The 57,580-nt window shown below is 43.6% G+C and overlaps 4 protein-coding genes across 9 annotated transcripts; 1 reads left to right on the top strand and 3 right to left on the bottom strand.

Annotated features, from left to right (window-relative positions):
- Positions 1-1,019: 1,019 nt before the first annotated feature.
- LOC100833206 (protein ACCUMULATION AND REPLICATION OF CHLOROPLASTS 3) lies at positions 1,020-10,381 on the bottom strand. Its single transcript, XM_003576774.4, has 17 exons — positions 10,002-10,381; positions 8,736-8,794; positions 8,556-8,620; positions 7,747-7,881; positions 7,541-7,589; positions 6,449-6,561; positions 6,297-6,368; positions 6,100-6,210; positions 5,281-5,462; positions 4,740-4,973; positions 4,546-4,637; positions 4,089-4,465; positions 3,128-3,232; positions 2,903-3,040; positions 1,841-2,007; positions 1,582-1,743; positions 1,020-1,479 (listed from the first exon to the last, which is right to left on the bottom strand). The coding sequence occupies exons 1-16, from the start codon at positions 10,265-10,267 to the stop codon at positions 1,686-1,688; spliced, it is 2,223 nt and encodes a 740-aa protein (XP_003576822.1). The 5' UTR covers positions 10,268-10,381; the 3' UTR covers positions 1,020-1,479; positions 1,582-1,685.
- Positions 10,382-15,620: 5,239 nt separating this feature from the next.
- Positions 15,621-21,182, bottom strand: LOC100834360 (protein indeterminate-domain 5, chloroplastic). Of its 3 annotated transcripts, none has more exons than XM_010240181.3 (4): positions 21,027-21,182; positions 20,144-20,463; positions 19,656-20,052; positions 15,621-17,227 (listed from the first exon to the last, which is right to left on the bottom strand). In XM_010240181.3, exons 2-4 carry the CDS (start codon positions 20,280-20,282, stop codon positions 16,162-16,164), a joined length of 1,602 nt encoding a protein of 533 aa, XP_010238483.1. In that variant the 5' UTR covers positions 20,283-20,463; positions 21,027-21,182; the 3' UTR covers positions 15,621-16,161. The 3 variants fall into 3 exon arrangements, with proteins under 3 accessions (XP_010238483.1, XP_003578615.1, XP_024319043.1); XM_003578567.4 differs by lacking the exon at positions 21,027-21,182 and adding an exon at positions 20,835-21,003; XM_024463275.1 differs by lacking the exon at positions 21,027-21,182 and adding an exon at positions 20,757-21,003.
- Positions 21,183-28,459: 7,277 nt separating this feature from the next.
- LOC100834661 (exosome complex component csl4) lies at positions 28,460-31,317 on the top strand. The gene is made up of 7 exons (XM_003578568.4): positions 28,460-28,694; positions 28,790-28,864; positions 29,552-29,640; positions 29,807-29,891; positions 29,993-30,074; positions 30,563-30,681; positions 31,078-31,317. Exons 1-6 carry the CDS (start codon positions 28,515-28,517, stop codon positions 30,649-30,651), a joined length of 600 nt encoding a protein of 199 aa, XP_003578616.1. The 5' UTR covers positions 28,460-28,514; the 3' UTR covers positions 30,652-30,681; positions 31,078-31,317.
- Positions 31,318-31,443: 126 nt separating this feature from the next.
- LOC100834968 (carboxyl-terminal-processing peptidase 2, chloroplastic) lies at positions 31,444-35,023 on the bottom strand. Of its 4 annotated transcripts, none has more exons than XM_003578569.4 (12): positions 34,648-35,021; positions 34,416-34,568; positions 33,905-33,987; positions 33,613-33,821; positions 33,356-33,424; positions 33,093-33,208; positions 32,914-32,989; positions 32,797-32,838; positions 32,372-32,480; positions 32,119-32,216; positions 31,930-32,023; positions 31,444-31,825 (listed from the first exon to the last, which is right to left on the bottom strand). In XM_003578569.4, exons 1-12 carry the CDS (start codon positions 34,934-34,936, stop codon positions 31,697-31,699), a joined length of 1,467 nt encoding a protein of 488 aa, XP_003578617.2. In that variant the 5' UTR covers positions 34,937-35,021; the 3' UTR covers positions 31,444-31,696. The 4 variants fall into 4 exon arrangements, with proteins under 4 accessions (XP_003578617.2, XP_024310588.1, XP_014758760.1 ...); XM_024454820.1 differs by having other exon boundaries at positions 33,531-33,821; XM_014903274.2 differs by having other exon boundaries at positions 33,613-33,825; positions 34,648-35,020.
- Positions 35,024-57,580: the final 22,557 nt, after the last annotated feature.

Here is a 57,580-nt window from a genome sequence, read left to right on the forward strand (position 1 = left end):
TAGATTGACCAGGGAGTCCTGTCATGGAACGACGGACGGCTCTACGCCTCTACGGTTAAGATCGTAGTGCTAGGAGGGTGAGATTTTTTTTTTCTCCATTGACCGATCGAACCGGCCGGTCGGTCCAACGGCGAGCTGACATCGATGGACAAAAAACGTGCGTGCCATCGATGCGTCGATCTGGTACTGGACGTGCGGATCATATATAGTGCGGCCTACCTTCTATGACGAGCACCATAGAGGAGGAATCGCAAGCAATTTGGTTCCCGACGAACGAACTCTTTGTTTTTCGGTATCAGTTACAGACTTACAGTCTGCAGAACCATATATAACCAGCAACTCAAAACTATGCATTTGTGCATTCATAAGCAGGATATATATTCTGAGTTGCAAGGTGTAATTCTTCCAGCCAATTTGTAATCTGACTGCTATCCTGTGATATCTTGCTTCTCATATGATTTTTTTTTAGAGAACAGGGTCCCCCCTTGGTCCCATCATTTTACATCTCATATGACATGGCGATCGATCGACTTCGAGAAGCAACAGCTAGCACGCAAGAGACCTCGAACCACCTGACTGGCTGACTCCAGTCCACTGACAACACATATATCACGGAATTTTTGCAAGATTCCGGACTTCTTTGGCTTATTCCAACATCGAAGCAAATAAAATGTCCAATCTTAGATGATGAGACCAAGAAGGCGAGTAGAACTTGAGCTTCTTAGCGTCCTTGCCCAGAATAAACTTGATTATCCTTCGAGATTTTGTTTATGTACCTATAGCTAGCAAGTGTCGTTTTCTGTAATTTGCCTGTACAGTAGGGCAGGCATAAGGAACCGTAAATTATTTGACGATCCATCACCTAATTTTGCTCATTGAAACATCAGAACGTCTCCAAACCCTGCAAGCCCTCAGCAGGTTTTTTCATTCATCTGGACTATCGAGAAACAAGACGAAACATATGCAGTCAGAATTTGACAATCCCAGGACTTCCACGTTCATCCGTTTCAAGTTGTCCAGGCATAGAACCAATGGATTTCCTCTCTTTGAACTCCTGTTAGTTTTTCATCATAGTTTTGTACTAATCATCAAAGCTAAAGGGCACCTGCTGACTGGGCCTATGTGGAGATAATTAACTTGAATAAGATGCACATCAGATCAGCATTACACTATATACATTATACATACAGGGATTGCTTTCGTGGAAGCTTGTGTATTGGATTAGAAATGCGGAGACAAGGCCAGGATAGCTTATCCATGCACAGAACCTAATCTGAGAAGAAATATATAGCGGCTATCAATGAAATAATCAAGAGTACTTGGTTGGTGCAGCCTTGCTTGTGGTGTTGTTCCCTGCATCAGAAGCATGAAGAAAGCTTTCTCCCATACTTCTAGGGGTGTATATCTGGCAACCAGTACAGCTCACAGCTTTGAAAAATTAGCACAACCATTTGAACAGTTCTTCCAGTAGGCACCTATCTACAATTGGGCAAAGTAACATTTTAGATATGCACAGGGGGCATTGTGTATGTCGATCAATCAATCAATACAGAAGTGATTCGGTGCTATAGAAGCTCATACCAGAGTGCCTTGAAGCATTTGCACTTCGCAAGCAAAGTCCTCTCCCTTCTGAACAGCAAGAAGACGTCGTCAATGATGTGAAAAGAATCAGTTAGATCAGAACCCTATTTTTCCAATTTAGTCTGTCTGATAAGTAGACCATCATCCCAAACTTCAAGCCACCTGCAGCCATTAATCCACATTAAAGTTAAACCCTTTTCAAGAATTGCAGACAAACTCTATCTGGAGCAAATTTAAACAGAATATATAAGAGGACCACCTTGATCCATTTGCATCTATCAACAAGCAGTCCCCATGACGCCATCCATTTTTAAAAAGACCAAAGAATATACTCCCATCCTTAGCATAAAATCTTCCCTCTCCGCTAGCCTTTCCCTTCCAAAAGTTTGCAAACCAACGGTCACCACTGTGGAAATAGTACCAACCCTAAAGAGAAAAGGAAAATCTCAGAACTCCACGTGGTGTTAAAAAGGGTCACGGTATTCAATCCAACATGCATAATACACGTTCAGAATTGAAATGTCATACAAGATGGCACTGAATGACAAATGTGCATCTCGAATAAGTGTAAGTGGTGCTTCTATATTCTATTTCAGGATATTCTACAGATAAATAGTTTGACACGAGAAATGCGTAATCAACAAATCCTGAAGGTAATGCCACTAAGCACATGATGATGTGTAACACATATTAATTGTCAACTGCATAACAGAGTACAGACTGTCCTTTTGGAATTTCATACTGTATTATTATCCAGTCCATATGTAGCTGAAAACAAGAGGAAGTAAGAAAGGCTGGCAGGGGAAATTAACACGGATCAGAGAGAGAATGGGCATCTGAAATTACATGTCGGAGCATTTGTTTTTAGTTTCACACGGAACAGAGGCCTATTTGTTCTCTTGGTAACCGAATTAATGTGCAGATGATTTTTTTTAAATTTTTTTGCAGAATTTAGTTACAGTAAGCAATCAAAATAAAAGTTGGAGACACTTGGATGAAGCCTCGAGACGGGATATTGGTGCTTGACGATAAAAGGAAAAACAAACACATAAAGAACTGCTATGCAAATGAAACTGAACAAGCAAGTTTAAATTCTTCGGTAGCAAATATATATAGAGTGACCAAAAATATGCTGCCGAACTCTTACAATCAGAATTACATGAAAAATAACAACTATAATAATTGAACAGAGCATAGGATAACAAGTACAATTTCCCATGGTGATGCTTGACCTAATCATGTTTCAAAGTAGATATGGAGGTTATTTTTAATTTGACCTTTCAATAATTACTGTACGGAATAGCAACTGACTGTGCCATACCTTCCCATGACTAAGACCGTCCCTCCATGTTCCATGGAATACATCGCCATTGCTGTAATAAAGTGTCCCCAAACCGGATCTCTTGCCATACCTCCAGACTCCATCATAAAAGCTCCCATCACTGTAGGTTAAGCGCCCCTGTAATTGTTAACAAAACAAGATTGCTGGAAAAGTAAGACTTCCTGTCAAGCCAACTGGAAGAGCAAGCACTTTAAAGGGCTTCACCTTTCCCTCAGGGACGCCTTCCTGGCATCTCCCCCTGTAAGTCCCACCTCCATACTGTATTTCAACTATGGGGCTCCATGTTTTTTCAGGTTCTCTTTCAGCATCCTACAAGGCATATTACAGTTGTCAGACAGTACCCCAGGCATGTTGATGAATTTAGAATGAGGACATTCTATAGATGTAAAGGCTCTTGCATACTATCTACCATAGTATTGGACCATGCACAGTCCTTAGCAAAGACAAACAGCAGCACCCCAGCACTGGCTGAACATAAAATGTTTTTCCAGGGGTGGACAACAGCTCCAAAGGCAAGTTCAAATGGAGCTTGATCTGTTTGCCACTTTGCTTGGTTTTCAAATTAAGATTACATAACACAATGTCAGAACAAACATTGCTGAAAAGGAAGATACAAGGTTGTTCAACATCTAGTAAACCAAATATGAACCAAGTTGTATGTGTAGCATAAATACTCTTGCCTGCCTCACTGCATAGTGCACAGATGACTAAAGGGAAAGCCTCTTTTTAGTAACGAAATAGTGAAAAAAACTGATGAGCCAGCAGCACCCACAAGAAGAATGACAACAATGTGAGGGAAAGGCTGCAAGCCTGCGACAAATGATGAGTAGCTGGAGTGGAAAATAGAAGGATGGTTCTGAAGCACAATTATCCAATTTGGGGTTAGCAAAACCTGGAGCCTGATTTGGAACCTATATGCAATAAAAAGGATCATACTAAAACATGATGACACTTCTTATCCCCAATTCTGGTAAATAAAACTTCAGTCATTTACATTTTTATTCCAACTATATTTGATTAGGTGAAACTAGCTACTACAATTTGTGGTCAGATGAGAGGTGTGGTTTTAAACTTTAAGAACAAACTATACCAGAAGATATCCGAGAGAAGTCTCCATAATTGAAAATGTAAAACAAACAGCAAAAGTTGGGAGGGAGGGACTAACGAGCATCGATGCAGCCCGGCTAGCAATAGATCCACGTTTTCGAGATTTGCCCATCCTACCCTTTAGAAATGCTGCTGCAGAACTACATATCTCCATCATTTTCTCCAAACCAACATCAGAAAGTGAGGCGCCAGAGGCAGCATGTCCAGTAGCTAGAGATATGCTATCAGTAACATTACGAGTTTCAGGCTGTGTATTTGGAGAATGATCATACTGAATTTCAGGAGATTTTACACCAACAGGAAGAGTGATAACATCGAGCTCATTCCTTTGATTGCTTCTATCTGTTGTGTTACGCTCTTGAGCCCACAATTGTGCAATGCCAAAGGCAGGGGCATTGCTCCAGAATTTATGCCCCTGCTGCAAACTTAAACCCTCTGCCAATGAAGAATAAACTTAGGATACTCCGCCAAAAGAGAAAACTAAGCAAACGGAGGACATGGTGTGAGCAGTTTACCTCTGCCAACATCTATGCTCATTTCTTCATGAGATTCAGAAGTAGCTTCTTGAAACTCTGGTTGTATTCTCGTGCCGTTGTTATTAGATTCTCTGAATTGCAATAAACATTGGTTAGCTTATAAAAGCAGAAATTTAGACTGAAAAAACAGAAATATTCCCTGGGAAAAGTAAGGCGGGGAGTATGTACATTACCTCTCAGGTTTCATATTTCCTAATTCTTCAGAAAGTGGGGAAGCTCGTTCTGCCAATCCTTGTTCTGCCATACTCAATCCACCATCAGGCAGTTGCCTAGATGATTGATTTGACCAAGCTTGTTTAAGCTCTGGAGTATCTCCTCCCATGAGAGAGGATATAAAAGGAAAATGCAAAGCCAAGCTCGAAAGAAACCCCTCCTTTACCGAGACAACATTTTCATCATGGTTGTTACTGCAAACAAACATTAAACACATTTTATCATACATTTATGTCGGCATCAGCTAGTGAGCAAGGTACAACTACTGCAGAAGCTGTAACTTATTTGACTTTCAATGTATAATAGTCCTCTGTGACTTAATTTAACACAAAATCTGCATCATTAGAATGCTACTTACATTCCATTCATTTCCCCACCAAGATTAAGCTTAGAATTGAACAGATATACTAGCGAAACTATACTAGACATGTTACATGCACTAAAGGTCAGCATAAGTTTGAATTTTCTCAATCAGGTGCTCATGTGCCGTGCAAGGCTTACCAAACAGTTAGAAGAGAAACTACTATCAGTTTCGGCTCTAAATCAGGTTCAGAATTTCTAGAAAATATGATATCCTTGGTGAACCCAGTAACTCGACGAAAGATGTGTAGAGTGGAGATCATGTCACTCTCAGCCAATAACCGAGCACTTGTAAGGGAGAGGAAAACCACACTGTTCAAGTCCTACATGAAATCAATGTATACACAGATCAGTGCTGTGAAAACAGACATGGTTACAGAAAGAGATTAAGTTATGATCAGGAATGGTCGTAATAATTCTAATGTGAGATAGTACAACAGGTTCCCTCCACATGTTTGTGATGAACATGAACTGCTATTGCAAAGTAAGAATGTAAGATTGTAAATGTGAACAAGGAACTGACTACACGAGCTGTTCGTTCAGCATTTTGTTTTTGCCATATAAGTGACAGTATTATAAGAGAGAAAATAGTACTGACGTAGAACTGCTTTTCTTTATTAACTGATTCATTATCTACTACTCCCTCCGATCCATATTAATTGTCGAAATATTACATGTATCTAGACGCTTTTTACGCATGGATACATCCATATTTGGGCAAATTTGAGACAATTAATATGGATCGGAGGGAGTACCAAATCTTGACTTTGGAAACATCTGTGCAGGTTAGCATGAATTGTACACTAACAGATAACATGTCAGGGGTTGAATCCTTGATTATATATCTTTTACAGAGGTATACATGTGCAATAGACAGTAATTTTTTGCACAAGTGATAGCAACATCAACGGGTGGGTGAGGATTAAACAATTCAGAGTTTAAATGGACAATTGTGTGCACCTTTATGCCACCACGGAGAAATGGACAGTGAAGAACAGCCTGCTTAATAGCTGATTGGACGTTATAACCAGCACCAAATCCAACTCTAGTTTCCCCGTAGCTTTTGAGTAGCTGTTAGAGTTGTACACTGTAAGAATTAAGAAAAGAATTTACATGCTGACCATACAACCGAGTAGCAAGCAAATTTAATAGATTACTTTGCCTACTTCCTCAGGACCAACTTCCTTAATTTGTGTATTAAGAGAGCTCCAGAACATATGATTAAATCCCTGATATGTCAATATTAGTCGATTAGAATAGCAAAAATAATATTTCAACACAAACACAACACTAAGAATTTAAGACTCACCGACATTATGATAGATATCATGCTAATAGTTGACAGGACAGCATTATTGGCACTTTCCAAAGCCTCGGCAAGGGTTTCCACTTCCGTCTCAAGCAGAGAATCAGCTTCAATAACTGGGGTGGAAGAAATACATATTGAACTAAATATCATTTGTTTTGGGCTGGATCAATCACAGGATTTGATGCATATGTGGTGCTGAATTGCATTACAAAGAAACATGACTACAATAGTAGGACTCCAAAATAGATCTGTAAAAGTAAATGAATGAATATAACTACCTCCACCACCACAAGAAACTCTCAACATTTCAATATAATACACAACTATATTGCATTGTGCTATTATGTCATCCCAGCAATGGAGATGAGGGCACTTTGGAGTACAAATAGAGGCTCTTCCACTAGAAATGAAGTAAACAAAATAATACATCGCTATGGCGACGCTACAGCGTCGTGGCACCCCTGGATGCCATCGCGTCCACCCTCGCAATAGAAATTGCTTGTGGCCTCGAGATGCCAACACAATAGTATTTGGACGTATTATGCAAGAAAATGAAGGCTCAAAAGCCTGGGGTCAAAAAGCTTTGTGGGCTTGGGCTGGGTCCTGCCTCTGCTCCTGATTCCATCCTCAACTGCAAATCCTGTACTAAATTGTAGTCCAAACTCCCAGCATTATCATATGTTTCCCCTTCTGCTACCCTTCCAAAGTTTGATTGGAGGATCTGGGTCAGGAGGGTCCACTAATGTAGAATAAAATAATACTCGATAAGCTCATGAACAAAAATTTCATGGTCAGCTTCTTTTAAGGCTTTTGGACATAAATGACTTTTGTATCACTTGCCCTTTCTGAATCACGATCTTGCATGGGAACTTCAAAAAGAAAATGTGAACAGCTCAAATATGTCAACCTACCTTTACACTGACCAAGGAACAAAAGGCATGACGAACACTATAACAAGATTCATAACAGAGCAAACAAGATAAAGTCCAAATAGAGAGAAATGAAAATCATCCTTTCATTGTGTGTTTACTTCATTTCTAGTGGAGAAGCGCTAATGCATGGTGTAAAAAACTAGATCAAAAAATGGCTTACCGATGTGGAAGTTTGAGCATGCTTGAAGTTTAGCAATCAAATCAGATGCCTGCAGAACCAAAAAAATGTTTAATGATAAACCAAGGTACAAAGACCGAAGGGATAATCTTAAAATAATGGACTTTTTAAGCAGGCTGTAGGCAGCAACGCACACTTGCACAGTTCAATAAATGAAGGATTGAGGAAAGATTGCAAAAGTATTCCACCTCTACTTGTCGTCTTTGTCCCTCAAAACAAAAGGGCTTCAAAAATATTGATGCGGCCAGCTTATCAGCAGATTTGACAGCACTTAGAAGCTCCAATGCAGCAGTCTGATCAGCATCTTGTCCGGCACTTGCAACCTACAGGATATAATTGTTATCAGATGGAAGATCTCGTCTGTCTTAGCTGGAAAAAAAATCTACATCAGCACCATAAAGACCAGTTTGACCTTCTGTTTCTAAAAAGTTTTATCAAGGCCCTCGAGCATTTTTACATAAAAGTCAAGTGCTTCCTCTACAATTAGTAAGAAAACATGTGGGGATTATCACTGCATGGTACATGGTAAGCTCACTCAGTGCCCCCTATATAGTTAGACTAAGAACAGATCCACGAACAATGAGTTCTTTCTCAGGTAAATAAAAAAATGAAACATGTGCTCAACTAGATGCTTGGACTGTTCATAGTTAAGCCAAGCTAGGTATGTTCTCTTTTCTTGACCTTGTTATTATGTACGTATTCAACACAACAGGAATAGCACGGACAAGTGAAGCTTTATGGTTATAAGTATTATTGCACTATTTTTATACTAAAAGCAGGGAACAAGTGTTTATCTGACGTTGTCATAGTCCGAACTGTTTGTTTCTGACAAATGACCACCGTTCAGAACTAGTAACACTATACACTATAATACACTATCCAATACAGTTCATACTCATATCAAGATAGCAATTCACACATACTTGATATTCTGTTCTAAGAAACGAAAATAGTAGATCACATTAAACAGAAAGATGAGAAGTGTAAGTGTACAAACAAGAATAATCGCCGGTGGGCAAGGCTGAAGAGACACTGGATGTTCCAAGTCTCTGACTACTGTCTCTGAAAATAGAAAACGGTCAGGTTCAAAACTAGATAGGATAAATAAAGACATGGAAAATGTTTTCATGGAATCAACAATCTGGCAGGGAATTACAGGTTTAGAAGTGTTTGATACCTGTACCATGACTTCTTTGTATCAACTGTACTTCAGAATTATCCGTCACATGTACTGTCCTGAAACAAAATTATGTGTAAGACAGAATTGTGAAGAAAAGAATATGGGGGTAAGTTACAATGTATTGAAAATGGCACAAATGACTAGCAGTTACAAAGTTGATACCATATGGGGCTTCTGCTTACATAAGGGAAAGGAAAAGGATTAATTTGGCAGAATATTTGTCAAATTAATTATGAGACTAGCAAATAAGAGCACCTCTAGAGATGAATTTTCTTTTCATTTTTTCAACAAGGTCAACCATTTGGTTACAAGAAACTCACATGATTATTTTTCACTAGAGAACTTTACATGGCGTAACTGATAGATCACCAGTTCACCACAATAAACCAAAATAGTCTCTAACATAAAAATGGCCTTGCATTATACTTAGCATTCTCAGCAGAAAAAAAAAGGCTCATGAGGGCAAACTAGTTAATTTGTGCTGAGCTCCAGTAAATTCAATCTTGTATTCATCTCTCCCTCAAAAAAAACATTAATCTCACTAACACAAAAGCTTACATTCAGCACATTGAATAGTTTATCGGTTTTGCTATTTCTTAGGCGACTGAGAAATAACTATTTCTCAATCGATAATAACAACCTTTTGATTCAATCACTGAGATTCGTGTAAGATTATTGTAGGCCCGATGGATAAGAAAATCTTGATTGGATGGCTACGATTGTTGACTGAGAAATAACTATTTCTTAGGCGACTGAGAAATAGACATTCCCATAGTTTATATATCAGACAAATAAAAACAATCACATTATATGCATGGAAAACAGTTAAGATTCTCAACCATGTCAATTTTTTTTTGCTGCATTTTGCTAAATGAACCACAGCCATCATAACACACAGGCAGCTATAGATTGCCTCTATATAGGAATTAGAACCAAAACACTACGCTGAGGTAACTTACGAACAGTACGATCTAAAAGGATGGATTCTACAGTTGCAGGAGAGGTTCCGATTCGACTAACTATACTAGTGAAAACCGAAGCCACACGCTAAATTAACATTGGCATTACATCACATTGGGGAGAATGCAAAACGGTTCGATTAATCCACATTTGAAAACTTAACACTGGCATTGCTTCCAGCTTGGTTTAAGCTTCTACAAACAACAACAACGCAAACCACATCGCGCTGCACGCGCGCGCGGAGACCAAAACTATCGAGTCAAGTTCCGACGGAGGTGCTAGGCGAGGGTTCGGGTGCGGTACCAGAAGCGGATCGGGGTGGAGGAGAGGGTGCGGGAGCCCAGGCAGAAGTCGATGACGGCGTCCTTCCGGCTCCCGACGCCGACCACCTCGACGGGCTCCGGCTGCCGCGGAGCACCACCCGCCGCCTCCGCGGCCGCGCGGACCCCGGGGCCACGGCGACGGGGGGCAGTGTGCCTCCGCGGGGACGAGGTGAGGCGGCGCATGGACGTGCACGGGGAGGAGGGTGGTGGCGGGAGCGGGAGTAGGCCTCGGACGGAAGCCGCCATGGATGCGGCGACGCGGATGCGTGGGTGGCGGTGGGATTCCAAGGCTGCACACTGGAACGGGCCGGCCAGCGGCGTCCTACCGCTACGACGGGTGAGCCGGTGAGGCGAGCGAAACTGCAAGCCGTTACTGCTGCTCCGTGACTCCAGTGTGTATCATTGGGCCGGCATGGAGGGGGAAGCCTGTAATGGGCCAAAGCTGAACAATGATGCGCTAATTCTGCTCGACGGAATATATGGCCCATATAGACGTGAGATGGCCCGATCAACGAGGCCCGTAATCTCAACGAAGAGACCGAGGGTACCTTTGGTTTGAGACCCGGTAGTCCTACCATAATTTTGGCATGACCAAAGTAAATGCATGGCCAGAATTTTGATAAATTCCATAGTTCGACGGGCAACAATATCCTCACGAGGACAATATTTTACTTAATCCACTGCGGATTAAAGGGTATTCAGTTTGGTTCATGCCTTGGTGCTTTGCTGCCTGGCCAGATGCCTCCCATTGAGCTGCATGTACCCTGTTTTGGTTGCCGTCCTAACGAGGTGCCTGGCTCAGGCGCGCGAGCTCCTGAGACACAGGCCTCCAAAATCATGCGCGTGAGCATGGCCGGTAATATCCTAGCCTTAACTGAATTTTTGAATCTAGAAAGCATGGCATGCATAGGAATGAGAGGTGGATTTGCTTCGTATCATCCTATGGCTGCGTTCTTTTCCGCATCTCCTAGAAGTTGTCCTCGCCTAACTTTCTGAAAAAGTCGCATCATAGATTTAGCTAGAGTTTCGAAATAGTTTAGGCCAAATTAGTTTGTTAGCCGAATCAAAAAGTGCATTCTTTTCGGCTTCTAGACCCGGCTTTTCTGAGAAGCTGCCCTCACCCAGCTTCCTGGAGAAGCCGCATCCAAAATTTGATTAGACTTCAAAAATAGTTTGGCCTAATCTATTTTGAAAATTTAGCTAAATTTGGAATGCGGCTTCTCCAAGAAGCTGGGGGAGGGCTACTTCTCAGAGAAGCCGCTCAAGGAAGCCGAAAAGATGTGCCAAATTTAGGTGGTGCCTTCTCCTGGAAGCTGGGAGAGGACGGCTTCTCAAGCCGGTTCAGGAAGCCGAAAAAAAACTGGCTCTTTATATGGCCTACAACACAGTACTTTAATGCTTCGTCAGGCTCTAAACACTCTATTTTTCAACTAGCCCGACTATACAAAAATCTTTCCCTATTTCAGGCTAGCTTCAGGCACCAACATTTTTTAGGCATGCATGAACCAAACAGCCCCTAAGTTAGCCTACGAACTGGGTGTGACTGTGAGCAAATAAAGCGCACCAGCGAGGCAGCGACACTCTCCATCGACGATCGATATCGCCTGTAGGGAGGATGGATCGACAGCGAGATATCCTCCGAACTAGCTGAGACATAGACATGCCACTAATTGCATGCCTACATATATGCTTCCCCGGTGCAAGGCGCCAGCCGCCCCGGGCCAACGCCAAAGACAAGCCCCATGTGTGCATGCATGCGCGCCCGGCTGGCCAGTCGAGCGGCACACGGTGCATTCAGCCGCGCGCAATGCATCATGCATGTTAGTCCACCCTCGTCGGGTAAAGCAGGCGCGCGCGGCGGCAGATTGGCCGGCGTCGGAGCAGAAAGCCAGAACGCGCCACCGCTGTCCGGGCCGGCGCTAGCTTCAGGCCGGATCGGTTAGTATATTCGGAAGCATGCAAGGCGTGCATGTGCGTGTGTGCGCATGCATGCATGCAACAGAGACGAGACTTGCGTGGACAAAGACGGGATCTGGAGATTCGGGCCGGACGGCAAGTACGTGTGCCGCCGCGCCGCCAATAATTTTCCGAGAAAAGGGCGGTTCCTTTTGTCCCTGGGCTTTTAACCAAAGAATCACACCTGCTGCATGCATCTCTCTCTCTATCTGAGACCCCATGAGACGAAGAGAGGTGTCTTTTACCTTTGCACATGCATGCAAAGGCTGCATGCAGCTAGCATAGTGAAGAAATTTCCGGCAGAAGGAAGAGAAGGAACAAGTATAGCGGTTATGCATGTCGTCGTACAGTACATATTTAACGCCACGCGCATGGGGCGCACATGCCAGTACGTATGTATCTGTACGTATGTCAACGTCTCCATAACCAGAAGCAGTAGTAAAACCCAGTCCACAACGACGCACATGAACAAGATATATACGCGGCGAGACAAAATCCACAGTATACCGTTATTGCAACCAGACCGTTATTAACCAAGGCACCAAGCCAGTGTAAGAATCCCAGAACAGTAAAGACGGTCAGATGGATCGAGATCGAGCCCGAACGAGCTGAACACGGGCTAGCTGTATGCATGCATATATGCATGCTGCGTCGTCCTCGTCGCCTGTTGCTGCATCTTTCCCAAGATTCGAGATGGACGGAGGTCAGGCGGCCGGGCAGAAGCAGTCACGAGGAAGAGCAAAGAAAATGCGACGACAGGGTAGGCCAAAACTTGGGAGGACGACGACAGCGACGCCTCGATCCATCGGGCCGTGCACGTACACGGTACGATCGGCTCATCGTGCATATACTCACTCCCACTCCGTTCCATTTCCATATTAAGTGACTCAAATTAGTCTAAATATGAATATATATATGTTTAAAAAACGTCTAGATACATGTCATAGAAAGTCACTTAATATGAAACGGAGGGAGTAAAACACTGAATTGCGTTCATCTCTCGTACGTCGCCTTGTTCTCGACGTCACGGAGGTACGATGCCGACGACAGAGCACAAGAGAAAATTTTAATGGGTGTTGTTCCTCTTTCTTTTTTTTTCCTTTCGGATAAAAGACCGACGATGGAAAAAGTGAGAAAACAGCCAGGCTTTGTCTATGTGCCTTCGTAGAGTGATGATCAATATGTATGGACAAACAATCGAGTCGGGTGGACTTGGAAATTAAATTCGGCCCTGGCCTCTTCCATGCATAGAATCAGAAGATTTCTTTCTTTTTGTCATTAGGAGGGCGCGCTCTCACTATAGTGTTGATGATATTTTTCAACAAAGGGGTGCATTTATGATTTTGATCACATACCATTTTTCGAGTTGTTCAATAGGAAACATATAAAGCCGATATGTCACATGTACCATTTATGAGATTGTTGTGACTCGATAATATTCAAAATAATACTATGTCACGTGTTTTGACATCGTGATGTAAAATGGTTGTCCTGGATCTCTATCATCTATCTCAATAATCTTCAAACCCTAATGCCATCTTGCTCCATACACGGCCTCAAACCTACCCCGCCGCCACCCCCTCCATCGCTAGTGTGCCATCTAGGCTCAATGTGCCCTTGCAAGTTGCAACTCCTCTTCACAAGGCCTTTCGCCTGCCTTCGTGCCTCCGTCCTTCCCCATGCTGCTAGCTAATTTCCCAGCGCCGCCACAACGAAGATGATTGCCGCTAGATAACTTCCCAACGCCACCACAGTGAAGATGATTGCCAAATAGTCCTTAATAGAGGGAAAGGGCAACAATTAGGGGTTGCAAGTTTGCAATTGTGGAGGTGTATATCAGAGGCAATCGGCACATGTGGCGACCGGAGGCAACATATTGAGTAGATCTAAAGGAGGAGACTGGACTTGCTCGAGTCTTCAAGCGAGGACGTGGAGGTAAGAGTTTTTCCTTTTTGAAATCGTTGACAATATTTTTAAATGATGCATATCCTTTAGTATTTTGTTGGCGAAAAGAAGACATGGCTGATAAAAAAATGCACACCTTTAGACGTGGCCCTTTTGATGCCCAATGTTATGCAAAATCTGAGCATTGAAACCGAAATTCACCAAAAGTTATCCAGCTATGCCTGAAATTCAACCAAATCAAAAATATTCAGGTGGCATGATTAATTATCTGCATCAGGGGGCGACGAGTACTACCCCCAGCATTTGACTGTTGCGATTAACCAGAGGCGGAGACAAGCCCCGGCCGGGGGGCCACGGGCTGGGGCTTGAGAAATTTTTCTTTGGTAAATTATGATACTTTTAAATTTGGCCTGGGCTTTCTTCCCTTTAATTACTCTTTCTTAAGTCTGATACGGTATAATAGCCTGCTTCTAGTTAATTTCTGACTCCGCCCCTGCGATTAACCTCTCCGATCCTAACACTGTGCACCTTCTGTCGTCTTGCTTACTGGATTTGTACCATCGGTGGATATGGACCATACATAAACGACAAGACGTATCAGGAAAGCACGTTGGCGCGTCAATCGAAAGGCACAAATGTCAAACTGGCTAGTTGCAGTAAAAAAGTCATCACTAATTCCGTAGAGAAAAATACCCCGTAATTGTCCAGCTACGATCGTGTCAAGGTTACTTTCTCGCTACTCACAAACTCCACCCTCCAAAATTGATGCTGCATTCGATTTAAGTGAGCACCAGTACACATGTTTTGATCTTATTAGGGGCCGTCAGTCACTTTCTATCCAAGTACACAATATAGTGCCTTTATGTTTCTAGGAGCTTCTTGCTGCTGATTACTACATAACTCTACGATCAGTTAATCAATACTCCTGTTGGTCATCGAAAAAATTAATAATCTCTGAGATTATTAAGATTATCGGGAAACATATACATTATGTCTTATACCGCGACATCTCTTCCTGTAACTGTCCACAGTACACACGCACACGCACTGACGCACAGACCCCCTCCCTCCCTAGCTATAGCCTAACTGCACTGCACGGACTTGCATGCATCCCTCTCCATGACTCCATTCCTGAACATCTCTCTCTCTTCACGTGGAGTAGCTAAATGCTACAGAACAAGCTACTCCAAACGTTCCATAGCTACACGGTACGTACCTTTTCCTGTGCCTACATTTGTATATGTCAATCCATCCCCTATCTACGTCATGTGTGAGAGTCGACAGTGATCAGAGAGGGAGCAGCATGCAGTGCAGAATTGTTGCTGGTAGACGACGGCAAAGTCAAGAAGCCGAGAGGGAATAATTAGGGCCGGAGGGTGCACACTCTCAGTCGAGCGAGCTGAGCTGAGCTGAGCTAGCTGTTGATCCGTGTGGGATTGCGTGCGTGCTTTGGCCCATCCGCTTGTAGCTTCCTCCCCTGTCGCGTGCTCCATGTCTTGTCTGCCCATGGCTACATAGCCCCTGACTGATCAGTACTGAGCAAACCCCGGCTCGGCCTGGCAACTGTTGATTAATTAATGCGCACTGTCTTCTTCCTGCTTGCTCCATCTCAATCGCCCAGGCCTTTCAGCTTTGAAAGCACCACCACCCAGAGAATTAATTCAAAGAAAACCCAACATGAAATATAAAGCCGCACACAGCGTGCACAGCGATGTATATATCCGGAGCATGCAAACAGTGAACAAGCAGCAGTAAATTAAACTCCAAAAACAAGCTGGAATTTCTGGTCTGGTCTCTGGTCTTCCCGTGGTGACTTGGCATCAAGGGAGACCGACGACCGAATGTACATGCAGGAACGAAAAACAGTACCACTAAACTAACAATTGTACCAATAGATAGAGGGAAATATATAGAAATTGAAGTTCTCTGGCCTCTTTGGATTATTGAAATGCATGAATCCAGCCCCAGTCTTAGCTAACTACCCAAGAAGAAAGACAACTACTGCATGCCCAAAAGAAATTAACCTTTGTTCTAGGTACGCGCGGTGCAGCAAATTCGTTCTCTCTCTCACCTTACCTTCGGTTCCGATCCAGCATGAGCTTAATTGGTTCCTTACTCCCCATAAACCACCCATAGAAGTCTTTTGGTAGCCCCATATGATCCATGAACTAAATAAAAACATCCTCAAGAAACTGTTGCATGCATGCATACAGCCATGCATGCATGTGACCTTGTTTTGTTTCTTGTCGTCGATCGAGCATGCATGCGCATGTGATTTTTCACTTCATCTCGGCCGGGTCCAGCGAGCCAATGTGGAGACCGGCGGCGCCCTGGCGCCGGGGCGGGCCCATGGCGCTCATGCCAGCTTGGACCATGCCGGCGCCGACGCCCAGGAAGTCCCTCGTGCTCAGCTTGCCGTCGTCGACGCCGGGGAACACGCCGCCGCCGCCGCTCGCCAGGGAGTTCATGATGAGGTTCTGGAACGACTGCTGGTGCTGCCTCTCGCTCATGGCCGCCGCCGAAGATGACGAAGACCCGCCTTGATCTCCCCTGCTCCCCGCCCCACGCAGCAGCGAGCTCGCCGCCGACCCGCCCACGTTGTGGCTGCTCGTCGTGGCGCCCATCTGGGCCGCCTTCTGCAGAAGCGCCGTGGCCGACATCTGCGGGAGCCCACCGGAGGGTTCGGATGAGTTGTTGTTGAAGATCGAAGGGAAGCTTCCCCCCGCACCGATGCCGATGCCGCCCAGGAGGCCATTCTCGCCATTGCCATTGGCATTGCCATTGCTGTTGAACTGGTTTTGGAAGACGAAGCGCGCGTCCTGGCCGTTGCCGGGGAAGAAGCCGAGGTTCAGGAGGTTGCTGTTGTTGCTGCCACCGTTGTTGTTGTTGCTGTTGTTGCTGCTGCTGCTTCCCTGGTGCTGGTCGGGGAGTTGCATGAGGCCGTGGAAGGCGGCCGCCGGCTTGCCATGGAGGAGAGAACTGCCGCCGCCATGGCCATGGGAGCGGTGGCTATCCTCGGCGAATTCCTGGGCGCCGCCGAGGTAGAACGGCGAAGAGGCCTGCGAGGGGCGGAACATTGAGGAGCCCGCAGCGGAGGAGGTCCCCATGATGTGCTCGAACTGGGCGGCGCCGTTGCCGCCGCCGAGGTGGAGGACGTCGGACGACTGGCCAGAGCCGGCTTGGTCTGGGACGAAGCCGGACGGCATTTGCGGGGACATGCCGGAGAGGCCGAGGGCCTGCATGTTGCCGGAGCCGCCGTAGAGGCCGGCGCCGATGGGCGGCATCCGCGCGCTCTCCTGGGCCAGAGCGTCGCAGAACGCGCGGTGGGTGATGAAGCTGTCCCTCCTGCGTAATGTATAGTGCACGTACGTAAGAAAAAAGGTGAGATTATTTCCATGAAACACATGGGTAAATTATGAGGGATTTATCCATGCTTCAGTGTAAACCACACATTATATAGATCAATTTAGAATCACACGCGCGCGCGCGCATGTACATAACACACACAGACAACCGGAATTTAAGTTAATTTGAGTGCAAAAACCAACGAAGTACTCCTAAGAAGTTTAAAAACAACTGCTAATTCAAGGGATAAGATCGACTATGAAGTGTCGCAACCAATTTTAGCAAAAAAAAGGTTTTGCTATATCTAACTGCCATGATTTTTAGTTAGAGATAAGTTGATTGCTCAATCGTTGGATCTGAATCGTGTGCTTTAAGATTCATGATGAACTTAACGATGGAGAGAGGAGGGAGTGGCCGAGCAGGTATGCCGTCTAGATACTAATCCTAGTTATTGGTTCACCCTAGTTATTCAATTTAGTTGTAATTAAACAGGTGTGCGTGCGACGTGCACGGCACCTGGAGCCACAGTAAAATTCCTAACGTGTGTAGTGAGTATTCTGCTGTGGGTCAGGTGTACCATGTATATTTGGGAGCATGATATTTTGTCGTGCCGGAATGGATGAAATGGCTCCCCCATTTACAGAAATGGAGTCGCTCACTATATTTTGTCCAACAAACAACATTCTAGAGTGAGTACGTTCAGAGTATTACACACAAATTCAGGCAGATTTGTTGTCGCCTGGCTAGTTATTGAAGAATGTAAACTAAAATTATATATTGTGAGCATTACACAACCTGGAGCCACAGTAAAAATCCTAGCGTCTGTAGTGAGTATTCCGCTGTGGGTCAGGTGTACCATGTACATTTGGGAACATGATATTTTTTTCGTGCCGGAATGGATGTAATGGCTCCCCCATTTACAGAAATGGAGTTGCTCACTATATTTTGTCCAACAAACAACATTCTAGAGTGAGTATTACACACAATTAGTATTCAGGCTGCTTTGTTGTCGCCTAGCTAATTATTGAAGAATGTAAATTAAAATTATATATTGTGAGCATCACACAAAAAGGCTTTGTTGCGCTACTAGCTATAGAGTGTAATCTCTCTTAAAAGACTGTCACTACTCAACTTTGTTGGCAGTGATTAAAATCAGGCCAATAAAATTATAGTTAGACATGCTCAAGCATATGACTACAGAAAATATCAGCGTCATTAGACATTAGTGCGTGCTAACCTTGCTAGTTAATTGCACGTACGTACGCATCTAATGAAGCATGAATTACAGAATTCCATGCATAGTATATATCTACTCGTGCAAATGAGTGGAACAATTTCACATGTGCGTGGTCATATATTTGGTGAATCCGGCACGTTAATTGCACATAGTTGGTCATATATTTAATAGCAAAGCAAAGAATACGTACGCCAGCCATCAGCTATATCCTAAAAACACTGACTAACTATGCCATTGCCACCAAAGGGCCAAGTGTAACACACACACACACACACACACACGCGTAAGACAACACCAGCATGCGTCACACACAGGTGCAGGCTTTTGCAGCTAATCGATCGGATGCAAAGCCAAAGCTATAGCTAGCTAGGCATGGCCACCGCCAGCAGTAGCATAGTACTGCTAATCGACACTTTTCCAGTTTGCCATGCATCACATGAGAAGGCAAGGAAGCCTGCGCGCTGCCGTGGCTGGACCATTTGGTCGACTCTGGACCGACGGCGTCGTGGCCGGCCGCTGGCGCCTGGGCTAGCTGCTTGCAAAGGAGAAGGCATGTCATCACGTGAACACTACAGGTGGGCCGGCCCTGGGATCCGTCCATCGGTTTGCTGATGCAGATGAGAGAGAGGAGTGTGCGGATTCCGATGTGAAAAAGGCGGAACTGCCGCCAAATGACTGTGTCAGTATGTGCGTGTGTGGTGTACATACATATCTCCAGTCCCCTCCCGACAAGAGCGATTCACGTGGGAGCAGAGCAGCTAGCTGCTGCATCATCCCCCTTCCACACTCTCTCTCCATCCCCTTCCATGCTCCCCTCTCTCATCCAGTCTCTCTCTCTCTCTCCAGGGGAATCCAATCCCAATCCAAGCAACAGCAATGGAAAGCTGCACACGCGCGCCGGCCCATCCCTCCTTCGCTAGCTAGAGCCCTAACCCTAGGCAGCAGTAGGCACGTAGCCTATCTATCACCGATCGAATCATCGATGCGCCCGGCCGTCAAATCGATCGCCTCTCCTCGTCAAAGTTTTCATCATGACCCAATCATTCATGCTCCCAATTAAGAAAAAAATATACTACCATCGACAGCAAAGCAGGGAAATATGCTAAACGATGCATGAGAAACCGAAAAGATTTCCTGTCGGCCGATCGAGCGCCGGAGATCGATCGAGCTAGATGGAACTGAGAAACGGACCTGGAGAAGAGGGTGCCGCAGTCGCAGCGGTACTCGCGGGTGCCGCAGGTCTTGGAGTGGGCCTTCCAGTCGGACTGCACGGCGTAGCGCTTGGCGCACTTGTCGCACTTCCACTTCTTCTCGCCGTGCTTGCGGCAGTAGTGCTTCTTGATCCCCGTGAGGTCGCCCAGCGCCCTGGCCGGGTCGTGGTGCACGCACGTCGGCTCCGGGCACAGGTACACACGCCGCCGGGTCTCCTTGGGGTTCTTCTGCTTCAGCTTCCACGGCAGGTTGTGGCCGCGCCTGTGCAGCTGCAGGTTCTGCTCCCGCTGGAACCCCTTGTTGCACACCTCACACACGAACCGGTTCGTCGCCATCAGCGACCTCGGCGACAGCGCGATCACCTCCGCGTCCGGATCTGCACAAAAATGAATCAATCGATCATGAAATCGAACATGTACATAGATGCGCCTGGTAAAACTGATCGATTAAGAGAGATTTGTACGTACTTGGGTTGCCGGGCTGGTTGCGCTTCTTCTTGGGAGCGGGCGCGGCGGCGGGGGGCTGCGGCTGCACGGAGTTGGACACGGCAGGCTGCATCTGGGTGTCGGCGAGCCCAAAGAAGTGCGCGGACGAGGCGGCCGCCATCGATGGCAACAAAAGCAATCAATCCTTAATTTCGTTGACAAGTTTGTTGGGTAGCCGGCCCTTTAGGTGAGAGCCGCCACCGGCCAGTCCAAGTAGTACAGTCTAGAGACTAGCTAGAGAGGCGACGACATGGTGGACACTGTGCAAACCTCTCCCTTCCCGGCCGGCGTGTCTTGTGGATCTAAAAGACAAACAAGTAGCAAGAGATGAGAATGGATGAGTAGCCGCGTCTCTGCCTGCCAAAGACAGAAGAGATAAATATGACCGAGATCTAGCTAACAAGCAAACTCGCGCAGGCCGGACAAACCCAGCCATGCCTTCCGTTGTGTGCAAGAGAACAAAGCAAGGGAGATGACAAATCCACAGGTAGCACTCACACAAACACACAAGAAATCGAAGCACGCACCGCGCCAAGCTAGCTAGCGAGAGAGAGAGAGGAGAAAGAGTCCGGAGAGAAAATGGCTCGAAACTTACCAGAAAGAGGGAGAGAGAGGAGAGAAGGAGGGGGGAAGATTGGGGAGTAGAGACTAGAGAGGAGATCGATGAACCAACCTAACCCTCGAAAACCAACAACAGGAGCAAAGCTAGCAAAGCACCAAAACGATGAAGAGAGGAGAACGAACGGATGGACATAGCAAAAGGCCGGGCGGATTGCAATAAAATACACACGCGCGGACGGAAGAATGATTCCCGTGGACGGGGATCGAAATTCTAGCGAACAGGAAGCTAGTCGGGAGCCCCTACCCGGTTGTTGCTTTCCCTTCCGCCTCTTCTCGATCTCTCTCCCCTGCAGGGCAGGGCCGGGCCTCTTCTTGGAGTTTAGGATATGGAGTGGTTGCAATGGCTGCCTCTCCCCATCGGTATATATTGCCTGGCTCGCTCCCCGCCGATATAAAGAGCGAGAGAGACAGCGACCCGGCCGCACCGCACGCAGGTGGAGGCCTGGGTCGCGTGGCCGTGTGGGGCTCACCCCCCTTGCGGCCGGGTCCGCGTGCGTGCACGGCCACACCTTCCTTCCTTCTCTCCGTCGCAGAAATTTTGAAGGGAAGAGAATGATCCCTATCATATCCTGGGCCTGGCTTGGGTCACGCACGGCACGTACATACGCGTGAGTCTGTGGGGTGGATGTCTGGCGCCGGGGTGCATGCTTGGCCGGCTTTGCCGTGGCGCGACCGTGCAAGTTCCGGTGGATCGACGTCCGTGCGTGCGCGTGCACGAGTAGTAACGGATGTGGCCGGATCGGAGCAGCTGGCTAATGCTCACTCCGCTGCGGTCCAGCTGGCCGTGCATGCAAAGCATGGTTTTGGGCTGCTGCGATCAAGAGGTCATTATAAAAAGTTAAGTAGTGGAATTTTTTTTAATTAAAACCAGCTTCAAAAATATATACAGAAAATTAATGATGATTAAATGCTAGCGTTTTATTTGCGACCGTTCGATCAAGCGGCTTGCGGAGGAGAGCAGCGCCCTCTAGTTTCCAATTCCTCCTCTCTTCCCCCCACCGGACGCAGCTTCGGTGCAGTACAGTACTGCACGTGACTTTGGCTGGCTGGTCCACGCCACCCAAAGTCACCTGCATTAACTTCACTGAATCCTCCTCCCAACCCCCCCCCCCCCCAACACACACACACCCACCCCCACCTGCGGACCTCTTTCAATCCTGATCGATCGGGGCAAGGACACATATATGGGGCAGTAGTGTGGCCCCTTAATCTCATAATCCTCTTGATTAAATAGCATCATGTGAATGCTTTTTTATTATTATGCATCAAAACTTTAATCTAATTCATCTAATATTCAAGGCTAGCCCCTCCCCTAGTTTTGTTCCTAGCTTGGCCATTTCCGACAAACCTCATTCTAGATATAGGCCAGGGTACATATGCTAGTACCTGTTTTGACCTTGGTGGCTTATCGTCTTCAGTTCAACCTGATCGCCTCACTGGCCAGCACCCTCTCCCTCTCCTTCACCCGCTCCTCCTACTGTGCCCCGCTCATCTGACTCGATATCCTCCTGATTCAACAAAGAATGACTGTTCAGTCCGGACTAACACTAGGGACTGAACTTCTTTCATTGCGAGGATTGTTTGAAAAATCTAATTGATCGAGGCAGCAACTTTATAGGAGCCCGAATAATGCACAATTAACTTGGATATGTGTTGTAAATCTTTAAAGTTTAAACTATTTCTGACACTGGCCAATGACCTTAAAACGTTTGTACAAATTAAAATTGGTAACAAAATGTCAGAATGTATGCTTAGCTTGTGTGCGTCGGTGATACAAAGTCAAATCCAGGGTTAATATCCACATATAATTTTATAGATAAACAGTGACATACTAACATGTATAAATGCAAGTAATGAGCTTCTTGCAGTACCCTCTCAAGCTTTAATATAACTAGATGATGCCATGTGCTTTGCTGCGGAACACTAGTCAGATGTGACCATTAATGAAATGAAGAGAGAAAAGGAGACATACAACAGACAATGTTTTTGTAAATATGGCGATTAATTAGTGTTCCAAAAAAATCATGTGCATGGATGAACTAAATCTTACGTGCATGTCATTAAATCATACTGATCGATGCAAGAAAATGCTTAATTAGCGGTTGTGTAGAGTATGCAGGTAGGACTAAGTTGGTTTGTCCTTGTCTTTGGTAAGAAGGGGTTAAAACTGGAAACCTTCTCTTAGTCTGGCGCCGTACACACACGTCCAACCAGTTATTACATGTATATAAAGTACAGTAGTACATTTCTATACAGTCTGCAGGTCATCCATGCATAGTTCCATACGGTTGGTGCGGCACAAGACATTCGATCTTTTTGTCTTCTCACCCAGGTAACCAGGTTACCACATCCATGCATTACGGAGCAGGAATAAAACACACTGTCTAAACTATATTTAAGTTTCTCTGTCCAAGAAATTTTATAAATTTGTGAGTACGTAGTACGAGACATTCTTTGTCTTACAGGTTGTTTGTCCATGCGTGTCATTAAATCATAACCAATATACTACTCGGTAGCAACAAGTACGTGCATGGCTAAGGACAAACCATGAACTGCAATAAAACGTGGACCGTGTAATTTATACCGGATCTTGCCACGATCGATCGAGGCTCTAGTGAACAGTGATCTCACTGCTACTAGCTGCATGCATCCAACATTCTCGTGGCAGTAGTACTAATTATCATTTCACCTGTCAATGTTGTGCAGTGGTGATATTCTGATAATTAAGTTGTTCCAATTATTTGGCAATGTGGAAGTATTCTTTCTTACAAAATACGCAAGCTAGACGTACTGCGTGCTCTCTCATGAGAATGCAGCTGTGGCTGTATATATGCATTTACCTGCAAGTGTTTAAACTGGACACTGTTATCTCTTCCTGTCAAATCTGACCAGGATTCCGAGAGCTATAGTAGTTTTTGCAAGAGGAGCTGCACATTTTTGTAGGGAATTAACTAGCTAACAAGCATAATTGCCTATTTGCTTTTTCATAGTATCATAGATGTTTGATGATTCTTTGAAGTCATTTACTTTGTCTGATCTTTCCTTGTGTTTTGTATATATGCATCATCCAATGCGCGGGTTGGGAAGTTAATAAAATTCTTCTTTTGTCAAAAAAGGAATAATTGCCAATTTGCTCACCTAGGTAGTGACATTTTATGAATAAAAAGAATTAAGCAAAACACATTTCCGCTTTAGTATATGGAAGAAACTATGCCAGCAATATAACTACTCCAGTAAGAAGAAATGCTGATGCAACTATACCAAATAAATAATCGTTCTGAAACAGCCGGCCCTGCTTTAGTTGTTGGCGTTGTCTTGTCCATTAGTTGCTAATATAATTCACATGAAAGAGATTATTTTATCCTGGTCGGCCTTGTGAAGTTAGGTGGCATGTAGAGAAACCAAGACTCGTTCAAAGACTCATGTATCACCCTGAGAAAGGAATATGATGAGATCAAAGTTTCTAACCTTTTTCCTTCTTGGAGATTTTTGCAACGTACCTCCTGCCTATTTCTCCCCCGAGAGCGATGTGGACAGTATGTCGTGTATAGCATCACACATATGGGACAAACGAAGAAGGAATCAATCTGGCAGTGGGATTTTGATCAAGTGAATTGTGTAAAGTTCAAATTGAACTCAGTTAGTGGATATGAAAATGCATGCCTATATATTGAGTACATCTGACTAATAAAGTTGTTGTCAGATAGATTACTAACCTTCCAACCTGCTCAAAATTTGCAAGATACAGTCAATTGATATGTATACTTTGGACAAGCATCACACATGCGAATGGACCTTGGCAAGGTTGCCCGCCTCTAATTTGTAGTTGTGTTTCTCCGATGAAGACGCCCACGCCAAATGTCTCATGTCTCCCCAATAATCTAACAAGGTTGTTAATTGTTTTTTCAGCGCCTTACTGGATCGCCAGAGGTGACTGCCGGCTGTAGTGGAGCAACAAAATGTCAAAGTAGAGACGGTGGGATGAATTGTCCGAGGAGATTCGGCATGGGGATCTTGCCGGAGTTGTGCCGCGCATAAATGGTGCGGTGGCGAGGCTGAAGCCTTTTGCGGCGGCTCAAACGAGGGAGAAAGGGGAGGGGGGGGGGGGGAGGGTATTGTCTAGGTTTGGGGATTATTTTTATATGGTAGGTCAAGGAGATGGTGAGAGTTGTTACTTGATAGCTCTAGATCCAATGGCTAGAAAAAGTGTATGTATGGTTGGATCTTGTATTAAAACCTACCGTTCAAACTTTCCATAAAAGCAAGTTTTACTTTAAAAAAATGTTTGGTTTCTTTTTTTTTTGAAAGGTCCAGCAAATGCTGGCTTTCGATGTCTTAGCAGAGGGAATAATTACAAGGCTGCTCTAAGACAAATGAGTAAGAAAAAAGGAAAGAAAACCCGAGGCATGAAAAAAAAAACTGTATTACTTCATGATATTCTGCTCTAGCTATGATAAATCTCTGCATGACCATACGATGTTGACAAGGAATAGAACGAATTATTAAATGGCCAATGAGTTAATATATATGCGGTGTATATATATAGTCGACTGGTACGTAGCGAGAGCGGAAAGGGAATTCACAGAGAATCTACTAGCTACTGAGTAGATGACATTCTGCTACATGACAAGTATACATATTGTGTAATCAAACAAGTGTGATTTTTAAATTATCAGTGGACACTTTTCAGTCCATGTGCTATATAAAAAAACAGACGTCTTGGTGCTTTGACTGATCGACTATAGCTACCACCTGATTGATAGTAACTGAATTTGGTCGAGTTGGGAAAGATTATTTATATAGCAAGATTAATTCAGATCCCTTGCAGGTAGATAATTCCACCGGTATGTTTCGGAAATTGTCATGCAACTCTTCCTTTGTCTACAGTCAGACACACTCTAGCTAATAGCTAGGCAGCGGTACACATCTTTTCCAGTAGGTACCAAAACTAGTAATATTAGTTACTCTCTTTGTCCCGAAAGATACTGCAGAAGGATATTGACTGTTTTTTTAGAACAATGAAGTTTTCTAATTCATAGCAGGGTATGTTGCAAAGATGATCGTGTAGACAGAAAGGTACTAGGTGCCTCAAACGGACGGATTTAGGCTCCTCCCTGTGTGCAATATTTCGTCAACGATAAGAAAATTCATTTAAATATGCATTCAACAACATAGTTTTGTGTCATGTAACTTACTTAGTACTATATTTATATATATTTATTGTTTTTCTCAGACAAAAGGCTGAAGCGTATCTTTTATCAGAGCTAAAACAGGTAATTGTTTGTGTTTATTTTGAACAGCCGAGAACGTGTCTCATACTATTGGACGGTCAAAAAGTACATCTTAATTATTTTTATATTTTTCAGTGAACACAAAGAAATAAGTCTTGTTATTTTCTCCATGCTCATTCTAAGTTTAAAGTACCTTTAATTTGGCCAAAGAAAACTCGCTTCCTGACATCACTGCCTCTTTATATGGATAGATTGATCATGTGGATGCTTGCAAAGTCTTTTGCACAAGAGTTTCTCCTATCTAACATAAAAGGGGTCCTATGGTCTCGAGTCAATTTTTACCTAAACCCCAAGTTTCTTTTTGCCTAGGAATGGTTATTATAATTGCGAGAAAGTCCTGGTACTAAACAATTATAGCTAGAGATGGGCAGGATCCTATTAATTATCCAAAGAGTAGAATCAGTATTGACTCTCCGAGCTAGTCACCTAGGTTCAACAATAAAATAACACATACAATGAATTGTGTTTTTAAACTGAATCTAGATAATTTGTTAACATTAAGTACGATGATGCACAATGTAAAAATGTTGACTCTTAGTCGACTTCGGTTCTCTGCTCTTTTTTTTTCCTCCACATCAACAAATTACAAATAAGAGAAATTGATGGTCAACCTTCGTGGATGCCTTTATGTCCCGCATCTAAACCACCGGGGACTTGCAAGAAGCCTGGGTTTGTAAAATTTACTCTACTAATAAGAGGCTACTCAATATTTAACTTCGTATTTAGATGTTCATCTAATACTCTCTCCATCTCATATTAAGTGACTCAAATTTGAGAAGCATGCGCCGCGTACGTGGACATGGAACCGGTCGGCCGGACTTACGCGCGTGTGTGGTGGGGTGGGGAAAGGCATGACCGATCGATGATGTGGAGTGGAAGCTCTAGGCCGGCCGGGCCGGAGAGGAGAGGAGAATCCGAGGACGACGACAAGTCGATCGACAGCGTTCGTGTGCCACGGGGGCGGGACGACGACATGTACAGCGACGCGCTCTCGCGGTCGCGGGGCACCTTTCCACGTACGCCCTGCTTCGGCTTGCTTATACCCATCCAGATCGATCTCCAACAAAGAGAAATAAGAAGTCTTGTTATTTCTTTGTTTATTTCTAGTAAATCGACCAATCCATCTCCACCCATCGGGATGTTGATTACGCGCTCGATTCCGACCCCGAAAGGCTGAAAACTCTGCCGAAAATCCAGCAAATCGATCGGCCGGCGTCGTCTAATGCAATATATTTTCTGTGTATTTGCAGAGTCAAAGCTGCTGCGTGGTCTGCATGCATGCAAATGCAAGAGCTTTAAGGAGATTACGTACGACCGATCGGTCGATCCATCGACTCTGCAAAGTGAAGCGTCAGATCTATCAATCGATCGGTCCCTTCTGCATGCATGCATGTATCCTCTCCGCTGATAACCAAGCTATAGCTAGCTAGGGAGCAGCGGTAAGATTCGACCGTGACCTCGTCGGGTTCTTCCGGCTGGGGCCAGCCGTGCATGGAGGCTTGCTATTCAGGCAGGTGCGGCGTGCCCGTTTAAAGCCGGTCCCGCTTGTACTGGTGCAATCTCAGTGTCGTGGTACGGTGCGTGTGTTCGTAGGGCCTCCTTGTCGCGTGACTGTGTTCCCGTGCTCCCGCGTTCCACACGGGCCGGGTTTAAATCACGAAAACCAGCGGGTGCTCTCCCTTGTTCGGAAACATGGGTTTTGGTGGGGATTGGGAGGGGCCGATGAACTAATCCCTCTATTTCTTATTCAAAAGTACCCCTCCGATCCACGATAAATGTTTCCGATCTAGTACAAAGTTAGTAAAAAGTTGTACTAAGTCTGAAACACTCATTGTGAATGTACCACGTTTATGGTTATGATTTATATCACATGAATCAAACGTTATGGTTATGGTTCGTATCACATGAATCACACGTTGATGGAGTGATGTTTGATCAAACGATCGGCCAAAGAAAACATACACCTTATTTTCAGGAACGGAGAGAATATAAGCATCATTTTATTTTGCCACTAACTACGAACATGTTTGGGTGTTAAACGACACATTTTCTGCTCATCTCTCTTTTTGCTAATTTATCACGAGTCTGCCGAGTTTGGTGGCTCAGAAACATTTTTTAGAGTAACCTCGAAACCTCACTAAACAACATTCAAAGTGCATTGGTGTAAAAAAAACATTCATAGTGTGAAAGTACAGTACAAACTCGCGGAAACTTCTAGAGAGACCGAGAGCAGACAGGTTTATAGAAAGTTTGCGAAGGCTGAAAAAAAAAATCACACTTCCCAAACACATGGATTCTGTTTTGGGTAAAACGGGCCCGCTTTTTAAGAACTCTTTGGGCTATGTGGACTCAAATCGACGGGAGTATTTAGCCCAGGCGGACAAGCGGCACTGCAAAACCTGCCTCTTCCGCTTTTCCCCAACCCCCAAAGAGAACACCCAATGGCAGCCACGGCGATGGAGCACGACGGCGGCGTCGAGGTGGTCACTCCGGGGGAGCTCCTCGGGACCTCCTCGTCCTTCGTAGCCGGGCACGGAGCCTACGCCGACGGCCGCTCCGTGCGCGCTTCGGTCACAGGACACCGCCGCATCGTGCCTCCCTCTCCCGACTCTCCCGACAAGGTGGGGTTTAGCTAGGGTTTTCGGAATTGCTCGTTCGTTTGCGCTGCTGTTTCTGACGGTGGATGGGATTGCTTGCTTGGTTTGTTTGTTTGCAGAGGTCCACGGTGGAGGTGGTCGGGCACAAGGCCCATGGAGCTGTGCCGCAGCCGGGCAGCGTCGTTATTGCCCGTGTAAGTTCTCTTTCTACGAGGGATGAGGAAACCGTAGATTGGAGAAGTTCAATGTGCGGAAGCTGCATTCTCTTTCACCAAATTTCGTTATGTTACTAGGACGTGTGTACTCATCGAATGCCGTTGTTGATTTTTATATTTTTGAGCCTGAAAAATGCCATCGTTGAATTAGTTGCCAGTTGTTGTTCCCGTCTATAACCATGCCACATGTTGATATGGCGGTGCATTGTGGGACTGGTGGTTTGCATTTTAATTTTTTTTTTTAACTATCACAACACTAGAAACATCCAGCCCATGGTTCATGTGTTGAGCCTAGCAGTAAACTTTTTCAAATGGGTGCTTGCTTGAACAACTTCTGGTACTATTAGTATTTATGAAGGTTGTGCTTGTACCATCTCCTTATTGAGCTCTGGCGATGACGTTATAAAATAAACGAGGTATGTTTGGTGCTTCAGTTTTAGTTAAAATGGACTTGGCTCTTGCACTCCAATTCTAACAAAATAAACAAGGCTTCAGATATTACGTGTACGTCTCTTATTTAGTTATTTTTAGCAGCTAGCATCTCTTATTCACCAATCACTATGTTAGCATGTCCGACATACTGCTCTGGGTAGTAGCACTGGTCACCCATCGGTTTGCAGAAGTTCTTACCGTTGCACTAATCTCTGAAAGTTCTTACCGTTGCAGGTGACGAAGGTTATGGCTAGGGTGGCTTCTGCAGATATAATGTGTGTTGACTCAAAGGCTGTCAAGGAAAAGTTCACTGGCATGATAAGGTATCAACCCTTCTGATTTGGTACTATTCTTCATAGATTTATTTTCTTGTTTTACTTTGACTTCATTGCCAAAGTGTGTATTGAGTCAAATGCTTTTATTCATTTTTTTTACTTGTAGACAGTGTATCACAGGAAAGTTTCTCATCGTGTTCTCTTCTGTTTGCAGGCAGCAAGATGTTCGTGCAACTGAGATTGATAAGGTGGATATGTACCAGTCATATCGACCTGGCGACATTGTTAGAGCTCTGGTTGTATCCTTCTAAGGAGAATATTGTTCATTTGATTATTTGTCTACAAACTTCTAGTCTTGCCAGAATACTGACCAGATTGGAGACCTTAAATCATGCTAAAGCTCTCTCTTGGCGATGCAAGGGCATACTACCTTTCAACTGCCAAGAATGAACTCGGAGTTGTTTCTGCCCAAAGTATAGCTGGTACGCTTTCTGTTACTACCATACCAACTCTACGGCGCAAACTCCATAAAAATCATGTTAAAAGTTTAATTGTTTTCTTCTAAAAAATACCATATGTTGGAGGTGTGATGCTCTACAAAAGTGCATTAGGAAGGAATTACAAAGAGAAATATGCAAATGAATAGTGCCAAACAATGAAGAACTACTATTCATGTTGAATTTGTTTTTTTGCTGCCACTAAACAAAATTGAGTTTGAACTTGAAATTTTACACATATATAAACATCACTTCTCTAACATATGTAAACTTTTTGAGAATTTTGAACTTTTTACAATGGAGTTTGCACCGTAAAGGTGGTTTTTACTGGATATGCCGCCTTACTGAACATTAATTGGAATCTCTATGCAAGGATGCATCGTGTATTGATTGTGAAAAATAATTCAATTGTTCCTCATGTTGTATGATCAAGCAGAATTATACTAATGTTGCTTACCCTTGTTTTGCTCTAGGCGGTATGCTGGTCCCAACCAGTTGGACTGAGATGCAATGCGAATTGACTGGCCAAATTGAGCAAAGAAAAGTTGCAAAAGTGGAATAGACTTCTTATTTACTATGGCAGATAGGAAAGGTAGATTTGTTGGTCGCTGAGTTGTTTCTTCTTTGCCTCAGACTGTTTCAGTTAATTCATCCTTATTTCTTCCTGGAAGCTAGTACCCATATTTCGCTTACTACCTAGCATACAACTTATTGTGTCATGTGGACTGTGCTCTGCACACTGATGAAGCCAGTGATCACCTTCCTACCTCACTGTTACTCTGTTACTGAGCTGACCAGAGTTTAGTAACCTAGTGTGTCATGCTTTCAAATGTTCTTTTTTAGGTGGTTAAACTGGTTTCCCCTCAATCCGGTGTTTCATGCTTTCACCTTCATCTGCTACACCATCTATTTGTCTCGCCTGCCTGTATGTATGGCAATTAGAAATCCGTGGATATCCTTTTAATGGTTCCTTTCTTTCTCGTTACAGTTATGGTGGTGTACAAGGAGTATGTTTGATCAACAATCGCTGTGTCCATGGAGTAATCAAGATGGGGCTCGTTTAGCTTTACTCGTGTTGCATGATTTCGAGTACACGGCGATCCTGATTAAATGAGGGAGCGTGTAATACAGTTATGCCTTTTTTGTGCGAATACAGTTACGCTTCTTGAATGTATTTTAGGCCTTTTTCGGGTCAAGAATTTCAATGAGATCCTGATGTTTCGTGTTCTGAGAGTAGGAAACAGTTGATGCTTTGGCTTGCATTATTGACCTATTTTATTGTGCCATCAGCAAGTTTGATGCTCTCTGTTTTTAAGTAATCTGAAACTATAGATTAGACTACAACGAAAAAAAATTCAAATAAGACAGGGCAACAATATAATAGTCAAATATTTACATTGAAGACTATGAACAAGGTGAAATCGGATCACTATACGGATGTTAACAATTTTCTTTTGTGAAATAAGCAGATGTTAACAAAGTTAATCGGACACTGCTGCACTCCCAGATATGAGCAACTCCCATATCGACAGAAAACCGACCAAGCTGACCAAAACCCAAAAATGTGGAGACATCAGCCGCTTGGCACGACAAAGCATGATATTAGCTCATGATCTCGCAAACAGCCGCGCGGCGTTAAGATTGCAAGGAGAAGCCGAATCCTTGAGGCAGCTGCAGAAGCCGTCTTCGTCGGTTGGGAACGATGCCGGCAATGGACGATCTGGAATCACGCCGACCTTTTACCAAACAAAAGTTGCATGGTCAGGTCTCAGGTCCTCCGTTATCTACATCTACTGTAAATTCGTGGCTGAGTGCATCTGACGTGCAATGCAATGCTCACCTTATCGATATCCGTATGTGCAGGGGTTTCATAGCGTGCCACTGTTACAGCTAACCCTGAGCCATCAGACAGCGCGAACACCGACTGGATCTTCCTGGAAGTTGCCAGGTAAGTCGGTGTGAGAAACTAAGCAGGCGAAATCAGAATGAACAAGATGATGCCATGACCGGAGTGATAGCAGGACAGTACCCTTTTCCATATGTCGGTTCCCCATATACGACTGCCCTCTTGTTGTCTTTCAGTGCTCCGGCAAGTATCTCACTCGCACTTGCAGTTCCTTTGTTTACCTGGTTACAAGTTCACACGTGCCTTCTTGTGATGCTTACAATATCATTGATCAGGAAAAATACAGAACCACATTATGAAAAGAGAAGTCATTGATAATAGCATCAGTAGGATAAATCAATCTCATTGCATTCTTTTAAGCAAAGATAGGCCATACCAGGACAACTAAAGGTTCCGATGCAGCTATTGTGCTAGCTCCATCCGCCTCATAAATGTCACGGACGCCACGGCTATCACATATGTATACAATGACACCCTTGTCCATCCTGAAAAAGCAAGAGTAATGAAAGACTTCAATCAACTTAACGACCAATTTAAATAGAACAAAGCAAGAAACTAGTTTGCAGTTCAGAGCCGCAGCATATCAGTATGACAACAGCTATGGCATAGAGATAAACAAATAAAGTACCAATGGCAATTTTCATGCGTCCAACAGGTACTCCTCGACTCAGAGTGAAAAATATCAAAGTGCACAGCTAGTATTCACCAAGAAAATGTTTCACAAACTACTCAAGTAGATCACCATGATGTATGCAGTCATAGACCAAAACTCATGCATTGAAATATGATACAACAGCTTACCAAATCTTCGCAATTTCAATTCCCTCAGGAAATAGGCCACCGCTGCATCAAACACAACCATGTCAAATTGCAATAGAATCAGGCGAAAATATACTACTACTTTGCAGATATAAAAACCTGTTATTTCGCAAATCCAATACAAAGGCCTTTACATTGTTCTCCCTTAATTTCTTAATGGCTTCCTTAACGGATCCTGGAATAGGATAATCAAGTGATATATCAGCAAAGCCTGGCATCTGAAAAAACAATAAATGCTTCAGAAAGAAACTACATTTAGAGCCAGAGACAGCTCTAACCTGCAGCATTTTGGTTAAATGTCGTTAGTTTGATGTAACCGATCTTTGAGCTGTCCGTTGAACCTGGAATCTCACACATCCTTGACCTTACTGGGTTTAAAGTATATCTTTCTCTCCTGGCATATAAGAGATAATATATGAATGAGTAATGACCACTCTTTAGCCTTTGGTAAACAAATCAAATCCTTTTGTTTTGTCACAAAAAAAATGAATCCTTTTTTTTTTCTGAAGGAACTACAAGAGAATGGTGTGCAGGAACTTGCTTCAAAACAACATGTCTTGTGTCAGCTCCACTGCGAATAGTCAAATCTACTGAGCTTCCTTCAGGACCCCTAGCAAGAATTCAATGTGAGATTGTCAGCCACTAAAGTATTAGGTACGCAACACTGGAGTAGACATTTGAAACTATCAAAGAAGCACACAGCAAAGACCCGTAACTTTGAACCATGGTAAAGGAACATCCTTTCGCTAATACAGCCTTTTGACCATATAGTATTATTCATAAGAGCCAGGCTCTTACTGTAAGCGATCTGCTGCGTCATATATGTCCATGTCTTCTGCGGTTCTGTTGTCGATTGCCAAAATAACGTCTCCAGATAGAATGCCAGCCTTTTCTGCAGGACCCCCTGGGGCCGCTGACATTACAGAAAGCCCTGCAGGTGATCCATTAAGTGCCAACGGGTAGCCAATGGATAAACCTACACCTGTGAGTGCACCTTGCGTGCCAGACTTACTTCAGAAAAGGTAATGGCATGCATCAGAAAGCATTCATGTTAACCGAGCAGTAACTGACTTTTATGTGAGTATCATACCCGCAAACTCTTGAATTTCTCGGGTTCCAAGAAACGAGTGAATGGGTCGTCCAAGGTTGAAAGCATTTTCTTTATTGCTGCATCTGAAATACAATGTGGGTTAATTTTGATTGGATAGCATGAGAACTGTTAAACCCCTAAGTATCTCACTTTTGTACAGATCGATCGTCTGTTTAAGTTCTTGACTGAAGCACTACTGTTAATTTATTATGGTTCCAAACTTCCGATTCAATCAAATGAGCAATCTAAAACAATTACTGTATTTGATACAAAAACATGTTGCCCTAGGCTAACCCAAACAAATGTGATTAATGATCATTTGATCCTGTTATTGTTTAATGTGGCTGTCCTTTGTAAAATATAAGGTAACCTGTGAAAACTTGCAGAACTGCAAACCACACAAGTTATTTTTCTGTGAACATAATATTGATGGTAAGCAGACTTGTACACCAGGGATCATTCACAAGCCAGATGGATACGAGAAATGGTAAGGGCACAATTAGAATCATACATGTCTCTTCCCGCGTGTTCATCGGTTCACCGCGGAGGGCGCTTTCACGGTATCTAAACCAACTCTGCCCGTTGAACGACTTGTCGTAGTAGGCACGATCAACCGCTCGCCAAGCCTCCAGGAAAAGCAAGTTTTCCTCCGTGAGCGCAGATGCTTGTATAATCCAACGCAACAGCAAACTCATGACACGGTCACAAGAAAGGTCCAATGGAAACGTCAGGCGCTTACTTACATGGAGGCGCTCTGTAGTAGGTGGGCGCAGACAGGGACATGGCGAGCACCATCCCCACGATCACGCGGCGGCCAAAACCTACGGAGACGGAATCCATCGTCACCGGACTTGCTCGTGCCATCGTTGATCCACGAACCCGGGCGACCGACCGGGATCGGTGCTCGAATTCGGCCCCCTGCCGGTTCGCCATCGCCTGACCATGCTGCCACCGGAGTCCGAGGGAGGAAAATTGCGGGCGGAATATAGGCCGGGAAGGAGCGGCGGGAGGGCGGCGCATCGGAAGGAGCATGGGGGACGGCGTTGTGGAAGGAGCCGGCGGGAGAGCAGGGGCAGGACAAGGAGCTGAGCTCGAGGTGAGGGAGTATGTGGAGGAGAAGCCTTCGGCAGCTTGAGTTGATTATTTTGTGTGGCCCAGAAACATCAAGTGAAGTGGGCCTTGGATAAGGCTGGCCTAGTGTCGGCCCATAAATAGAATGAGCCGTGCCAAGTTGGGTCAGCCCACTTGTTAGGCCCGTTAAAAAGTCACCTGGCCCAAAGCCATCGGTCACTCTTGCTCTTATTATTTTACCATTTCCTATAAGACAGATTTTATCCTCTAAAAAAAATATAAGACGGATTTTATTCCTCTAAAAAGAGAGAGACGGATTTTACACTTGCACGGTTGCACGAGTGAGAGGAATAAACAGGGCGGCATATTGCATTTAGCACGTTAGCAGAATAGCAGTGTAACGTTCTGTTTGGCTCGGTGACACAGCTTCCATATACCATATGATCTCTTTTTTAGGCGACGCAAGAAATCAATTACCCATTTGGCTCACAATCACAGGCTGGTAGTGCAGGGACAAAGTCAGATAAAATGTCTATATGGTCATCTCTATTGTATATTTGTACTGGGTTCATACTTCACAAATAAACAGTAATTAGGATTAGCTAAATCCACTGGTGTCAAGCGACACCAATGCAATGAACCAGCGCCGTCCCCTTGCTGTAAAAAAAAACCCAGCTCCATCCCTGTAGTAGTGCCATTCTCGTGTGAAAAAAAACAGGTTAGTTAGTACAATGCTTTGCATGTTTGAAATTTTTTCTGCCATGTTTTTCAAAAATAACTATGGTTTTATAAATACTTTTATGATTTTGGATCTAACGAATTTTGACATACTGGCCTATGGCTTAATAGAATTGATAGAATACTCATATCAATCAGGTATACTTTTTTTTCCGGGAGCCCATTCGAAAGGGTGACTGACCGGAATGTTTCTCCTGGGAGCGTATTAGTGAGGAAGAAGTGTGCTGAAAAGACATGTGTTGGTCTGTGGGACCAGTTTTGAAGTCTAGAGAGCTGGAAGCAGTGACGCTGGGGCGTTAAACAAATGTTGCAACCTTGTAAATTGTGGTGTTGCCGATATCACGTTTTTCTTCTTCATAAACTAAGAAACATTTTAATTCTCTCCCGACATTTTGCTGCAAATTCCCCTCCCAGTCGATGATTTGGTAGTGATCGATCTTCCGACCTTTCCGGCACGTGCTACTCCATCCACACCATCTCTTCACACGAGCCGAGCGGCGGCGACATCCCTCACGGTAGAGTGGTGCTGCCGGAGAAACTCATCCATCCCTGCCTCCCCGGTGACCAATTCACGTGGTGAATGCTTCCCATATATAGAATACAATCGAACTTACATACTCGAGATAATTGAAAAATAATGGTCCCATGCAAAATACTTCACCCATTTCAAAATATAATGCATGTTTCATTTTCTTCGACAAAGGTTTTGATCAAGATTTATTCAATCAACTTATGACTTACTATGTGATACAAATCATAATCATCAATAAATATGTTTTAATACGAATGCGGTGTACAAATTGTCACAAAATTATATATTAATTGACTAATTGTTAATCAAAAGCCCAGTCAAACGAAAATAAAAACGCCTTACATTTTTTACGGATAGAGTAATGGTTCGGATCTTAAAAAAGAAAGAGAAGAAGACAAGTTCAGAAGAGTTCACCTGTATTAAAAGGTTCAGAATCCAATCTCGGACCGATCATGCATGTAAATGATGCACAGTCTATACAGGATGCTTTTCACTATCGCGATAAGTTTTGATTGACCAATCCATCCTGACAGAATGAACTGCTGCATCCCTCTGTCCTGTTCTTCTCTCAGAGAACGAACGGCCACTTACTTGGTCGGTAATGTTCAATGATTTCACTAAAGAAACACAGCGAAACAAAGCGATAAGATGCTCTACAGTACAAGGATTTCGTGAGCTAGATCTAGTTAGGTCGAGAAAAGGCAGTTGGTAGATTTGGTGTGAGCTTATTTTTTTTAAGGCAATCGCGGGGGAGGGGGGGCTCTCCACCTGGATATATTACTTCAAAGAACAAGAGTTTTACATAAGGGGAAGAGATATACATGTCACAAGCCGACGGCTACCTTTTATCATAACATTTCAATCTAAGAGGCACATAGATACTCCAAAGGAGAGATCAACCATCACATACACCTAAAACCACCAACAAGGAGAACCGAGCAATCACCAAATAGGGGCTGCACCATCATCACTCTCATGCCGTCGAGAACTCACCACCGGAAGGACGATAGAATCCCGGGGAGATTGGGGGAGAACACAAGGATATGAGAAGACTCCGGCTCATCGATCATGCACAATAGAAATACACAAATTTTCCACCGAAAGGACAAGCCCAAAGGAATGGGGAAAAGAAGCGATGAAGGGTGACATGATCATAGAGAGTGCCACGGATGGAATCATTTTCCAACAAAAGAGGAGTGTAAAAGGAGGACACTACACAACAATAGGTTGGCAGTAACAAGGGCATCCGCGCAGTGGGACGGGTGGAAACTTTGGAGGATCAAAGTAGGAGTGGAGTGGGGGAGGAACACACCTGCCATGACGGAACATGAGCCCAAAAAACAGCGCCTTCAACAAGGTAATGACGCAGGATCGCCACCGCTGCCGATCCGGCAAGCCAAATCAAAGGTTTTCCTGAACTCATCGATGTACAGAGGGAATCCAATACAACGCCCCCCCAAGCAAATTAGTAGCACCTGCAGGCGTCACGGCACCGTAGGCACAAGGCCCCGGATTTCTCCGTGGATTCCAAACAAGTAGCATCGTTTCCATCAAATCCGAGGTGATAGAGCGGGCAAAGGCAGATAGGCATATTCTCTTCATTCCTAAATTCTTGAAGACTTGAACGATCTTGTTTAGAAATATGCGACTGCTTGTTTGCACACGATCTTTCTTATGCCACTTCAGGTTTGATGATATGCAGGAAATTAAGGAGTGGTTGCATACAATGCGTTGAAGGCCTATAGACAGGCTAGAAAGGGGCCTTTTCCCTTCGACAGCGGATTCAAGCTCAAATGGATGGTCTAGGATTCCTGGATGGGCTGATTCCTTATTCTGGAATCAAACCATCTCAGTTATGCTTAATTCGCATTTCTTTATAAGATGTTGTAGATAGAGTCTTGGAGAAGGTGTTTTGCCTTTTTGCTGTGTTGTCCCTTAAACTGAACATGAACCTGCAGCTGCCGTAGTGTTGGATGTCTTTTTAGTACAAATCGGAGGGTGTCAGTGTCATCCCGGAATCTGTTTATTAGGCTTTTCCAGAATAAATAAATCCATGTGCTGAAACAAATAATATAATACACCAATCGTGCATGACGGATGGTCATCCATCATGTTTTCATGGATGTTAACTCGATTAATATCCCAACATAACTAGTACTTTAGCAATATAAATATACATCTGCATGTAGTTTATCATGCGTGCGGTCCGTGGTGTGATGAAGAATTAACGATTGGCGCATATCTGATATTTGTTTACGAGACCACGTGCTGACTTATTAATTTCTATTCTACTTCCTCCGTCTCGTATTAAGTGTCTTAAATTTGCGCAAATATGAATGTTTTTATGCATGAAAAACGTATAGATTCATGTAATATTTATGAGACGGAGGGAATACATATTAGTTGTTCGGTACTTTTCTGACATTTCATTCAGATAAGGAGTGTCGAAAAACATCACGTACGATATCGTCCCGTTATATAGTCGGACGCATTGATTAATTAAACTATATTTACAGCAATCAGAGCTGTCACGGACGTTGGGTGCGAGAAATGTTACTTTAAAGAGTGCTGTCAGTTATTGTAAATCACCCATTACGAAAACAATTTCTCAGTAAATAAACAAGCATGAGCTCGGCGTGCGATAGATCTGATCGTGGCCGGTAGAGTGATTATAATCAACAACTCAAGGCCTGGAGAGCACTTTGTTCAAGCGCAACCAGCCAGCTCTAGAGTCTAGACCATTTTCCGCTGCAGCTCGAGATCGAGTCCGTAGAGAGGCCTCTGTTTATTTTCCTGTTTTTATTCGAACTACTGTAATAATTGGGGGCGGTTTCTTTAATAGAAATCGATGAGACGAGTCATTGTTTAAAAAAAAAGGACCGTTTTTATTTTATTTTACAAAACGGTCTCGGCGTGAGTCGTGACGGATTTGACCCTGAGAGTACATCGAACACACAATGAAAATCAAATCGAAGCTTTTCAGGTACCTTGCTTGCACAACGATCCCTGGTTTTGCTTTGTGTCTGTTCCGTCTTTGTTGAGTAGCTCTATATCATTTTCACCATGAAACAAATAGACATAAATAATGCTTTTTGGTAATAATGAATGCCAAGGACGACATATTTCGATTATGTGTACCTTCAACTACCTAGTGGGCCGCGAACTGAGCTTAACTTAGGTAGTCTGGTTCCTTGTGGTGGAACCAGCCCACATAGGTTCAAGTTCTAGACTTGACATGGGTGTCGCATTTTCCTGAATTATTTCAGGATTTAATCGGTGCTATTTTTTCAGTGGTAGGTGACGTACCCGTCAACAGCGAGACGTCTGCGGTGACTTCGTCAATTTCTCAAGATCTCCTCTTTCAGAGGTGCTCATAGGGGTAGGGTGTGCGTGTGTGCGTTAATAGGGGTGAGTGTACTCGCGTGTTGTGAGCGTCTGCGCTTGTTAATAGGGGTGAGTGTACGTGTTGTGAGCGTCTGTGCTTGTACTGTGTGTTTCTAAAAAAAAAACTACCTAGTGGGCCCATGTACACCAATCACCCTGACCTTGCTTTCAAATGGATGGCTGATGCTCTAGAAACACATGCTCTCGTCTGCTGAAAAAGATACCAAAATTGTTTTTTTTTCCATAGAGCATAGCTAATGTTTTTTTTGACACATATTGATGCTAGTGTTTGTGAGATGAAAAACGTGTAGTGTGATTCCATAAATTGTGGTGTCAGGACATGTCCATCCTTTTTGTGCGCAATTGACAAATTCTGGCCATTTATTGTGACGCAAAGATCATGCATGGTTATTTGTTCCTTGTTTTGCACAATTTTCTTGAAGAAGATGCAATCCCAACTTGTATATTTAAAAATACTAGTTAAATGCTTCTACATCCATACAAATGTTTTTATTGCATCAGTGGTTCCTAACATTGTGGAAAATAAAAATATAGGTAAGCTTATATCTCCTGGCTCTGATTTTTAAGCGAAACGCTTAAATCTCAGTCGACGTATCAGAGTCGTCAGATTAGTATACGAATGCCATTTCCATATCCATCTCTCCATCGTTCAATCTGAATCCTAAAGCACAAATCAAATCACATATTTTGCTATGTCTAAGTCGTCTGACTTTTAGTTAGGGATATGTCTATGCATATTTTGTGATTTTAGGCAATCGACGTATCCCTAACTAAAAGTCAGACGACTCAGACATAGCAAAATTATAAAAACATATCTCAACATATGCATCAACTGGATCAACTAATGAAAAGATCACTGATAAATATACATGCCTACACATGAAAGTGTGACAGTGGCGATAATTAACTTTTCGGATTTGCTATTTCTCAGTCAACTGAGAAATAGTTATTTCTCAGTCAATTTATTAACCGTTGGATGTGTGTTAAGATTCGTGCTGTCTTTTCTACCTAATTCTGTTCCATCCACGTACCAGACCAAACAGAACGATGGTCTAGGCCTCTTGGGCCAGGCAAGAGCTGGCAAGGAGCTTCATGGGCTTTATGGTTTGTGTGGGCTTTCTAGCTGGCTGTCAATGTTTTTTTTCCTTTTCTTTTTTCTCTTTCAGTTAGCTCGCTGCACACAAATTTATCTCTGAACGTTAATTCCTACACACCAACATGTTGTGTGCATAATTGTTTTACAAATAAAAAATAGTAGTAAATTTATTTCAAGTCTAATTTTAGAAACACCGACATATATTAAAATGTTTATTTCTTTTCGTTTTCATGATTTTTGCTTGTTATGTATGTACCTGTACATGCTCTAAGTGTATTTGCACATGTGTTCAAATGAAGGGCATGCACTGTTGGCTTAATCTGTTTAGTGAGTTTGTTTTTGTTAGCCAAGTCTTGTACAATTTTTGTTTCATAAGGAGACGTGTGTTTTTTTCACGAAAAGCCATTGAGATTTTCAGGCCAGCCGCACAACCCTCCTCATGTGTGTAATTGACTATTTTATGTCAGTTTCTCATGCCTCATGTTGACATGCAATTGAGATTTTTTTTTGCAGATAGTTGCACATCTCCTTTTTTGATGTGCAATTTAGTTTTTCGGAAAGTGAGTTGCACATTAAAACTCCTGATGTGATATTTTAGTTTTTTTTAAGAACGAGTTGCACATTGAGAGTTTCGATGTGCAATTGAGCTTTTTTTAGGTGACTCGCACGTCACCACTATTTTTAAGGGTGAGTTGCACATTAAGAGTTTCGATGTGCAATTGATCGAGTTTTTTTTGGTGTGTATTAGTTGCACATCACCTCTTTTGATGTGCAATTTAGTTTTCTCGGAGAATGAGTTACACATTAAGGCTCTTGATGTGCAATGAGTTTTTTGTGGGTGAGTTGCTTTTTTATGTGCAAGTTAATTTTTTAATAGTGAGTTACACATTAATACCTTCTGTTTGCAATTGAGAGTTTTTTTTTGAGTTAGTTGCGCAAGACCTCTCTTGATGTGTAATTTTAGGATTTGGGGAGTTGACAAGACTCTTCACGTGCAATTGGCTATTGACGTTACCGTCCTTTGGTAGGCTCTTCATCTCCTTCTTGGTTCTATCATCCCAGATGGTAGATCCATAAACACCGGACCGACGTAGTAATATCTCCTCTTTCCCAAGTATGGTAAAAGTATAATCCAGCACGGATTTCAACTTGACAATGCCAGTCTAATGCGATGCACTGGCACATCATGCATTCATACCCAAGACAGGAAAGGTGTATGCAGACAAGATTGCCATGATAGGATACCGTCTTCCCGAGCAGTACAATGTTTCCCTGCGATTTAAACTAAAAAATTAATGTCTGAATCTGACGTTGAAAGAAAAACGACACCATGTGTAACTTTTTTTTACTCACATGAGAAACAACACTGACGAGTTCTCCTTCGGGAAGTGTCAAAGATAACAATTTCTAATGCTTTTTTAGGCCCAAAAATGTCAGCAAAATACCCACTGAGGCTCGAAGAAGACCACTCCTGACATGTGTCGGTGGAAGATGCGTCAGGAAGTATTTACTATTTCTGACGCGTCTGTACGCGTCAGAAGTTTCCGAGGCATTACTGACACTTGATTGCAGATGCATCCGTTTTGCATCAGCATAGAGGTGTTCCGAAACGTCAGAAATAAGTGATTCTGTAGTAGTGTTGAATATTCACAGTTATTAGAAAGAATGACATATATATCATGATAATATGGATATTTGGTGAAATATTTACATATATACAACGTGAAAGTGAAAAGTCTTAGGAGATAAAATGTTGAATCGTAGGGAGCCACCAAAATGAATTGCTTGTGGGTTACAACACATGGCATGGATGGTGATGTGGACACATTGCATGTAGAGATTCCAAACAAAATGCATTTTAGTGATGATCAACTTTATAGATATTATACTTGGTGAAACATTTTCACACAACATGAAGGTAAAAAGTCATATGAGATAAAAGGCTGAGTCGTAGTCGCCACCAAAATGAATTGTTTGTGGGCTACAACACATGAGATATGGATGGTGATGTGGACAATTTGCATGCAGAGCTTCCAAACAAAATGCATTTTAGTGATGATCAACTTTATAAATATTATAGATACAACATGAAGCAAGACAAGATTATAAAAATCCTAGCACCTGTTTCACTACTAATTGAAACAGCGGACCATCTACACATAGTTGAATTGGATATGGAATCACAATTCACAACTTTTCAATCTGTGTTGCCACTGATATTAGGTCTAATTACGTGCATTTGTACCTCAGGAATGTGATAAAAAAAATCTTCAATCATATTAGCATAATCACTTTAACTTCAGAACATTTTTTTTAATAACGGGAGATTTATTGAACTAAGATATCACATCAAGGGGATACATCTCAAACAAAACGGAGTAGTTGCTAGTCTGCTACAGGACATAGCGTTGCACAATTATATGACTAGGAAAAGCTTCCAATCCATAGCAAGTTCTGTGAAAATAACAATTTTCTCTATGTCGTACTAGCTGGGGTCACAGATGAACTGCTGCAACCTGGAACACCGTACCCCCGGAATCATGAAAAGTGAAGGGCTCGTTTGGTCGCAAGGGTAGAAAATACCATGGAAGCAAACACCTCGAACGGGATTCCCATGAGCATTGGGGATCCCCTTTTCTAGTGGAAGATTTCCCTGCTACCATTTTTTTTGAACTGAAAATACATCAACGATGTGGCATATCACCGACAGCCTTGACAGTTACAAAGTCTGGAAAATCATGCAGCCAGTGCATCTGACTACTCGACTCTAGACCAGCGCCAAAAGACGCTAATGCATGAGCAACCGAATTATAGTTTCTGTTACACCCTTGGACTCTTAGATCAACAAAAGATAGACGCAACAGAGTTTTAGCTTCTTTAAATAAGACTCCAAATTTCGAATTATCATACGCATCACTAATAAGAGATTGCTTGAGAGCTTGTGCATCAGTCTCGAAGATCACCCGGTTGCATCCCATGTCATTTGCTCTATAAATAGCCTCGATGATTGCAAGCGCTTCAGCTTGAAAAGCTTCGAAAACGTTATTAAGATGGCCTGCACCTGCAGCTTGCAGTTCGCCATCTTCATTCCTGATAACATATCCCCAACCACCATTATGAATTTTTTTTGGAGAAAACACCATCGGTGTTTATTTTCAGAAAGTTTTCTGGTGGTGGTGTCCAGCAACCTTTGCTGGTTATCACTTGAGCCTTTTTATCTAAAAACCATTCATCTTGGAATTCTTTTGAGTGAAACTCTATTGAGGACAAAATTTCCTTAAGTCCTCTAATGTTTCCTCCTAAATGGACTTTATTACGCTCAGCCCACCATAACCAAAGTAAGATACAAATTTTAGAGCATACCTTGTCCTCGAGTTTGAAATTTTCTAGAAGAGCAAGACGGGGATTTATGTATGAGGCAAGCTTCTGTCTTAACTCTTCCCATTGGAGGCTTCTCCAGATCTGCTTTACATGTTTGCACTTGAAAAAGCAATGGCCACCATCCTATTCAATTCTGTTGCAAACTGGGCATTTGGGATCAACATCAATTCCTCTTCTTTGAAGTTTTGGTCTGAATGCTAGACTCTGAGAAGCAAATCTCCAAATAAAATGTTTTATTTTGCTTGGTAATGGTAGCTTCCATATTTTCCTCCATTCAAATTTTACCTTTTCTCCTGCTCCTCCTGTGGGCCGAACTATTAGCAAGAGCAGGCTTATGAATGTCATTCTCGATAGCTACCTTATATGCCGATTTAACTGAAAAGGAACCCTTCTATCAAAGTGCCAAGCAACCAAGTCCTCTTCTTCCTCTCTTACTGGGATCTGCAATATTTCCTCCGCATCTTCTGGATCAAAAGTCTGTCTTACGAGTCCCTCATCCCAACCTCCATTAATCGGGTCTAATAGTTCTGAAACTTTTTCTATGATATGATGGCCCTTGTTTGTTAATGGCCATCTTGAAATGCTCCTGGGTATCCAAGGGTCCTCCCACATATTAATAGTTTGGCCATTGCCCACCCTCCAAATGATTCTTTTCGTCAAAAGTTCAATTCCTTTCAGAATACTTCTCCAGGAATAGGACATACCATTGATCGGTTTAGCCTTCAATATTTGCCCCTCCGGATAGTACTTGGCCGATAGGACCCTCGCACATAAAGATGAAGGATTATGTAATAGTCTCCAAGCCTGCTTTGCAAGCATCAAAATATTGAAGGCATGTAGGTCTCTGAAGCCTATCCCTCCATCCCACTTTGGCATTGATAATCTGTCCCAATTTACCCAATGTATCTTATTCTCATTCTCCAATTGACTCCACCAAAACCTGCAAATCATGGAACTAATCTGATCACAAAGTGATTTGGTCAAGTCAAAACATGCCATGGCGTAGATTGGGACTGCTTGTGCTACTGCCTTTACAAGAATTTCCTTGCCAGCAATAGATAGCATGCGTTCCTTCCAGCCCTGAATTTTCCTCCACACTTTCTCCTTTAGATAGGCAAAGGTACGAGATTTTGATTTCCCAATATAAACTGGCAGTCCAAGATATTTTTCATTTTTTGCTTCACAATTAAGATTTAGAATTTCCATGAATTCCTGTCTGCGTTCCTGAGATGTGTTCTTGCCGAACAGAACCGCAGACTTATCCTTATTGATAACCTGACTTGAACACCTGACATATTTATTACGGATATTTTCCACCTCCCTAGAACTCTGCTCTTCAGCTTTGAGGAGCAATAACGAGTCATCTGCGAAGAGCAGGTGATTTACTCTTGGAGCTAATCATGATATCTTTATCCCCTGGATCAGACGTCTTCTCTCTGCATCATGTAATAACTCTGAGAAACCTTCCGCACAGATCAAAAATAAATACGGGGATAAGGGATCACCTTGCCTAAGGCCTCTGCCAGGGATAATTACATCGGTAACATCATGATTGACCTTTATCTGATATCGAACAGTAGTGACACATTTCATCACTAGATTGGTCCACCATGAGCTGAAACCCATCTTAATCATCATATCCCTGAGAAAGCCCCACTCCACTCTATCATATGCTTTTCTCATGTATAATTTTAGAGCTGCATATATCTTGTTTCTCCTCTTCTTTTGTTCTGCAGATAATGAGTTAGTTCATAAGCTAATAAAACATTATCTGACATCATCCTACCAGGTATAAAAGCACTTTGATTAGAGGAAATAATTTCTGGGAGGATCACCTTTAGTCTATTTGTGAGCACTTTAGAGACCACTTTATATATTACATTACAAAGACTAATCGGTCTCAGGTCTTTGAGCTTTTCAGGTTTACTCATTTTTGGTATAAGAACCACCAGAGTGTCATTCCATCCTGAGGGCAACACTTCCCCGTTTAACACCTTTAGCACTTCTTGTGTGACTCTATCTCCCACTATGTGCCAAAATCTCTTGCAGAAAACTAAAGACATCCCATCAGGTCTTGGAGCTTTTAAATCTCCGATAGAATCCACCGCCGTTTTAATTTCTTCTCTTGTAAAAGTAGCAGCCGGCAGCTCATTCATCTGCTGATCAACTCTTCCTTTTACATGTCTTATTACAGGTTCATTGTTTTCACTAGCAGTTGGAGTGTACAGGTCTGAGAAGTATTCACCAATCAGGCTCTTCAGGTGTTGTTCTCCTTCGACCCATTGTCCATTATCATTTTTCAATCTCCTAATAGTATTTTTCCTATTTCTTTCAGAGGCATATGCATGAAAATATGAAGTGTTTCTATCACCTGCTTTCAGCCAGTTTGCATGAGCCCTCTGCCTCCAATACGTGTCTTGCTGGTGCTCTAACCGATCCAACTTCTCCCTTAAAAAAGCTTCTCGATTTACTTGCTCTTGAGATATTCCTTCCCTTCTAACTCCTTCTAATTCTTGTTTTTATGATTCTTTTTTGTAAATCGCCCAGAACATTTGTGTCTCATTCCTTTAGATTATTTGCTACTTTCTTGATACACTGAGACAATTCCTGGATCCCTGTTGATTGCGCCTCTTGTCAAGTTTTACTTATAATATTTTCACACTCCTCTTCTTCCAGCCATTTTGCTTCAAACTTGAAACAGCGAGTACCAGAAAACCCTAATAAAGCTGTATTCTCATCCATGGAAACTATTATAGGGCAGTGATCAGAGTGCCTGGGATCACCATTAATCACTTTAAAATGAGGAAAGCGGGAATCCAGTTTGGGGATGCCACCGCCCTATCAAGTCTTTCTTTGATATAGTTACTTGTAGTGTGACTATGATTTCTCCACGTGAATTTGTCGCCTATATAACCCAAATCTCTCAGATCACAAAATTTCAAAGTCTCTCTAAATCTGTCCATTTGATGTTGGGTTCTCAGGCAGCCTCCTTCCTTTTCATGACTAAAGAGAATCTCGTTGAAATCCCCAAGACACGGCCAGGGACGTTCAAGGTGTGCATTAAGAATTCTCATAAGTTTCCAAGTTTTCTCCTTTTTTGTCACTGGCTGGCTCGCCATATACTCCTGTTAGTCTCCATCTGAAGCCATCACTCTCTATTACTTCCACATCTATGTGATATCTTGAATAATTATGTAATTCAACTTTGATACCTTCCTTCCATGAAAGGGCTAAGCCACCGCTTTTCCCCACACTCTCCTTCACCATGTTTCGCATTCCCAACAACCATTTTATATGCTTCATCCTGCCCTCGCCACACTTTGTTTCTGACAAGAACAAGATATCTGGGTCCTCCCGCTTCTGGAGATCCAGAAGTCCCCGAACTGCCGGGCCATTACCCATTCCCCGGCAGTTCCAACCTGCTATCTTCATTTTTTGCCGCCGGGCTGTCCTGGCAACCCAGCGTTACTATCATATTGGGTTTTGTTTGACTTTGCTTCGGGTGGTACAACTTCTTCCTTCTCCTCCTCCACTCTGCATTTCTTTACAGGTTCCACTTCATCATCTAAATCCATCAAATCAACATTCCTTTTCCTCAGCAATGACTCTACTTGTTTCTGACCCTTCTCATCTAAATTACGCTTAAAGCGTTTAAATGTGTTTCTTTTGCTCTTCGCGATGTGTTTCAATGAACTATCTGTCGTCCGATCCTCTGTAGCTTCATGGATCTTTTCAACCTCTTGTTCACCTTTATTGAGATCCCTTTGTTTTTCCACGGTTGTGTCTGCTCTTTCCATGTTTTGTTTAGATTCTTCCTTTAAATTGGTATTATTCTGTTTTTCATGCACCTCTTTTCCTCTGCAATTGCCCTCTGCAGCAAGACTTGCATTGGCCATTTCTGTATCCTTTGAGGGTTGATTTGTATTCTCTTGTTCTGGTTTTCATGGAACTCCCTCATCCATCATATCAGCAAAAGACAGCTTCCTTCCCGAGAACCCTCTTGCTTCATCTTTCTTATTCTGATTTAGAGGAGTAGTGAATTCTCCTTCAACTTGCTCTTTTCCTGCCCCTCCACTGGTTTTGGTAGAGCCTTCTTTCCTCCATGAAGTAGCTTCACTCCCTTGTTTCATCCCGTCACTGCCTGAGCTGTTACTCTTGCAGGAAGCACCTCTTCCCACTGAAAACTTAATTTTCTCCTCCTCTGAACCCAACCTCTTAGGGAAAGGGACCCGCAATTCCTTGCCATGCTCCCTGTCTTCTAATCTTTTCAGTGGTAGTTGGCAGAGTTTGTCATTGTGTCCTATCCCTGCTACCATTTGGAACAAAAGGGAGGGGACGAGGGAGGACCGGAGGAGGGTGCTGGGAGAGGATGAAGATTTTAAGGCGGGGCTCCTCATCTGAAGGCGATCTTGACGAAGGTGCAGGTGCTGCTTTTTGCAGATGGAAGAAGAAGAGGCCGCCGCCCGCCGGCATGGTTGCTCGCGGGAGGGAGAGGGCGAGGCCGCCATCGTGGCTGCACACAGGATGGAGAAACGGAGAAGGCAAGGTCACCAGAGTTGCTGCTCGTGGAGATCGTGAGAGGAAGAAGACAGAGGGAGCCGGCTCGTGTGCAAGAGAGGGACATGGGTTTCTTCCCGACGTCGAGAGACATGGATTGTTTCTCGATGAAATCTCGCGGATCGGGCCAAAATTTCATCACGGAGGTAGGCGTCCAAACGCACAGCGAACTAACCCAGGGCAAAATTGGCTCGTGGATTTTTCATCCCAGGATTAGACCGGGATCCCGGAGGGATTTGGTGCAATCAAATGAGCCCTAACAGAGATTATCTCCCACTCCCAAACCTTGCGGATTAACATCATGATCCACCGACAGCAACAACCCAACAGAACGGAACCATAAATTATGCATACAATGTTGTGATCAAGCACCTATTGTGATGTATTTCAATCCTTAGCGTTTTAAGGCTTATAGAAAAATATCAACTCCTACCACACCATTACAACCACAAAAATATCAATAAATTGGAATAGCTCAAAGACCTCCTACAGGGACAAACAGGAGTCTGGCAAGGAACGTAGTATCAACATGATCATTAACAAACCTCAGGTCATAATACTTTGTTTTAATAAGAAAGCATAAGGCATCATATCTCACATATCCTGTATGTAAAGAAGTCTTACCAGTTACCAACCAAAATACCACACAACATATCATAATCATGGGCATGTCCACTGAAGCCATGATAATACTACTAATAAACCATTACATCACATAGCTATTTTTTTCCTACTCCTAGTATTGAATGCAGGACCATCAGGAACTACTGCAGTGTTGATGTTCACTTGCCGTGAAACAGCGGTATGAGTAGAAGCATGGAAGAAGCCACACTTGCTGCAAAAATAAAAATGCAGAGTGCTCAGATACTATTATTCACATAAAGTAAACTACTCCCTCCGTTTCATAATTCTTATCGAAATATTACATGTATCTAGACACTTTTTAGGAATAGATACATACATTTTTGGACAAATTTGAGACAAGAATTATAGAACGGAGGGAGTGACTAAATAATTCCTGAAATAAATATTTCAATATTACTGAAAACAAATGTTACTAAAATTTCCTACAGCCCCACGGCCTCACTAACTAATGATAAAAAAAACTCGACCTGCACGGGGTAATCGACCCTTGCATTAATCCACCCCCCCAACCCCTGCCACACACATACACAGCTGCACTGAAGCATGTGTGAGACTGGGCGGACCTTAGGTCTGTGCTTAATTATTTAACCCCAGTCTGAAATTAGCTCTCATGAGAAGTCAAACTCAGGATCTGAGGAGTGCTACTAGAACCACCTAACCATTACACTAGGGACCCGTTCACCTACCTAATGAAAAAGAAATTTTAGTATTTTTAGATAAAAGAATGGTAGATATACAAGTAAATATAGTTGTGACCACGATTAACTATGAATTGTGATGTGCAACAAATCTTTTAGGCAATTTAGGATTAATAGGACACCCTAGAATTTACTATTGGAACAATTACTCAACAGATTCGGTGGTCCAACATTTCCATTACCCCTTCCTCCCTACCATCAGAAGTAAGAATCTACTTTCACATAAATGCAGAACAACGCATGCCAGGTGGACACAACTTCCAGTGACAAAATAATTGGTTTCTTCCGTTTATTATACCAGTTGCAGAACTTTGGTGTTATCTGAAGTAATAACAGCACAGTCAACAATTATCGTACTTAGCCTATTTGCCATAGTTTGTACTCTCTCCGATCCATAAAAAATGTCGCCCATTTTGTACTAAGTTAGTACAAATTTTGTACTAAGTTAGTACAAATTTTGTACTAAGTGGGCGACAATTTTTATGGATCGGAGGGAGTACAAATTTTATCGTAATTAGCCTATTTGCCATAGTTTGTAACAAAGTTCCTTTCAGTTATATGCAAGATTAAACCATGTTGACAAGAGGGGGTCAAAGAAAGCAACAAACTGAGTGCAGAAATGAAAAGTTCCCACAAGTAAATATGTCAGATGCACGTACCATTTGTGATTCATGAACTTTGGAAGTTCAAACAGAAGGAACGACTGCAAATAATTGGACCTTTGCACGACCAAATCAGGGTCTTTGCCCCTGAGGTCCTTCTTTTCAATATAAGTAGCCAGTGACAGCACTTTCCTTTTGCTCATGTCAATTGTAACGAGTGACACTTTGTCAATTCTAGAGTAAATTTCACAAAACCACACTTTTTGTGGCTAGGATTTTAACGGGCCACAGTTATGACTAATAGTCTCACAAAACCACATTTTTTCGGACAGATCTTCTGACAAAACCCAAATCAGGTAATTAAGAGCATTTGATGGTGTTTCTGACAAGTGAGGCCCACAGGTCAGATGCTAGGTAGGACGGGTAGAACCGTTTTTTTTGTCCACGTTAGCTTTTGCACGACACCCGTTAAGCTCCTCTGTCTACCCTGGAAATCCCGATTCGATTCCTTATATTTTTTTAAAGTACTTTATAAATTATGGTACTCCTTATTTCTGATCGTTCTTCTTCCTAAACTAAGAAACGTTTTAATTCTCTCACGCTTTGCTGCAAATTACCCTCCTGGTCTGTGATTTGGTACTGACCGCCATTACGACCTTTCCATGCACGTGTATGTTTGTTGTCCGGTCAGGCCTTGTGCCCTTGTTTGCTTTGGGGTCTCCCGGCGGCCGGGGTGCTTTCCCGTTTGGTTGAGTACGTTCCCACGCCAAGCCAATTTTGGTGCGCCCACTCCACGGACTGCGGTTTGGTACAGCGCCCCAAATTGGCTCGCCAACGCGCTCGTTCGGAAAAATCACCCGCGGCAGTTCACTTTTGCGCCCACGCGCGGGCGAGATGTTGGCGACGAAATCGCTCGTCAAATCTTGGGCGAACCAAATTTTGGCGTGGTGGGTTGGAGCAAAAACCAAACTAAGCCCTAAATAACGTCGAATCAGGGTCCTGAATACAAAATCCACTCGTTCGCTTCAAAAAAAAAAAAATGCTCCATCCGCACCGTTTTGCTCAAGCGAGCTTGGCAGTGGTAGAAAAACTCATCCATCCCCGATAACTTGTCCACATGGTATTGAATGCTTCGTGCATGGATGATCGCCGGGGACAACATTCTTTTCAAAATAAAATACTATAAAATATGAAAGATCAGACTTTCGTACTCTTTCCGATCCATATTAATTGTCAAAATATTATATGTATCTAGACACTTTTTAGTTATAGATACATCCATATTTGGGCAAATTTGAGACAATTAATATGGATCGGAGGGAGTACTCGAGCTAATTAGAAAATAATGGTTACAAAACATGCAAAACAAAAACGAAATATATTATAATAAACACATGCAATCTCCAAGTGCCTCCATGTATGGTTGTCGAAAAATGTTGAAGTATTCATAAGAATGTGGTTTTTCCCTCCTTTTTAGAACATATTTTTGAATCCATACCGTGCTACAAGTAATACCGGTTGGAGCGAGTATTTTTTTTCTGATCATTTATTACAAGCACTAGAAGAGATTATAAGTATTATATATGTACATACCTAAAAAGAATTATATTGATGCTTTTTTTTACAAAATCTATCTATTGTTACGTGTTTCCGGGACTACTCACTACTGGTCTGGTCTGTCTCTCGCGTACGGTCGATGAGAAGACAAGTTCAGATCTATAAAAAAAAATGAGCTAGAGTTGATGCAGAAGGGTTAAGCCGTCAAAAAGAAAGTTCGGAATCCAATCTCTATCTCCCTCTGTGTAGGCGGGACCGATCTTGTGTGGCATTTATGCATGTAAATGATGCACAGTGCATACGGAAATGCTTTCAGTGTCGTGATAAGTCTATACCAATGGTACGGACGTCGCGGTAGGATCACGTCACCGAAATTACGAATCTACCACCACGGTCTCCATGTGCCTTTTAATTCCGGCTCCCGCAGTCCTCAAGCGCAGAAAAACACGTACCGCTCAAAAAAAAAACAATAGAGCCCTACGAATCTCACCCTCACCCCCTGCCCGATCCGGATCTCGCCGCGGCCCTTCGGATCTCGCTGGCGCCCGCCGCCGCTCTTGGTTGCCTCCACCAGCTCGTGCGTGTCGGCGGCATCCGTGTGCGGAAGGTGGCTGCGGACCCACGTCTCCGTTGCGCGCCCCGACCGCCGCCTCCACCGGCTCGTGCGCGTCGGTGGCTCCCCGCGGGACTTGGATGGAGATGGGATGAGGCTGAGGTCGGGACGGCGGTGGCCTTGCTACCCGATTCATCCCGCCACCGAACATCGCCCCTCCATGCGAGGCCGCCCGCTTGTTCGCACCGCCTCCGCTCGTGGATTCCCGCCGCACGTCCGCTCCCGCACCGCCTGCTCCCACTTGCCACCAGATACGCCTGTGCGCCGCCCGCCTGCACCCTCTCGCAGCCTTGTCCCCCCGTTTGCAGCGACCGCGCGCCGCCCACACATCGCGTCCGGCCACTGGTCGCCGTGCGCCACTGCCCGTCGGGAGGGCCACCGATGGCTTGCGCCGGCGCGGTCCATGCTAGGAAAAGAGAAGTTTGCACTCAGGTTGGATAGAGAGAATAGTCAGAAGGAGAGCGAGAGAAATTGGGAGAAATGATTTGAGAAATAAAGTACGGAGTAGGAGTAATAAGAGAGCAGGGCAAGAATCCATTAAGCAAAATTTTATACTGCCGCTTGTTTTATGTGATGCCTGCTGCTTACTGTCTTAATCGATATACCGATGCTTACTGTATATATCATCATCACACGGGAGGTCGAGCAGCTTGGACGGATGGAATTGATAAACGTTATCATTGCTACATCATCTTCATTATTAATGATTATATTGAGAATTACTTCATGAATTCAGCAAAAAAAGTTGAAAAACGCTCACACATGACTTTTCAAGTGTGGTATATGTGAGAACAATGATAACCTGAAGGTAGAGAGCAAAAGACTTAAGCACGTGTCACTTTCTTTTTACACGGGATATAAAAATAAGACATGTGCAAAAGAGAACGAGAACAGAACATAGCATACGAAAATAAACATATCATAATCGTTATATACATATGTGTTCATGAAACACATCAAACATTTAATTTGAAGTTTCATATAATTTTCCGTTGTTCCGTAGCAATGCACGGGTATTTTGCTAGCTTTGATCAGATGTGACAGAATCCGTCCTGACAGAACAAACTGCTGCATCCGCTCTGTTTTTTTCACAGGGAACGAACGGTCACTTGGCCTTGGCGGGTAATGTTCAATAATCTCACTAAAGAAACACAGCGAAACAAAAAGGATAAGATGCTCTACAGTAAAATGATTTTCGCCAGTAAGATCTAGATCCGTGAGACTCTGAGGCGAGTATTTTTGCACAGAGAAGAAGGTACAGTAGATGATAGATTTTGGCGTGAGCTTATTTTAAAAATACGTAATATATGAGCAGGCAGATGCCGGTGTGCTGCTCTCTTTCTAAGATGTAGTGAGTCTTAGAGAAGGTGTTTTGCTTTTTGCTGTGTTGTCGCTTAAACTGAAAATGAACCTTGCTGTAGTGTTGGATGTTTTTCCCTTTCAGTGCAAATCGGTGGGTGTGGGTGACCTTCTCTCTTAAAAAAAGAACCAAAAAACTAGAGCATGCTTGTCAATTAGTTGTCATCCCGGAATCTGCATATTAGGCTTTTTAGCGATTCCAGAATAAATAAATCCATGTGCTCAAACAAATAGTAATATAATAGTAAACCAATCGTGCATGCCGGATGGTCGTCCATCAAGTTTTGATGAATGTTAACTCGATGAATATCCCAACATAACTCGTACTTTAGCAATATAAATATAAACCTGCATGTAGTTTATCATCCATGCATGCGGTCCCTGGTGTGATCAAGAATTAACAATGGCGCATATCTGATATTTCTTTACGACAGCACGTGCTGACTTATTAATTTTTTTGCCACTTAATTAGTTGTTCGGTACTTCTCACATTTTGTTCGGATAAGGGAATGTCGAAAACATCACGTCCATCGTTCCGGCAAAGTGTAAATGACCCTACTATTAATTACTAAATTACTAGTACTACCGTGTTACAGTCGGATGCATTAATTAAATTGTATATATGTTTATAGCAATCAGTGTCCCGTTGGCGTAAAAAATGTTATACTCTCTCCGTCCTAAAATAAGTGACGTTGATTTGTATAGATTTTTTGAAAGCGGAATTTTATTGTCATTCTCATTCCGTATTTTGAGTCTTTTGAGTGTTAGTTAGCCGTAAAAGGGTAGTATTTGTGAATTTGACAATTTGGAATTGATCGAACGCTGAGTTACGAACTTGACCCAACCCAGGGAGTGCATCCAACACAAAGAAAATTGTCACTTTTCTGGTGCCTCGCTTGCACAGTTTTTGTGTTTCTTCCGTCTTTGTTGAGTAGCTCTATATCATTTTCACCATGCAACGAACAGACATAAATAATGCTTTTTGGTAATTATGAATGCCAAGGACGACATTCGATTATGGGTACCTTCAACTACCTAGTGGGCCCATGTACAGCAATCGCCCTAACCCTTGCTTTCAAATGGATGGCTGATGCTCTAGAACACATGCTCTCGTCTGTGAAAAACATACCCATATAGATGCTAGGGATCCCTAGATGCTAATGTTTGTGAGATGAAAAACGTGCAGCATGATTCCGTAAATCGTGGTGCCAGGACATGTCCATCCTTTTTGTGCGCAATTGACAAATTATGGCCATTCATTGTGACGCAAAGGTCATGCATGGTTATATTTTCCTTGTTTTTCACGATTTTCTTGTAGAAGATGCAATCCCAACTTGTATATTTAAAAAGACTAGTTAAATGCTTCTACGTGGATACAAATGTTTTTATTACATCAATGGTTCCTAACTTTGTGGAAAATAAAAATATGGGTATGGTTATATCCTCAGGCCTATGATCTTTAAGAAAAAAGTCTTTATATGAGCTGACGTATCAGAGTTGTCGGATTAGTATATGAACGCCATTTTCACATCCATCCCTCCACCATTCCCTCTGAATTTTAAAGCACAAATCAAATCTCATGACTGGGCAATCGACATATCCCTAATTAAAAGTCATACGAATTAGACATAGCAAAATTGCAAAAACATATCTCAAAAATATACATCAACCGGATCAACTAATTAAAAGATAACTGATAAATATACATGCCTACTACTCCGTACATGAAAGTGTGATAGTGGCGATAATTTTTTTTTGAAACGAGACAAAAGATTTGCCTATATATTGATCAAGAAGGAATAACATTGTTGACCGAAGTCAAAGAAAAAGGAAAGAAAAAGAGGACAAAGCTAAGGCAAAATGATCGCGAGGTGCTTGGCTCCGGCAAGCGCCCAGGCGCGTCCCTCGTCTTTGATCCGCTCGATGAGGACGTGAGGGAGCGTGTGCATGTTGTTGAAGACCCTGGCATTTTGTTCCTTCCATATTTCCCACGTCACGAGCATGAGGGTGGTCCAGATGCCCTTCCGGGGTCCGCCATGGGGGAACGCGAGGGAAACCCATCGAGAGGCCATCGAGTCCGCCGTCGCGGTGCCCGGGTGAAGGAGGGCCGGGGCGTCAATCCAGGCGGAAATGCCAGCCTAGATGCGCCTGGAGTAGCGACAGTCGAAGAGGAGGTGCGCGGCCGTTTCTGGGCAGACCCCGCAGAGCTTGCAGAGAGGCTGGTACGGCCATCCCCTGGCCGCAAGACGGTCGCCAGTCCAGAGTCTGTTCTGTATGGCAAGCCAAGCGAAGAAGCGACACTTCGGCGGGGCCCAAGACGACCAGATGAGGCGGTGGAAGTTGCAAGCCGTGGCACCGAAGAATTGTGCTTTATAAGCAGAACTGGTCGAGTAGATCCCGTTCAGTGTGAGGGTCCAGACGATGCTGTCCGGCGTATCCAGAAGCAGCACACGGTTCTGAAGCTTGATCCAGAGGTCGACGAACTCCCCGATGTGGGTTGGGGTGAATGAAGCAAGGTTCAGGTCGGTAGCCCATTGGTTGGGAGTCAAAGCCTCCCGGACCGTGCGATTCTTGTGGTGGGCGGCCCGGAAAAGATTTGGGGCTATATCTTTAGGCCGTTGGTCGTTGAGCCAGGCTGAGGACCAAAACGAAGCTGTGCACCCGTTGCCGATAATGATTTTGGTGGAGGCATCAAAGAGGCTTTTGTCGATATCGTCGCACGGGAGATCAAGGCCCACCCACGGCTTGTCGGGCGAAGTCCAGGAGTTCCACAGCCACCTAAGACGGAGCGCCTGCGAGAATTTCTCGAGGTTTAGGATGCCCAGGCCGCCCAAGTTCTTCGGCCGGCACACACGTTGCCAGTTGATCTTACATTGCCCGCCGGAGGCCTTGTCGCCGCCGCTCCACAGAAAGTTGCAGCGGAGCTTATCGAAGTCAGACAGAACCCTCTTGCTAGGGCGAATGGCCGAAAGCGTGAAGATGGGGATAGAGGTCATGACAGACTTGACCGGCGTGAGGCAGCCCGCACGGGTGAGCCACTTGCCCTTCCAGATTGCCAGTCTTCCGGCCGCCTTGTCAATGATATACTGGAAATCCGATCGTCGCAGACGGCCCTGAGAAAGCGGGAGGCCCAAGTATCGAATAGGGAAGTCAACCCTCGCCGTGGGGAAGCCTGCGAGGATTTCATCCAGGACGGCGGCGTCGCAGCGGATCAGGGCGATGGAGCTCTTTGCGACGTTTGTCCGCAACCTGCTAGCCTCGCCAAAATTCTGGAGGATGTTTGACAAGTTGGCCACGTCAGGGGCAGTAGGCGAGAGGAGGATCACCGCATCGTCAGCATAGAGAGACACGCGGAGGCGCGAGGCAAGGCGCCCGGGGAGCTCACTAAGCAGGCCCTCTTGCGTAGCTAGCTGGAGGATGCA

This window comes from Brachypodium distachyon, chromosome 4 (genome assembly GCF_000005505.3).
Source record: "Brachypodium distachyon strain Bd21 chromosome 4, Brachypodium_distachyon_v3.0, whole genome shotgun sequence".
NCBI classification, from domain to species: Eukaryota; Viridiplantae; Streptophyta; class Magnoliopsida; order Poales; family Poaceae; genus Brachypodium; species Brachypodium distachyon.

Bases quoted from the DNA above. Each gene is read 5' to 3' on its own strand.
- LOC100833206 (XM_003576774.4), bottom strand. From the start codon at position 10,267: ATGGCGGCTTCCGTCCGAGGCCTACTCCCGCTCCCGCCACCACCCTCC. The intron at 8,621-8,735 runs GTATCAAACACT...TTCTATTTTCAG, and splicing joins ACAAAGAAGTCATGGTACAG to AGACAGTAGTCAGAGACTTG. The intron at 4,638-4,739 runs GTAATGTACATA...ATTGCAATTCAG, and splicing joins GGAAATATGAAACCTGAGAG to AGAATCTAATAACAACGGCA.
- LOC100834360 (XM_010240181.3), bottom strand. From the start codon at position 20,282: ATGGCGGCCGCCTCGTCCGCGCACTTCTTTGGGCTCGCCGACACCCAG. The intron at 20,053-20,143 runs GTACGTACAAAT...ATTTTTGTGCAG, and splicing joins CAACCAGCCCGGCAACCCAA to ATCCGGACGCGGAGGTGATC. The intron at 17,228-19,655 runs GTCCGTTTCTCA...TACATTACGCAG, and splicing joins TGCGGCACCCTCTTCTCCAG to GAGGGACAGCTTCATCACCC.
- LOC100834661 (XM_003578568.4), top strand. From the start codon at position 28,515: ATGGCAGCCACGGCGATGGAGCACGACGGCGGCGTCGAGGTGGTCACT. The intron at 28,865-29,551 runs GTAAGTTCTCTT...TTACCGTTGCAG, and splicing joins GCAGCGTCGTTATTGCCCGT to GTGACGAAGGTTATGGCTAG. The intron at 29,892-29,992 runs GTATCCTTCTAA...ATCATGCTAAAG, and splicing joins ACATTGTTAGAGCTCTGGTT to CTCTCTCTTGGCGATGCAAG.
- LOC100834968 (XM_003578569.4), bottom strand. From the start codon at position 34,936: ATGCTCCTTCCGATGCGCCGCCCTCCCGCCGCTCCTTCCCGGCCTATA. The intron at 32,481-32,796 runs GTAAGCTGTTGT...TTGCTTTTTCAG, and splicing joins ATTGAAATTGCGAAGATTTG to GATGGACAAGGGTGTCATTG. The intron at 32,217-32,371 runs GTATGGCCTATC...ACTTGTAACCAG, and splicing joins CGGAACCTTTAGTTGTCCTG to GTAAACAAAGGAACTGCAAG.